The sequence below is a fragment of the Panthera leo genome, chromosome A1 (assembly GCF_018350215.1).
Source record: "Panthera leo isolate Ple1 chromosome A1, P.leo_Ple1_pat1.1, whole genome shotgun sequence".
NCBI classification, from domain to species: domain Eukaryota; kingdom Metazoa; phylum Chordata; class Mammalia; order Carnivora; family Felidae; genus Panthera; species Panthera leo.
The window spans coordinates 176475449-176546153 of NC_056679.1; the positions used below are offsets into that span (position 1 = coordinate 176475449).

Sequence of the window (70705 nt, forward strand, 5' to 3'; positions counted from 1 at the left end):
GGGTTCAGAACTTGGGAGGTGGAAGCATGAAGCTGGAGAGGCCTGTAAAGTTCAGGGTACAGCTCGGTGGGGAGATGACCATACCCAGGCAAACAAGATCATGTCTGTCAGAGTATCAGGGAGGCAGGAAACAGGGCCCTCCAGGGAAAGATGGGAGGCTTTGTTGGAGCCCTAGCAGTGGAGGAGAGTGAGGCTCCGGGGGGCGTGTGGACCGGACTTGCTGATGGCTGGGACCCAGCAATCCTGATGAGCTGTCGCCGGAGAACTTGGCTGGCCCTCCAGGCGGCTCTGAGACTTCCGAGCCCAGGGAGCCATCTGCGCCAGTGTGGACACCTGGGTTCCAGTCTTGGGTCTGCCCCTCCCTGACGGTGTGGCCTCAGACGAATCACCTTGGCTCCTGGACTCTCATTTCATTATCTCCAGAAGGGGAATCGTAACCGTACTGTCCTCTTGAGTGATGATGACAAATGCACATAAAATCACACCAAAGAACTCAGCAGGGTGCTGGCACCAGGAGGTGCTAAATAAATGTTAATTTTCACTGGCCATACTCTCTTCCTTCTCACCAGTGACCCTCAAGATTTCCAGGAACCCTGAAGACCCTGCTTGGGCTGTGGCTCCTTCTACAGGTTCCCCATCAGTAAAATCGGGTAATAACAGAACTTGGTACATAGTGAGTGTGCTCGCTCAGTGTTAGTGGCAGCTGGGATTGTCAGATGTCCCTTTCACCTGTACCTGGCAGACCCCCTTCAGAATCTGGCCACTGAATCTGCCCCTGACCCCACTGGCACCTCTTGCCTCCTCCCCGTGACACCGTGGACTTTTATGCCTCAGGGCCTTTGCTCCAGCTGCTCCCTCTGCCTGGTTCACCCTTCCCTCTAGTTGACTCCCTGCTGCCCTCCTTACTCCCTGTCCTTAGGCACTCTGTCACATCACTCTTGTATTTTCTCCAGATACTTGTCAGGATCTGAAAGGATCTTTCTTCTTCTATTTATCTGTTTATTATCTGCCCTTCTTAGTTTGGAAGTTCTAGGAGGCATAGCCTATATCCTGTCTCCTGCTCTGATCCCAGATCATAGTACAAGCCCAGCACCCAGTAGGCACCCAGTGCGTATTTGCTGGGAGAAGGAAGGAAGAAAGGAAGAGAAGGAGGAAGGAAGTAAAGAGATGAAGGAGAGGAAGAGGGCAGTGGAGCCTGTGGAAGGAGGCAAGGAGGAGTGGCTGGGGGTGGGGAGGCCCACACCCTCTCCACGCAGTCCTTTTTCAGGTTTCTGTGGTGACTTTCACCTGAGCTTGCTTGCTTTCAAATTTTTATTTTGTTGTGGTAAGAACATTTAAGGTGAGATCTATCTTCTTGACAGATGCTTAAGTGTATGATACAGTGTTGTTAACTACAGGCAGATCTCTAGAACTTACTCATCTTATGCGACTGAAACTGTATACCTGTTGAAGGATAATTGCCCTTCCCCCTCCCCCCTGCCCCTGGCACCCACCATTCTTCTCTGCTTCTACAAGTTCAAGGCTTCATGTGGTAACCGGAATCATGCAGTATCTGTCCTTCTGTGACTGACTTGTTTCCCTCAGCACAATGTCCTCAGGGTTCATACATGTTGTTGCATATGGTAGGGTTTCCTTTTTTTAAAAAAAAATTTTTTTTTTAATGTTTTTATTTATTTTTGAGACAGAGAGAGACAGAGCATGAACGGGGGAGGGGCAGAGAGAGAGGGAGACACAGAATCGGAAGCAGGCTCCAGGCTCTGAGCCATCAGCCCAGAGCCTGACGCGGGGCTCGAACTCACGGACTGCGAGATCGTGACCTGAGCCGAAGTCGGATGCCCAACTGACTGAGCCACCCAGGCGCCCCAAGGGTTTCCTTTTTTTAGTTAGTGTTGTTATTGTTATTATTTATTATTGTATTTATTCATTTATTATTATATTATTTTTTTTTTTTTAGAGAAAGAGTGTGTGCACATGCGCACATGTGCAAGCAGGGGAGAGGGGCAGAGGGAGAGAGAGAATCTTAAGCAGGCTCCATGCCCAGGGCAGAACCCGATGCCAGGCTCAATCCCATGACCCTGGGATCATGATCTGAGCCGACATCAAGACTCGGAAGCTCAACCTACTGAGCCACCCCGGCGCCCCAGGATTTCCTTTTTTAAAGGCTGATAATATTCGATTGTATGTCTATACCACATTTTCTTTACCCATTCATCTGTCCGTGAACACTTAGGTTGTCTCCACATCTTGGCTATTGTGACTAATGTTGCACTGAACATCAAACCAAAGCTTCTGCACAGCAAAGGAAACAGTAAACAGTGAAAAGGCAACCCATGGAATGGGAGGAACTATTCACAAGCCATATGTCAAGTAAGGGATATATATCCGGAATATTAAAAGAACTTCTGCAACTCAATAGCAAAAAACCAAATAACCCGATTAAAAAATGGACTAAGGACTTGAACAGATATCTCTGTTCAACACGTATATGAGAAGATGCTCAACGTCACTAGTCATCAGGAAGATGCAAATCAAAACCTCACTACTGTTAGGATGGCTACTGTTAAAAAAAACAAAGACAACAAGCGGTCGGTGAGGATGCTGAGAATTCAGACCCTTGCACACTGTTGGTGGGAATGCAAAATGGTGCAGCCACTACGGAAAACACAATATGGACGTTCTTTAAAACATTAAAAATCAATTCACTATATAATCCAGTGATCCCACTTCTGCATGTATGTACCCAAATGAATTGAAACCAAGCTCTCTTTTGAAGTGGTCAGTACTCTCCTTCCCCAGGTGTCTATTGGCCAGAGGTCACTGTCCTTCCCCCCAACAATTGCCTGGGTACCTTGTTGGGGTGCTCAGGAAACATCTGCTGACAGGATTAACAAGCCCAGAAATTTCTAAGTGTGGTTTATCCTTGAACAAGGGGCCTCTGCCGCCACCTACTGGGCATCTGTGAGAAAGGGCTCCTATATTCACCCAAGGAGCCCCTCTGGATATCTGGTCATTTATAAATAAATGGCAAGAACAAGAGCCAATAGCAACAGCCATGATTACTCTAGGTCAGACATTGCACTAGGTGCTTTAAAGACATGATGTCTTAATCTCCAACAACCTTGATATGTGGCTGGGGTTATCTTCATGTGACACAGAGAGATGAGGAAACACTCAGAAAGAATGGTCAAGGTCACACAGCTAGTGAATGGCCAAGTCTGGAGTCTCTCTGGCCCCAAAAGGGAGCTGAGAAGTGTCCTGGGGAAAGGCAGAGAGGGAATGAGAGGGCGGGCAGGAAAGATGGGAGAATGGAGAGGAGAGCCATAGAAGACTCTAGAAACTACTCCCGGTGCCCTTCCCAAGAAGGTTCACTCACAGTCACTCTATGTCACGGCACCCATGCTGTGACCCCCTCGGGACATCCTCCCAACTACCTTGAGCGCTAATGCTGGGAAGCCTCCTTTCAGCCACCTCCAGAAATGTTTAGTTCCTCTGTCTGCTTCTGGGCCTCCTCCATACCTGGCTACCTCCCCAGCCAGGGAAGGTTAACTAAAGGAGCCCACTGATCCGGGGCAGGCTCATCTCGAAATGTATATCTGATGAATGAGAGATGCTGCGAAATGCACATTTTTTAAAAAAATTTTTAACATTTTATTTATTTTTGAGACAGGGAGAGACAGAGCATGAACAGGGGAGGGTCAGAGAGAGGGAGACACAGAATCCGAAACAGGCTCCAGGCTCTGAGCTGTCAGCACAGAGCCCGACGCGGGGCTCGAACTCACGGACCGCGAGATCATGACCTGAGCTGAAGTTGGCTGCTTAACCGACTGAGCCACCCAGGCGCCCCGAAATGCGCATTTTTATCCCCACCTTACAGATGAGGGAACTGAGGCTTGGAAGGGGGGAGGCGATTTGCCCAGGGCCACACGGTTATGTTGGGGTAGGACCCTGACAGTAGTTCCCTGAGTCGCCTCCCAGAGGCATCCATCAGAGAAAGCGCTGGGTGGCTGGACCCCCTCAGGGCTCGCTTATGCCCCCAGCTCCCACCTGGGATCAAAGGCAGCACTGCAGGAAGCCCTTCCCATCCCTGACTTCCCCAGAACTGGGACAGGCTTTGACGTCAACATGTCCACATTCCTGCCCTCCAGTCCCAGGGCGGGGGCACTGATTTCCTCCCTCCAGCCTTGGCATCACAAACAGGAAGCCGGGTCATGTGGGTGGGTTGGGGTGGGACAGCAGCAGGAGGGGGGAGGGTGCCCTATCCAGGCATCAGCTCCCAGCCAGCACCTACCTGGCTGGGCTCCTGGGGAGGGCCAGGAGCTGGTGTTATAATGTGTCCCCAGGGTCACACTGTTCCCAAGGCACTTACAAAGGGCCCTCCGTGACTCCATCCCTGCTGGCCTCCACTTAGCTACTGCTCTGGCATTGACTGACTGAGCTCATTGTAATGGTCATCGCAGGTTGAGTACTTCACGTGAGTTCTCTCATTTAATTCTGGTAAACAATCCTCTATCTTCCTCTGACAGATGAAGAAACTGAGGACTGGCCGGTGACAGCCGATGCCCAAAGTGCCACAGCAGTGGGGAGTGGGGAGTGGGCAGGGTGGGGACCGGACCCTGGAGTGTCTGGCCCAGAGCGAGCACAAACAGCCCCACGAACCCAGCCCCTGCCACTGCAGTATTGGGAAAATGCAAATCTGCCTGTGTTCCCCCGGGCTAACCCCTCTGCCATCTGACTGTGTTCTGAGGATGGCATTCTATGCCCCTTATCTCGGCATTCTATGCCCCCTATCTCCTGTTGCCCTCACCTCCCCAGTCAGATTTCCTGCTTTAAATGTATTGAGCCACTGCTGATTCCGGAAAACGTCTCATTTTTTTTTTTTTTTCATAATGACCATCTTTTATAGAGGAGGGATCTGATGGTCAAAGAGGGGATGGAATTTGTATCAGGTCCATAAAACCAATGGAGGGGGCCCGAGTCAGACTCACTTAGGTGTGGCTCGTCCAACGCCTTCCATGCCCACGTTTCTCAAACGTTAGGAGGCTTGTTCAGATGACAGCTTCCTGGGCCCAACCTGGGAGATGCAGGGAGGGGCCCAGGAACCTGCATTGCCAGTGATTTCCACCCCCACCCCCCACCCTGTGAGTTTGAGTACCTCTGCTTCCCAACACTCTGTGGCCACCAGGGCTGCCTGATGGACTCCCAGTTGTCACAGAAGCTGTAAGACTTCACCTTGGGAGGCTCTTCCAGCCCGTGGGCCCTACCCACCCAGGGATCTTATCAGAGACCACCTTTCCCAAGGAACAGCCTGACTTCTCAATCCCCTTTTCCCGCAGGGCCCCGCAGGAACTACTCCATGCTTCCCTCCTCTTTGTCTCACCTTCCCAAGGGGCAGGTGCATTTCACATACTTGAGGAAGGGCTCGATACCCTATAGGATGCCCTGGAGGGGTGGTAGACACGGAAGGCTGGCCCTGCCCTGAATCTCCGGTTTGGGGGGGCCAGTGTCTCAGGTTCTTCTGCTGCTGCTTCAGGACCACACCTGGAGAACCACTGGTGTAGAGAATGTGAGATGCAGGGGTGGCTAGCCAGCAGGCAGGGGGTGGGTGGTGGGGGGGAGGTCACCATTTTCTACCAGGTACAGTTGTGCCTCAGTTTCCTCATCGACCAACGTGGAGAACAAGAATACCTACTTCTCCGAGTGGTGCTGAGGTTTGAATGGCACATGAGAGTAAGGGGCTAACTGGTATTTGTGTTTTCTTCCCACTCAGAAGTCCTTTTCCAGGCAGGTTCCTTCCACCAATGTTTCTGGGCATCTGTTTCTCCCCATGAGGCTCTCGGGCTCTGGTTCCCACAGGAGCAGGGAGGATTTTTGCCATCACTCTGATTTCTGCGGGACTTAAAGCTTTAGCTCCGTGGGGCAGGTGCTGCTGGTTCAACAACCCTATTTGACAGAGGGGGACACAAGCGGTGGCTGAGCCTCCTCTGTGCATACAGCTGGGAAATGGCAGGGGAGGGAATCAAACTGGGTCTCAAACTCGAGTTGCCTGCGGTGCTTCTCGGGGAGATCACCACGCCCACCCTAAAGGAGGAGACCCCAGGCACCCAGCTCCATTCCCACCCCCGCCCCCTGGACCCCATGGGTCTTAGGGCAGACTTGTCTGCAGGGCCATTTCTCAGGTTATGGCGCCCTCTAGTGGTCCGCGTGCAAAGACGAGGAAGGCCTAGAAAGGAGAGGCTTGAACAGGCATTAACTAAGAGAAGGGGGTAGGGCTGGAGGTGGGCATCTGGTGGAGTTTTAGGCGGAAGGCAGGGTGTATGCAAAGGTCTTGAGTTGGGAAGCAAGCCTGGTGCGTGAGCCGGCTGGATCTGGGCTGAGTGGGGCAGATGGGAGGGGGACAGTGATGGGAGACTCTGGAAGGGGCAGGCCCAACCTCACAGGACCTCCTGGGTCTCAGTGGGAAATTTGCTCATTTCCTCCAGTGCATCAGGTGTCAGGGTTAAGGTGTGGGCTCTGGCCACAGGCCTATGTGGATTTGAATCCTGTCTCTGTGTTATGCCAGCTGTGTGGCCTCTGGCAAGTTGCTGAAGCCCTTTGTGTCTCAGTTTCCTTCCTTGGGTGATTGGGATCTTAATGAGCTGCCCCTGTAGGGCCCCCGTGAGGAGTGAGTCTGCACAGGTAACAGAACGGGAACAGTGCAGGGCCCTTGGGTGTGCCTGTGACTGCTGGCCGATACTATGCTGCTGTTCTAGTTCTTGGAGAGTTCTGGGCGGAATCCCAGTGGCAGAAGGACTGTGGCCTCTGAGGAGGATGGCTTGAAGGAGAGCAAGGAGAGCAGGGAGGGGCTGTTGTAGCCCATCTGCGGAGAGATGACGGGCACAAGGACCAGGGTGCTGGTGGGGAGGAGAGGACACGTTCCGCGTAAAGTGAGGAGGTGAAATCAGCGGGGCTTGGTTGATGGATTGGATATGGTGGGGTGGGGGGTGTGAGGGAGAGAGCGGGTCCCCCATGACTCCCGAGACCCAGCCCTGCACCGCTGGGTGGAACTCGAGACCCGGGGGTTGTTATTTGATCAACTGGGATTGAGTAAGTGACTGGTGGGGGGAGAGCTGGAGTATGCAGGAGGTCCGGGGTTCGTTTGCAATCCGGGGTTGGGTGATGGCCCTGAGGAGCTTTCTGGAAGAGGATGGCTGTAAGCACAGCACTCCAGGTGAGAAAGGGATTCTGGATCACCTGCCCCAAGGCCGTCATTGAAGCCAAAGTCGGGGAGGCCATGATGAGGGAGAGGACGCAGATGTGAAGGAGGCCAGGCCTGGTTCTGAGCACCAAGGAGAGCCCACCGGCAATGGATGGTTAGGGAAGGGTGAGCTGGAGAAGACTCCTGGACCTACCGGCAACTGGCCCAGGAAGGCACATCTCTGTCTGCCAGGCCTGAGCTCCATCCGCCATGTGCATCCTCCCTGTTTCTTTCAAATGCCCCTCCCCTGCTCCCTGTCCTGCACCACGAGGTCATTCCAGGAATGCTTTCTACTCCCTTGCCTCCCCCTCTCTTTCCATACCCGTCCTCTGTGCGGCCCCAACAGCCCACATGGTGAGGGTCTCACCAAATGCCCTCACGCTCAGCTCCTCTCATTGCTTCCCATTATCATTTCAGTCATTTTTCTTTTTCTTGAAAAAACATTTTTTTAATGTCTATTTATTTTTGAGAGAGAGAGAGAGAGTGTGTGTGTGTGTGTGTGTCAAGCGAGGGAGGGGCGGAGAGAGGGAGACACAGAAACTAAGGCAGGCTCCAGACTCTGAGCTGTCAGCACGGAGTCTGATGCGGGGCTCGAACTCACAAACCGTAAGATTATGACCCCAGCCGAAGTTGGACGCCTAACCGACTGAGCCACCCAGGCGCCCCTTCGGGTTATTTTTCTACAGTGTGCTCGGTGAGTTTTTATTTGGATTTGGTTAGCTTGGAGGTTGTTAGCATTTCTTAAAACTGTGTCTGGAGGTCTTTCATAACCTTTGTAACATTTTTAGCCACCATCCCTTTGAACATTGCTTCCACTTTTCTCAGTATTCTCTCCTTTTCGAGAACAGATCTCATGTATGTGCTGAACTGTGCCCCTCTCTCACAGATTCATAGGGGGAGTCCTAACCCTGAGTACCTCAGAATGGGACTGTGTTTGGAGAGAGAGCCTTTAGAGAAGAAACTAAGGTAACTTGAGGTCCATAAATGGAGATTTTGCCTTCCTGGGGCCCCCCAGGCAGGTTCCCAGATAACTCCCAAGCAGAGGCAAGAATGGGGATGGTATACAGTAAGTGCTCAGTAAATGGTTACTGGGCAAGTGGTGACAGGCAGCAGAGGGAGCATTGGGGAGGGGGGGGCGTGTAACAATCACCTTGAAAGGTAAAGTGAGATGTGTACTTCAAGAGGTTTTTTTTTTTTTGTAACGTTTATTTATTATTGAGAGATAGAGAGACACAGAGCGTGAGCAGGGGAGGAGCAGAGAGAGGGGGAGACACAGAATCTGAAGCAGGCTCCAGGCTCCGAGCTGTCAGCACAGAGCCAGGTGCCGGGCTCAAACTCACAAACCGCGAGATCATGACCTGAGCCCAAGTCAGACGCTTAACCGACTGAGCCACCCAGGCACCCCGAGACGTGTACTTCAAGAGTTTAAGCGAAATAAATTCTAGATGACTCTATTACCCAAATGTTTGTTACAACCACATAAATGTCCTAGAAAATAACAGGTGGACACTTATATAATCTTTGGATTGAAAAGTTATTTTAAAGATTCACACCAAAGGCAAAAAAACAAAGGAAAGGATTGATAGCTTTGGCTAACAAATTATAATTTTTCTCTTTACCTATGAAACATCCAAATAAAATTGAAAGTCAAATCATAAAGTAGGAGAAATATTTTCAACATATCTGGCCAACAAAAGATTGTCATTTTTACTAGCATTCTTACGATGTGGCAATAACTCCTGTCAAAAAATCAGCAAAGGACAAGGAAAAGCAATTCACAATAAGATAGGCAATACTCAAACAATAAAATGTAGTGGTTGCCAATAATAAGAAACGGTAATTGCGACATCAGTGAGATGCCTTATATTTTAAGTATCCCACGGATTGAAGATGAAAAGTAAATCATACCCAGGGTTAGGTTATAGGGAAGTAGATATTCCCACGTTGCTGGGGAAGTTGTAAATTGTTTCAGTGTTTTTGGAGAGCCGTTTGGCAGCAGAAGTCTAAAGCCTTAGATCTTTGCATATTTTTTGACTTAACTTTCCTCTTTAAGGAATTTCTTCTATAGAAATTGTGAGATGAGCAAAAAGAGCTTCAAGGATTGCATGATAGTGCTGTTAATAACTGGGAAATTTTGCATACAATTAACATGTTTATTAATAAGGGAATGATGGAGGCGCCTGGGTGGCTCAGTCAGTTAAGCTTACAACTCCTTGATATCCGCTCAGGTCATGATCCTGGGGTCATGGGATCGAACCCCGCGGTGGGCTCTGTGCTGAGTGTGGAGCCTGCTTGGGATTCTCTCTCTCCCTTCCTCTGCCACTCTTCTTCATTTGTGCTCTCTCTAAAATAAAAAAAAAAAGGGGGGGAGGTGAATAAATTGTGGATCATCCAATCAACGGAATACTGTTCCATTCTTAGAATTGCTGATAAAAATACATGGTAGCAATTCAGAAAATGGCAAAACGTGGTATGAACCCTGGGTAGCAATTGGCCTAGAGGCCACCACTCAGCTGAGGGAGCCTCAGGGCCACAGGAGCTGAGCAGGGTGACCGCCCATCTCCCTGGCAGACCTTCGGTGATCCCGTCATGCTTCCCAGCCCTCCCTCCCAGCCTTCCGGGCCTTCCTTCTGCTTCCAGACTTTCACTGGGGCCTGTAGCACCAGTAAAACCCCTCAGCTGGCCCGATCCTGCCCACCCCCCTCTTCTCTCTCCTTCCCTCCCTGCCCCCTGTCGCTCGCACAACACACACTCCCGCCTCCACTCACCCACCCACACACCAACCCTCTCTTGCACACCTCACACTCACCCACCCACATTCACATACTCAACACTCCCAGAACCTCACGCCCACAAACACATTCACGCTCACACGCAGGGACACTCAGCTACCCATATATTCAAACGCACTCACACACTAACATGCACACACACTTTCGTGCCCGCACTCAGCACATCCTTACACCACCCATACACACGCACATCACTCCCACCCACATAGTTGCACACTCACACTCACCCCCCCCCACATATTCGCACATGCTCACACTAATGCCCTTTCACATACGCTCCTGCACTCACGCTGGACACAGGCACTCACGTGCACACTCACGCACCTCCCAGCCCCCGTTCTGTTCTATCTGAGATCAGGGGCAGCTGCTCTGAGCAGTTGCTTCCTCTTCTCCCTGCACTGGAGCCGGGATGCCCCTGAGGTCACGCTCCTACTTTTCCACACTTCCACCGGGTTCCCGGGGGGCCAGGGATGGGATGGATCTGTAGATTCCCAGCAGGTGCCCCCCTCTCCTTGAGATTCTGTCATCTGGCTACACTGCCGTCTCTCCCACCTCACGGCTGCCATCTGCCACCCCCCTGGATGCCCCCTAATTCACAGAAGACGGGACCTCACGTGGGGGGAATTGGAGGCTCGCAGGAGTGGCTCACCCAGGCCCTGAGCGTCACCACCCCCCACCTCCCTTCTCTTCCTCTGCCCCTCAGCCACCTGACCCCACTGCACTGTAGGGACCCTGTTGTCCTCAGACACTGCTGCCTTGCAATCCTCCCGTGGTTCTCTAGGTTTTCTGTCCAGTTCTGAGAACACAGTTTCCTCCTAGCTGTCTTTTCTCAAGCCCGACTTCTTTCCTCGCAGCTGATGATCTCAGCTCATTCTTCGTGGAGTAAAAGAGGTCTCTAGGGGCAAAGCACACATTCCCACCACCAAACCTACCACCTTCCCTCATCGTAGACACCTTCTCGCTCCTGCCACACAGATGTCCTTCTCCCCACCACGGCCGCCTTGCCTTTTGGGCTCTGGATCCCCTCTGGCTTTCTCAGGAGTCTTGCTTATTTGATTTTTCCTCCATTCAACATCATTGACGTCTTCCTTTTTGGCCGATCCACCCACAGCATGGTGGGGCAGGGGGCCACCAACTGTGACCCATGGGCCAAATCTGGCCTGCCAACCTCCGGAGTGCAGACCACCGCCATTTTGCCCTGGACCCCTGCGGTGGCCGGGCACATCTGCCTGGCCTCTCCCCAGCCCCGGGTCATTGCCCACAGCTTCTGCAAAGATCGATTGAGCTCTTACTGTGTGCCAGGTGCTGGGGATAAAAAGTGAGGACGATAGACCCGTCTCTGCTTCCGCCCAGCATCCAATGGGGTGAGAGAGAAAGCAAACCGACAAAAGGTGATAAATGCTCTGAACAACATGTGCTGAAACAGACATCTGCAGAGTGTGGTCTTGAAGGGTATTTCTAAGTAAGTGACATTTACGCTGAAACTTCGACGTGGCAAGGCCTTGCGGCCCTGGTGAGGAACTTTGGGCTGGATGGCAGACTCTTTGGAGGGTTTTAAGCAGAGGGATTCTATAATTTGGTTAATGTTTCGAGAAAGTCCCTGCAGCTGCTGTGTGGATGATGGAGGAGGTGGGGGGAGGTCAGGAGGAGGTGGGAAGCGCTGATTGGCCAGGCCGGGTGCACAGCTCGCAGCCAAGGGAATGAGACCAGCTGGCAGGATCCACAGGGGTGGAACTGGGTAGGATTTTTTCCCCCCGAGGAAAATTGAGGTGCTGTTTCCAAAAGAAGGGGAATGAAGCCTAGACCAGAAAAAATAATAACTGTCCGAAGTCAGCAACCAGAGTGGAATGGATCAAAGGGAATATCATGGACGTGAAAAGCATAAGGAAGTAAAGGGCCGTTTACACCTGGGACGTGTGGAGGCTCAGTAAAAGTTTATTGAATGAAGAGTTAACATAGGTAGAAAACAGGGAGGGCCGTGCACTCTGGAAGGAGAGATCTCTTTTCCCTGCTGCTGATTCAGGTGGAGATGGCAGAAGGCTTAGCAACATTCTATGCGGTTTCTTGAGGGTGATCAACCTTATAAAGGTCCACCAGGTCCAGTCTGAGGGAAGCCAATCTCGGCAGCTATCAGAAATAACTCCCTCTTGGACCCCTTCGCCCCGTCTGTCTTCCTCACCCACCGGGTAGTCATGTCTTTAAGTGGAGAGACATCTGGGGGTGCCTACGAAGAGGTGGGCACCGCTCTGGGCACCAGGGATACGAGAGTGGATTCGATCCCATCCCTGCCCTTGAGGAGCTAATGGTTCACCAAAGGAGGCAGAGACGTCAGCAAATTAGTACAGATTAACCCAGCCTGGCAGTGCAGGGGGGAGGGGTGGGGTCTGCCAGGGAAGGCTTTCTGGGGCAGGTCAGGTGGAAACTGTGAGGTTTGAATGGAGAGCAGGCGAATAGGCATGACCCAGGTGCAATGTGTGTGAGTGGATGTGCGTGGAGTGGGGGCGGGGGGACCATTCCAGTGGGGGAGGGAAGCTTGTATACAGTGGGCATGAATCCCAATCCGTAAACCCAAGCGAGCATGAAATGAGCTTATTTTCCTCACAACTTCATTTGTGTTTTGAGACCCCATTCCACTGGGGTGCTATCCCTTTCCCCCAAAGTCATGGCCAAGTGGCAGGGGCTGGTATCATGCCAAGATGTGGATGCGGGGTGGGCGTAGGACTCAGGAGCCGTCCACACAGTGACCCAGACTGGCCCTAGAGCATCTGTTACATGCTGACTGCTTGCACCCTATCTGCTTTTCGCCCTGTGACATCTTTCCAGTGAGTACGGAGGGGAGGGGAGGAGAGGTCCCAGGTAAGGGAGGGAAGTGCCAGGGGTCAGGGAGACTCAGTTAATATTTAAAACCTAAGTAAGAGCCTTCCACTTTTGTAAAGGTGGCTTACTCTGGCTGGGGCACAGAGTGCCCCAAAGTGCAGAGTGGGAGTGATGAGGGTGGGAACTGTAGGGGGACAACAGAGGGGCAGAATTGGGGTGGACCCACATATCCTCTCTCTTTTCTCTATGAAGGAGGGGTGGCCTGAGCCTGATAGGGTTACTGTTCTCTCTAGCAGAGGTGGGTGGGTTCTCGAAGGCCACCGGTGGGGGGGGGGGGTTCATAGTTTCACTCTTCCCAGATCCTGCAGTGAGAGGTCTAGGTGGTTTGGGGCTATTGCATGACTATTATGTTACTATAGAAACCAAGGGTAACAAGTGCCAATCACTTTGTTGGGGTCATGGAGTTAACAGAGGCCACATCTCAGCCCCCACCCAGAACACAACTCCCTTTTCCCTTGCAAACCAGTAGAGAATGATAAACAGCCCTTGCAGACTCACTGTCCTGATTTAATCTGATTTAACTGCTTAGCAGTAGTTGGGCAGTTTTGCAATTTATCAGTTTTGCAACTGCCACTCTGGGGAGGTGCTTAACAGGTGAATCAGGGCTTCGGTGTTTTCTATTTTATGTAAAGGAAGAAGGAAAAATAGCAAGGATTATTTAAAAAGAAATATTCAAAAGCTATCCTCAAGGTGGAGAATATATCCTCTCCAAACCAGCTCCTTGATGTACTTTTTTTGTTGTTGTTATTATTAGCCTAATGAGTCACCGAGGCCGGAATTAAGCTGCCTCAGGGCCTTTGCACCCACTGTTCCAGCTACCTAGAAAACCTTTCTTTTTCTGCTCCACCCAGAGACCATCTACTCCCCCTTCAAGATGCTCCTCAGGAGTTGCCTCCTCCCAGAAACTTCCCTTGATTCTCTCAGTCTAGATCAGGGTGCCCACATTGTCCTGGGTTTACCCTGGCCCCTCTCTTGTAACATCAACATCCATTTCTGCCCCATTCCCTGGTGGCAAGTTTGGTGAAGCAGAGAGCGTGCGGTGTTAGATAAACTTGCTCCCTGGACTGGGCTCTCCTTGGCCAACTCTCTAGACGGCCACCTTGCCTTGTCAGATCTCTTTTCCCACTCTCCAGCCCCTTCCTGCATTAAACAATAATAACGATATTTCCAGGATTCGTATGTTGAAATCCTGATCCCTTAGTGTGACTGCATTTGGAAATGGGCCTTCGGGGAGATAATTTAGGTTAAATGAGGTCATAAGGGGGAGCTCATCAAGTAGGACTGCCGTCCTCACAAGAAGAAGAGACACCTGAGATCACTCGCTCTGCGTGTGCACGGTGGTAAGGCCACACCAGGACACGATGCCAAGGCAGGAAGAGAGTCACCACCCACCCGCCCTGCCAGCACCCTAACTTTGGACTTGCAGCCTCCAGAACTGTGAGAGGATACGTTTCTGTTGTTTAAGCCCCCCAGTCTGTCGTATTGTATGGTGGCCCCAGCAGACTGGGACACAAGTGTATGGGAGTCACCCCCCGATGGCCACAGAGGAAGTTTTAGCAGTACTCCCATTCCTCTTCTATATTTGGGGATTTTTTTCCAATTAAAAAAAAATTATGGTAAAACACGCATTAACCATTTTTGAGTTGTACAGGTTTGTGGCATGAAGTACATCTTCATTGTGCAGCCATCACGACCATCCATCTCCTGAACATTTTTCATCTTCCCAGACAGAAACTCTGTGCCCGTTAAACTCTAACTGCCCCCTCCCTCGGCCCCCCGTAGCTTCCATTTGGCTTTCTCTCTCTATGAATTTGTTTTTTTTTTTTTTTTTTTTTTTTTAACGTTTATTTATTTTTGAGACAGAGAGAGACAGAGCATGAACAGGGGAGGGTCAGAGAGAGGGAGACACAGAATCCGAAACAGGCTCCAGGCTCTGAGATGTCAGCACAGAGCCCGACGCAGGGCTCGAACTCACGGACCGCAAGATCATGACCTGAGCCGAAGTCGGCCGCTTAACCGACTGAGCCACCCAGACGCCCCTTTCTCTCTATGAATTTGACTGCTCTAGAGACTGCATGTAAGTGGAATCGTATGGTAGTTGTCTTTTGTGACTGGCTTATTTCACTTAGCATAATGTCTTGAGGGTTCCTTTTTATTGCATTTCCCCCTACTTGTTTAATTTCAGTGTGCCTGACACACGGTTTTGTGTAGGGCTTAGACTGGGCCAGTCAGCTCAGTGGCCTGAGATGTGGACCAGAGTTAGGGGCCAGCTAGCACCCTCCTAGGACTGCAGGGTCTGGGGGAGAAACTTGTCAGGGTCCCAGCCCCAGTCCATCCCCACCAAAGCTTCAGCCCAACCACAGGCTCTGATGTAACCTCAGCCGGGCCGCAGTGTCACCCTAGCTTGTCCTCCTCAAGCTTACCTGGATCCACAAGGCCATTCTCAGGAGTCTGGATTCTCAGGTCATCTGGTGACATCTCAAGGATCTGCTAAAGGTGGGGTGAGGGCAGCAGGCTTAACCAGCGCTTGAACCTTGACGGCCTGTCCGGCAGTTTCTTTCTCTTCAAGTCTTTGCACCCTCTCCCAAGACCACTAGAGGACGACAGTGCTCCATCTTCTGCAAAGAAACTGCCAGACCCTCCCAAGGAGGAGCCCAGAGAGCCCTCTTCTCTGGACCTGGGGACTTGGGCCTTAAGGTGAGAATAGGGAAAAGTTAGTTCCAACGGAATGGGGCCCTCACAAGATCATCCTGCTTCCTGACCCTCTGCCCAGGCAACTCCACTGCCCTGTGCCCTATCTGGGGCTCCGGAGTAAGCCTGCCTAGGGGTCACTACCCAGCAGAGTCCTGGGAACCTCTTGGGGGAAAAGAGGTTGGTTGTAGCAGAAGGAAAATGTCTCCTGGGGACCTCTGCCCGGGGCCCTGGTCTGCTTTTCCAGCACAACTGCCCTGAATCCTCTGTGTTGGGGCAGCTCCCTTCTGCAGAGTGTGCTTGGGCTGGTCTCTGCTGGCCGACTGCTATCCACCCCCCAAGGCCCAGTTCTCGTGTGACCTCCTCAGGGAAGCCTTGTTCAGTAGCCTGGCCTCTGTTAAGAACAACTCCAACTGAACCCCTCCCAGGGTGGAAAGAAAGACTTGGCCAGGAGGGATGGCCCTGGAGTCAAATCTAGATGGCCCTGGGAGTACCTGGGACCATCTCTCAGAGAGGGCAGAAACTGAAGGAAGATTAGAATTGCTCAGAATAATGGAGAGGGTTCTTTTTTTTTTTTTTTTTTTTTTTTTTTGAAGGTTGGGGGTGGGGGGAGGTGGCACCAGAAAAGGGAGAAGAGCGTTAGCTAGTAAGGGAGACCGGGGTGGATGGGGAAGGCCAGAGACATCGCACCGGGAAATTTCTTACATTTCTGTCCTGGGGTGGCAGGGGGCATCTTCTATGCCCCACCCCCTTCCTCCAATCCTCCCTTGTGGGGCAGATCCCCCTGGGGGGTATGGACGTGGGCATGGTCAGTGCTGAGGCTATGAGCGTGGCCAGGCTGCAGGCAGCTCCCCACTCAGCTTAGCTAGGGCAAGGCCTGGCCCTTCCCACGCCCCTCCTGGAATGTAGGGCTGCTCCTGGGAGTTGAGCAAAAGTGTGACTTTCCCTCTGGAGTCCGAGGTCAGTCAGCCTCCCAGGCCTGGGCCAGCATTCTTGATGGGGAGCCAAAACAAGCAAGGGGCGAGGGGCCGGGGCAAGCTCAGGGGCCTGGCAAGCCCCCGCCATCTGATTGCCCCTTGCTTTCATTCCTTGTGGGAAGGAGGTGTGCTAACGCCAGAAATTGCACCCTGGGGGCGGGGGATATAAATACCGCGGTTCTACTATTTGGTAGACCCCGTGCTGGTCACCTGTAGATGCTGCTGACAGTGTCACGGGGCCACCTCCTGAGGCAGTACAGGACCTGAAGGAACACCCAGCTGGGGTGGGGGCGGGTAATGGGATGAGGAAGCGAAATGACCTCTAACACTGGTAACAACAATAACCACCATTACTGAGCACCCCCTAAGTGCCAGTCACTTTCTGACTCAGTTGGTTCATCTTGACAAGCCACGAGGGGGCTGAGATCCTCTCAACTCAGAGATCCAGAAACTGAGGCTTAGACAGGGTCAGTGACTTGCTCGTGATTCCACGGAAGAGGCAGTCCTGGACCCCAGGCTCGTCTGTCTTCTGTGCTGTACCTCATCCCCTCACCTCCACCCCACCTCCCTGTTAGGCACCAACACACTGGAAACAGCTGCTCCAAGCTGGGATGCCAGGATGCTGCCTCCCTGGGCGAAGGTCCCCAGGGGACATTTTCTTTCTGCCACAATCAGCCGCTCTTCCTCCCTCTGCGGGCTTGAGGGGATAGTCCTGCAGGCCCCACCTAGAGGCAGGGAAGTGAGACCTACGGGAGGTAGCTCCTCATTGCACAACTCCAGGGGCCACATCCACACAAGCTTTGGGATGAACAGCACCTCTGGAGGCCCCTTGGGGAGGCCAAGTGGCCTTGCTTGTTGGGGCAGAGTGTGGACATGAACTCAGGCCTGTCCTGCGGGCTCCGAAGCAGGCCCTTTGGATTCCTCAGAGGAGGGCTAAAGCCTTTCCCCTGGCAGCTGGGAAGAGGCAGGAGAGGGCAGTCTGAGGCTCTCTACCCAGGAAGAAAGGTTTACACCTGGGCAGGCCCCAGCCAGGAGGGGAGAGGGCTGAGGACAGAAGACTAGGCTGCCCCAGGCACTTTGTATTGATGTAGCAGCCCCTGGGCTTCTGGAAGCTTCCCCTGGGTGCATTTAACAGCCAAGGTCGGGGCTCTGTTCCTATTGTGGATGCCTGGAATAGTCATGTTTTCCACGTCCTTGTGTGGGAGCCAAAACCAGCTTCCAAGAGCCAGGAGAATTGAGCCTGAAGGGAGAGGGGAAGATTCCCTGGCCCTAGAATTAGACTAATGGTCATTATGTAAGTCAAGGACCCTGATGGGCGGCTTTCTCTCTTTGTCCTTCTAGACGCACAGCCTGATTCCCTCCCCCCTCTCCCAACCTTTCATCTCTTTTCTCCTCCCCCTCCTCTTACTCCTTCCCCCCACAGCCTCCTTCTGACAATTTACCCACAAACAGTGATGCTGTGGAAAGCGTCAGACCTGGTCAAATTCTGACTCCACAGCTCACACTTGTGTGATTTGGGGCAGGTCACTGCCCTCTCTGAGCCTCTTTCCCCTTGTCTGTAAAATGGGACTATAATATCTACCTCACGGGCGGTCTGTGGGATCAACGAAATCACAGTGCCTATGTTCCGGGACCCTTTGTCCCTGGAAACCACTGGGTCTCGATCCTGGGAACTAAGAACAAAAAGAAAGAGACGAAATCCTTTTGTGTTTGAGAGGCCATATGGAATGGCATGAAGTTGCCTAATCTGAAGTCTTGGTTTCCCCTCCTGCAAGATGGAAGTAATGATACTTCAAAGAGCTGTCGTGAGGATTCAGAGATGTAATGGAAGTCCTCACCACATAGTATGTGCTCATCAGATGATATTATCTCTGTGGAGGATTGCTTGTCCGCAGGAACCCAGGGAAAGGGGGAAAGAAAAGTCTCCGTACAGAACTCCTCTGAGGCTGGCTGTGCTTCAGGCAGCAGGATGGCAACGGTCAGGTGGTGGTGAGGGTCAGGGCACAGGCTTCGTACATTGAAACCTTAGAGAAATATGATGTGCCAGGAAGCATGACCCAGGCATCAGTGAAAGCCTGAACAGCCAGGAGAAAGAAGGATGCTTACATTATATCCCTGAATGATCTACAGCCTTTATGTCTTGAATTTGATCTGTCCTGGCAGCCTCAGAACCACATGGGTCTGAGCACTCTGTTTATGAGTGTTCCCCTCTGGATTGGTTGGTCTTTGAGGGCAAGGGTCATGTCATACTTGGTTTTGTGTCAGGCGTGCGTATGTGACAGAAAGTGATTTAGGGGTTGGGCTTTTGATTCAAGGGGTCAAAAGAAAGACACCCTGGGACTTTTCCTGAAAGGTTTTTAAAGGGTCACTAAGCTGGTATGATATGAGTGAGGAGCCACTGGAGACCATCTTGGTTCACAAAGGGAGAGCCTGCCTGAGAGTGATGTCAACTCAGAGGAAAGCAGAACTGAGACAGAGGCAGATGCCTGATGATATCATGTGGACACCTAGATCCAGCCATTCCTGAAGCCAGAAGTTGACCTGTTTAGTTGTGTGAATTGTTTCTTAAGATGCCTTTTTTAAAAAATTAAAAAAAAATGTTTATTTATTTTTGAGAGAGACAGAGACAGGATACAAGTGGGTTAGGGGCAGAGAGAGAGAGGGAGACACAGAATCCGAAGCAGGCTCCAGGTTCTGAGCTGTCAGCACAGAGCCTGACGTGGGGCTCGAACTCACGAGCTGTGAGATCGTGACCTGAGCCGAAGCCGGACGCTCAACCGACTCAGCCACCCAGGCGCCCCAAGATGTCCTTCTTGAGTTGAGTTTCAGTCTCTTACAACCCAAAGTCTAGATTAGTATGGCCTTTCCCCCCCTTTATTAAAAAGAAATCTTGACGGCACCTATGAAAATGTCCCCTGGCCTAGTAGAAATGGGTGAGATCTTTCAGAGGCACATTTTGCCTTAGCTCTGGAACGGGCCCACCTAGGGTCCAATCCTTCTTTCACCTTGGAGGGACCCTGGTTCCCTCACCTATAAAATGAGAGGAGACTGACATTGTTGTGAAGATTCATTGAGAGAAGTACGAACATCCTGGTTTCTTCTGCTTCATAAATGCAACTTAATTTCTCTTACCCCATTGCTCCCAAAACTCAGTGTCACCAACCCAGGCTGTTTTGGCAAGCCAGGAAAAGCAGATCTGGGCAGCTCCACCTTCTCCCTCCCCCTCCCCCCCCCCCCATGCCCCAATCCTGATATCACTGCAAGGCTCCACCTCCAGAAATCTGGGCCCTGCAGCCCCGCCTGGAGGAAGCCCAACCAAACTGGTCAGCCTGGCCTGGCCTCCCCTGGAAGCTTGTAGGCCTTTATCTCCACTGTGACTAAATTTGGATCTCAAACTCCAGACAATCAGCCTGGGAATTCCTGAAGAATTCCAGCAAGGGCTAGCTGTTTTCATCGGTTTTTGCAGAGAAGGGAGATAATTTTTCCGGGTAACAAGTTTAAATTAAAAGTCATAATTCGTCGTTAGAGAGAATTTAGAAAACCCGGTGGGGGAAAGTCAAATAATACCATTATCCAGACACAGCCCCCCTGGAGATTTTGCTTCTTTCCTGTTGGTCATTCTAATGCACAGTCAGGTTTGGGGGCTGTTGGTTCTTGTTTTTAATTCCATGAGATCAGAGTGTATGCACAACTTTATATCTTGATTTTCCCACCATATTTTGACATAACACGTTCCCGTGTTATAAACTCCTTGCCGAGTGCCAGATGCTGTGTCTAGCATATCACCAGCGTGATCTCAATAGCTCACACCCATCCTCAAATCAGGAGCTCTTCTTATTCTTGCTTTGCAGATAAGGAAACTGAGGCACAGAGACCTTAAGTGTCTTGCCCAATGTCATGGTGAGGACGAGGCTATCTAGCTGCACATGTATACTAGTAACTGGATCCACGTGTGTATCATGGTTCATTCAACGTTTCTCAGAGAAAAGCTGGGTTGTTCCTGCCTGCCCCACACTCAGTCCTCACTGTGCAAATTTCCCACAGAGACTGCGATTCCCAATTCAGTTCTAGGGTAGCAGCAAGGGAGTTGAGCGCATGTCCTAGGTGGCCAATCAGACCGCTGTATTTCCCTGGCCTCTGTGATTGGCTCAGGAAGGGACACGTGATCCAGGTGGGCCCACGCAGGGGAGGATAGGGACTGCGTCAGCGCTGTGGCTAGCTGCGTAGAGAGCCTGCCTGAGAGTGGCTCTGGAGGGCAGAGCGAGAAGGGGGAGAGACCTGCTCCGGCGTTTTAGATTCTGGATCCAGTTGTACCTGAAGTGGGTTCTTGGGTTCATGATACTGGACTTTTGAGTTAGCTGAGCTTTTTAATCCCTTTAAACCAGTTCGAGTTTGGGTTTTGTCACTTGCAACCAAGAGTTCTGGCGAGTTCACTCTGGCTGTTGGAAGTTAGGGTGGCTTATGTAATTTTTTATCGTTATAAATACTGCTGCAATGAGTATCTTTACATACAGAGCTTATCCTTGATTAGAATTCTTTCCTTGTGATATTTTCACAAAATTAGGTGGCAAAAGGATCAAACATTTTCAGGACTCTATGGGCATTGTGCAAGATGTTTCCTCAAGGGTGGCAATGCTTTGTATCCCTCACCTTCACTCCCCAACGGTATGTGCAGTTGTGATTTTTAAAATTGAGTACTGAAGAAACTTTCTTTTTTAACAAGCCAAAGTTGTATTTGTTTTTTAAACAGAAAAATTATGTTAATATAAAACAGATAAAAATAGACAAAAACCAAAACACACAACAGGCAAAGCACAACACACAGGACCAGTGCAAACCCTTTCCCAACCACACCCCCAAGTTTTAAAACCTTTATTACAGATTCCCAAAGATTAGATTGTATTGGAGAAGTCACAGTATTGAATCAGAAAAATAAGAATAAGAGACATTTTTAAAAAGGCCTGTACACAGGTAGTGGGGGGATGGGATGAGAGACGTATACTTTATCACTCCTACATCAAAAACATAATGCAGAAGGGTTTAAGTGATTAGCACATATTTCTAGAACACTACCATGTATGCTAGTCCCTTGCCCACTTTTTAACGTTGCTTTTAAAAAGGATAAAAAGTGCACAGACACTTTCATAAGGCACAGACAGATTGTTGTACAAGTCATTTCATTAGGGCTTGGAAAAGACACACAGTTAAATACTGAGAAATGCCAGGAGGCCACGTGTTCCTGAGCGGGCGTCCCTCTGCCAAAACTGGGGCAGAGATGGGATCGAGCAGGGGGAGGTTATTGCCTCTCATTCTCCACGATTTTGTGCAAGCCCATTCTCAACTGGAACTGACGGGGTTGTCTGGGGACTCGGGGATTGATTCCAGCATCCCGTCCCGCCTGAAAGGAGCAGGTAGGCCTCTCCCCACATGTCTCCCTGGTGGGACTTGAAGGTAATCATCAAGCAGTGGAACCTTTGAGGGTTCTGCCCAAGGCCATTTTGGCGGCAGCTCACTGACTGCAAGGTGCCTGGCATTTCTAATGTGGAGGAGGCTTCTGGAAGCATGCAGGAGGCTCTGGGTCAGGAGAGCAGTCGTGGGCACTCACCAGGATAAATCCCCAAAGGCAACAGAATGGCCAAGAAACCCCAAAGGATTGTGTCCCGTGTCTTATTATCCTGTTAATGCCTCTCCTTCTGAAGGTAGAGCTAGGGCTATCCTCTCAGCTCTTCATTCCCAGCACCCCACACCTCGTAGGCGCTCAGCAGATGTTTGTTGAATGACTGTGTGTGTGTGTGTGAGTGTGATGTTTTACCAACCCCCTGAGCACTCATAACTTGATTTCTGATTCCTTCAGTAACCTTTAATGAGTACCTACTACGTGCTAGTATAGGCCCCAACACCAGAGGGATCAAATAAAAGTTTACACATCTGTCCATCTCCTGCTCTAGACAATCTGCTTCCTGCAGGCTTTGTCTTTAGTCCCAATTCCCAACACTGTGTCCAGAAGAGGCCATGCTGATGAGTGGGTGTTGAGCAAAGTGTTGCTGCACTTAGGGGAGCAGCTGCCCTGTGAGGCTAAATCCCAGAAGACTCCCAGTTCTGGGAATGGACTAGAAAAAGGAGGTTGTTTTGACTTGGAAATGGCCCAGCTTCTCTGATGGCTCAAAATAGGCACAAGACCACAACAAAGGAGTGTCTTCTGGTCTCCCCCTTCTTACCCCTGGAATCCCTGCTTGAGGGGGTGGTGGTGCTGAGGCCCAGGAAGGTGGCGGAACAAGGCGCTCGTTTGCTCCCCCAAGCTGCCTCATGTGTGCGCTCCTGTGTAACAAAAGGAGGCCTTCAGGTTGGACTCGGGACCTCACGGAGCTCAGCTCTGCCAGCAAAAGGTGGGCAGTGGGAAGATGAGCCTGAAAGGAAGGACATGTGTCCTTCCAGAGTATGGGTGGCAGAGGGACCACAGCCTAGAGCTGGAACTCTCCATACAGGTGCGGGTGCCCGGGCTCTCCCCAGGAACTGCCCAGAGAAGTTTCAAAAAAGAAAACTCAAGGCAGTCTCAAGCTTTCGGGGGCTGGGGCCAGGCAGTGGAGAGTGTGGGAGTCAGCACCAGATACTCCTATGTTTGAGTCCCAGCCCCGCCACCTAGTGAGTTTGATCCTAAGTCACTTCATTCATAGGGCCTTGGCTCCCTTACCCATCAGGTGGGCATAACCCCGCGTTTCATCAGTCCTAAGTTGCACGGTTTTTCCACATTTCAAGTCTCTGATTAGAATGAATTGTATAGCTGTGATATCTTGCAGTTAGAATTGGCAGCCTTTTTTTTTTCCCTTAGCAGTACATAAAATGGTGTATTTTATAAACAGTGGTGTTTTGGATATGCCTCAATGGGGTAACAAGACCTGCCTCACAGAATTAGCGCATGAAGATGCCTCGCTAGCCCAATGCCAAGGCACATAATGATGTGAAAGAAAAAAGTGGGGTTCCCTTTCCTCTTTCTTCTGCCATGTGAGGGCCATGTGAGCAGCTAGTTCCTTTATAGCACTGAATAAAACAGTTTAGAGCATCAGGAAATGTCTGGTTTTTAGAAGATAAACACCCCCTTAATTCCTCTTGGAAACAGGGAGTCTATTTATAGCAGCTGCAGAGCAAGTTAAACAGGCCACTAGCTCTCCTTTTGTTCCAGGTAACAGGTCACCAGGAGCATGGCCTGCTCCACCTCAGGTCCAGGCCCTCGGTCACTGGTTTCCTGACGGTGGCTGTACATGACCCTGGCTGGAACCCAGGGGAGATAGTCAGGAAAGGCAAGTGGCAGGAAAGACAAGCTGCCTCCTGCTAGCTTCTGAGACCACCAGAGCTTGTGAATGGCTCAATCCAGTCAGGGGCACTGCTGCCTGGAGAACCAGTCCCGTAGGGGAGGTCATGAGTCCTCTCCCACATGGCCTGTGCCCACATCACCCATGGGGGAAATGGAAGGCTCCTGCAGGCCAAATTCAGCTGGGCATTGAGTGCTGCCTAGTCTTCCCAGCTCTTACACTGGCAAACTCTGGGGTTCCAGTAGCTCCCCCAAAACTTTCATCACAAAAGTAAAATGTGGGCATGTTTCCCAGACTCACTAGGGGAAGATAACCAATTAGGGGTTCTTGCAGGAGTAAGAGTGGGCGTTCTGAAGTTGAGATCAGGTCAGAACACTATGACCACTTCTGGGCAGAGAAGCAGGGGGCCCAAGACCTAGAGCATCACGGAGACCACCTGGGCTTATAGGATTTGATTTGACAAGGGCCCAACTGGGGTGGGCTCTGGGTCCCCAGAGGCCCAGCAAACATGTGTCATATGAATGCAAAAACTCTCTGGATGTTCTTTCCCAGCCATCATCTGTTCAGCAGATGAACAGATTAGGAATTGTCATAAAAATGATACCCATTCTTTGCAGGGTGTCTTGGACTTTTTACATGTTATACTGGGCCTCCCAGGGGTTCTGCAGTGGGCAGGTACTGGGCTTCATCTTGGACGGATCGGTAACTGAGAATCGGAGACGCCCAGGGGCTTCCTAAAAGATACAGCACGAGACTGGGCAGAGGTTGGGCCCAGAACTGGGGACAAAAAGGGAAGAGAGGGCTCGGGCCGGCCCATCAGCCCAGAGATGGTCTGGGAGTCTGCAGAGATGGGCCTAGGCAGGGTGAGGAGGGTGGGGGACAGGGGAAATGCCTGCAAAGAGTCCTGGGAAGGGGGAAGAGTCTCGATGTCAGCATTTCAATATCTAAGCTATTAGTTAACATCTTAATGGTCAACTAACATCTTAGTAATCAGCAGCAAAAGAGAAGCTGAGAGTCAGAACCGGTTGCAAGTCTTTTCCTCCTCCCACTTCACCAGCAGGTTGCCCTGGTGATGCCAACAGCTGCTGGTGAATGCCAGGCCCGGGGAATCACAGCAGGAAATGTGGAGAGCCGTCTGGGAGATGGAGTGGCCTTTCCAATTCCAGGTGAGTCCTCTGCCTCCAGGATTCTTTCCCTCCCCCAGGCAAAGAGAACCTGCTGCTTGTCTTCTCCTTGGTGACAGCAAGGGGTGGACCAGGTGAAAAGCATCTAGGGACCAAGTCAAGGTGCACTGTGCTTATTATTAGGCTGTCCGGGGTGAAGGGGGTGAAGAGGGTGAAAAGGCTTCTGGGGATGACACCACCCGGAGCTCTCAGTGGGCCGTAGCACCCATCAAAACTCCCCTCCAGGACTGAGGAAGAAACTAAAAAAGCAAATTGTTCTTTTATGTTCTTCACCCACCTTCCCCCCTAGGCGTTGCTGCTTTGGAGCTGTAAACAATGAGCTATTTTTGCCTTCCTTTAGAAAATCTGAGTGTCCCTTTTCTATACCATCCAAGGGAGTTCTGTTTAGGTTCAGGCTTCATACATTCAAAACCAGCTGACGTGACAGCCCCAGAAAGTGAACAATTTCTAGTCACGCTACTGTCTGGGCTCTGGATTGCACATTCCTTAGTGTTAAATAACCTCCTAAAGCCAGGATCCCTGGATAAATACCTACGCGTTCTCTCTCACTCATTCTCTCACACATCCCTCTCTTCTCTGTCCACTCCCTCCCCTCACCCTCTCTCACACACACTCAGCCCAACCCCAGCAAAAAGCATTGCACAGAGAATGCTGCTTCCCAGCTGAGAGGTCACCGAGGGACAGGGTGGTCTGCTAGGCAGTTCCTGAGCTTGCTCTTGGGACGGCCTTTTTGGGGGCAAAGCACTTTTGAGCCAGAAGCAGCCCTTGCCTGGGCTCAGACCCCCAGGGCCTCATCTCCATGACTGTCACGCCTTGCCCACTATTGGAGAGTGGCAGACGGGATGGCCACTGCCCTTGGATTCCTTGGCGGCCATGGTGGTTGCCTGGCCCAGGGGCCTTCAGAAAGGTGACCTTGCTCTGGCCAAGGCCCACTGGCAGGCCAGGCTACGGCCTGTAGATCTTAATGACATCCTTGATGGGCCTCCGGCAGATGGGACAGCAGGCCCGGGCCTGCCTCTTGAGCCGCAGGCCGCAGCTGTGGCATAGGCACATATGTCCACACGTGTAGATGACTGTGTCCACTTCACCGTCAAAGCACACTGTGCATTCGCCATTCTTGCTGCCTGCCGGCTCTGGTGGGGAGAACACGGGAGACACTGGGGGGCTCAGCGGGGAGCTGGGTGCCGTCACTGTAGAAAGGGAGAACAAGACAGACCTCAATAATGTGGTTTTCAGGTGGGCTCTGCTGGGGTAACCCCAGGAAGGCAGCGCTTATATGGCCGAACTTGTGGGGAAACAATTTTGTGAGACACCAATTTGGGGTTTTTCTTCTGGGCTTTGTTCCCATTCCTTCCTTCCTTCCCCCAGGAAGCAAGCCCCATCATTAGCCTTTGGGATACCAGAGCTCGATTTCTCCTCCCTCCAGGTGAATGTACAGCTGAGACAGGAGAGGATGCAGGGAAGAGGAGGGGGAAAGGTGGCCATCCTTGCTTAGCCTCAAGAAGGCTCTGGCCCAGCTGAAGGAGCTGGGCCGGCTGCCAGCCCCTACCCCCTCTAGGGCTTATACCTCCTTACCCAGGGATGACTCAGATGCTGAGGAGGACTGGTTGACACTGAAGGCCATATCAGAATCACTATCATCCTGGGAGCCGCTGAGGGACCCTGATGGAGACGTGGTCGCAGGGCTGGACTGCAGGGTGCCTGAGACCAAAGAGACTCCATCAGGGGCAGTGTGTGTGTGGGGGGTGGTGAGCCCTGTTCTGCTAGTCCCCGGCTCCTCACTCTTGCACCTTACCTTCCCCGTCTGTCTAATGGGGGGATAAGAGTTACCTCCCAGGGTTCTGCTAAGGACTAATGGAATCATACATGTGTGGTGGACATCTGTTCTTTGCCTGCCCAGCCTCCATTCCTGTCTATTTCAGAAACAGTACCAGGATTTTATTTTGAAGCACTTACTTCACCCTCACTCACATGATTCAGGCCAGGCCAATAAGATCTTCCACCCCTGCGTCTCAATGATGGTTCAGTTAAGGCTACCTAATCCAACTAAGGTCAAAGAGGCCTTCACTAAAACACTACAGGTGTTGGGAAGGAAGGCACCCACCCATTGGGAGGTAAGCCTGGCACTGTAGAGAGCCTGCCTGAGAGTGAAGCCAAGAGAGGAAAGTGAGCTTTGGGATGGGATCCCGATTACATGCTTTCAACACCTACATCCGGCTGTTCCTGAATCCATCCAATACATTCCCAGACTTTTGAGGTATGTGTAACCATACATTTCCCTTCTGGTACAGGGCACATTGGGGTTTTGTCACTTGCAACTACAAGATTTCTGCCTAGTAGTGTTCGACACAAATGAGTTTTCTTCCTTGCATTCACAGCTATTGAATGCAATAGCTATTATTCAGATAATAATGGGTTATTTTTTAGGTGAGACAGATGTTCCTTCCCTTACCCTGAGGATGAATGGACAGATAATGCAGTGCTGGGGCTGCTGTCAGGTAGAAATCAGGAAGGCAAATCCCTGGCCTCCAAAAGCAGTTGCCTCCATTCTACCTTCTCTTCCTGACCACTCAGGGGCTCATCCTGGTTCCTCTGGAGGTGCTGGGGAGGAGGGCAAGAAAGACTGACTCTAGGCTTAGTTCTTGCCAAAGCCCCAGTGGGAACTTAGGCAAACTCATCTCAGGGTAAATGATGACTATGGTCATCCCTTAAACCAACAAATGATGACCACTGTTTCCTCATTCTTCCTCTTCCTGCAAACAGCAGTCATTGTTAATACAACTTATTAAACATGCTGTAGGTGGCAGGCACCTGCTGAAAGCATTATATACAACTCATCATTTCATCCTCATGACAATGCCAGGATGCAGGTAACTACTCCCTCCCTACACAGAAGGAAATCGAGGCTCAGAGAGGGTCTGTGATTTGCCCAACATCTTCATGGCTGACCAACTATGTGCCTGGGAGAGTCAGTTAATCTCTTTGTGCTTCAATTTTCTTATCTGGAGATGGGATAATGATATTGGTTTCATAGAAGCATCAGGAGTGTAAAACTGTACGAGATGACACGAAATGTTCACCGTTTCTGTACCCTTTGGACCTACTTCTTGAATCATGAAAACGGAGCTGTGCTCTCTGGGAACCTTCCCTTGGCCACCACCCGTTTCACCAAGTGGGAGAAAAGCCACTCAGCGGTGGCACACATCACACAGTGCAGCTCTCCATTCAGCTGTGTCTCTAAGCTCCTCCTATGCATGGCCTGCGTCCTGTCCTCTGCCATGCCCCATCCTGGAGCCCAGGGCCTGGCCCACAGCTGGTGGGTGCTCGGTGTCCATTTGTGGCATGAATGAAGGCAAGAATCATTTTAAAATAAGATGGCTCAAGCCTCCATTCCATTTTCTGTGGGCAGTGTTATTCTTATATCCCCTTTTAAGTATAGTTGTATTCACTTTTTCTCCTACACTTAATACGCATTACATATTAATTTTATGTAATTGTAAAAGACAAATAAGTGATATAATAGAACAACAGAAATAAAAATTGTACCGGTCATTTACCGACTGCACAAAGCCTTCCAGGCCCTGACCCCAGCGGGAACTTAGGTCGGTGGGGGCAGAGTGGGGACTGGGGCCGGGGGGGGGGGGGGGGGGGGGGGGAGGGCAGCCACATGGACATCCCTGGCGCACTGTCAGAACCACATTTCGGGGCCGCCCTACTGAATCAAGAGACTAGGTGGAGGCAAGAGGGCGCTAATGCGCGCTCCAGTCTGGGCTCCTGCGGTGGCTAGAGCTGCCCAGCGATACCCTCGGGCTCCCGGGGAAACCCCGCGCACGCGCGGTCGGTCGGGAAACTCACCGAGGAGGCGCAGCTGGCCCGCGGCGCCGCCGCGCACGGCGAAGAAGGCCCAGAGCGCCTGCGTGGTGTCGACGCACAGCAGGCGGCCGCGCGGGCGCCCGTTGACGCCCAGGAGCACGTCGCCGCCGGGCCGCAGCGTGAAGCTGAGTGCGTCGCCACCGTTCGGTACGGGCCCGGCGCGCGCCACGACCCAGTACTCCTTTCGGTCGAGCAGCGCGTCGGGGTCGGCCGGCAGCTCGGCGGGCCGGAGCCCGCCCGGGTCGCACGACGTGATGCCGAAGGCTACCGCGCCGGGCGCCGCCAGCCCCGGGCGGCCCACCTCCACGAAGAGGCTCTCGCCGGGTCGCAGCGGGCGCTCGGAGAAGACGAGCGTGCGGCCGCCGTCGGGCCGCGGGGCGCAGGCCACTTTGCGGTCGGCGGACAGGCTCACGTCGGGTCCGCGCGTCGCGTGGAAGCGCAGGTCAGCCTCGAGCAGCGCCGGCGACGACGCGGGCCGCGGGCGCTCGCGGGGCCCGCACGGGATGGCGGCGGCCGAGGCGTCGGCGGGCGGCGGGCCCGGGGCGCGGCCCAGCGCCAGGTGGCCCAGCTTGGCCACCACTTGGTTGTTCTCGAGCTCGTTGTTGTCGAAGTTGGCGGCGTCGTGGCTGCTGGGCGGCAGGCAGGCGCTGAAGCGGGCCTGGCTGAGGCGCGCGGGCGTCAGCGTGTCGGCGAATGCGCTCTCTGCGCCGGGGCGGAAGGGGGGCGGTGAGGGTGCGGGCAGTCAGCGGGGGAGTCTCCCCCCCCCCACGCCGCCCACAGGCCTCGGTCCCCTTCCCCCCCCCCTCCCGCACAGCCCCTCACTTTTCTAGTTCACGTGTGTACTGACTTAACAACCGCAGGTGCACGGAATCTGATTAAGCATAACCCTTTTGACTTTGGGATGGGCAGATACAGCCCTTCCTCCGTTTTTCCCTTCTTTCCTCCTCCCTTTTTTCTCCCTCCCTTCTTCGCTCTTTTTTATTCCTCCCTCCTTCCTTGCCGCATTCCAGAGGTTTTCACGTTTTGGAAAATCTGAAAACCCTGTATTGTCGGCCTCCCCAACTAGAACATAAGCTCCAAGAAAAAGTGAATGCTTTTGCTCTTTATTTGTGGCCTTTTGTGACAGGTGCTACTTTAAGCTCCTTTCATGTGTTATCTCAGTCCTCATACAGCCTGTGAGGTATGTTCCGTTATTACCAGCCATCTAGCAAAGAAGGGAGGTGAGGCACAGAGGGGTTAAGGAATGTGACCAAGGGTCACACAGCAACTGTGGCAAAGCCACAACAAAGAACCCTGGCTCTTCAGCACATGCTGACTCTGAAAGAAGGCAGCGCGGAGCCCAATGCCTAGGTGGTGCACAAACATGGAATGTGTAAGAGATGGCCTCATTTTATAGGACAGAAAACTTAAGAGTTTTAAGTCCAAGTCCTGAAAATATTTTTGAATAATTTTTAGTGATAGGGAAAAATGTTCACGATACTACATATTATATAGTTAAGTAAAAGGAACAAAAGTAGTGTTTCATTTAGGTAATACAGGTCTTTATACTTTGGTAAATTACTTGTTGATTGTCTCCCCAACTAGAATGGGAGCCCTTGCCTGTCCACCAACACGTTGTCAGGACTTAGCAGATTGCTGGGCAAAGAACCTTCACTGTTTATTGGATGAATGAATGAATGAGGTCTCTGAAAGACACTGATGACCACTCTGAATAACAAATCAGGAGAAGAAAGAGTCATTAAAGTATTGTGAAGTTCTTGTTTTAGAACTTCATATTTAGAAAAATATTCTCATTAACCATAATAGGTAAAGCAAGAAAAAGTGTTTTTCAAACTTCTCTAACCAGCCCCCTCTGGCTAAGATTTGTTAAATGTTACCATTTTGTAGTTTGTATCATGGAAAAAAGGATTTCTTTCTCTTTAGTTTTCCAAATATAAAATTAAGTCATAATAATGAAGATGATTTTTCAAAAAGCATGCCATAGCCCCTAGTGAGAATCTGTTATGTTACTCCCTACCCCACCTGTAAAAATCTACAGGTTTTATAAACTAGCCATCCAAGTTCAGACCATGGTTCATAGACCTGTCTGTGTAGCCTACTGGTGTGTTAACTGATACTTCTACGATAAATATGTATACCACAAAGTCTTATCACCAGAAAACCTATATTTTAAAAAATCGTTTTCAATTATTAATGTGGCAAAACACCCATTATATAACATTAAGTGAACAAAAGAAGATCTAAAAGTGAATATATTATTTGATTCTAACTGTGTGGGAAATGTATGTATAGGGTGCATAGAAAAAGTACAGAAAGCATATACATAACAATCTGATGCTGGTTATCTCTGGATGGAAATTTGCTTTTTATAAAGTTTTTAGATTTTTCATTTTTCTCTAATGAACATGTATTGGTTTTATAATCAGTAAAACAAAGGCATGTGTGAAAATCTAAAGTATTTTTTTGAAAAGGTATTTTAGATAGTGGATGTTTCTGGTGTAGACGTCAACTTCTGGCAAGAGCCTCTGGGTGTGGGATGTGATACGCTTTCCCAGGACTCTGCCCCACCCATCCTGCTAGGCTAAGCCTAAAGGCATTGGCTGTGGCAGGCCCTGGGCCTGTGTCCTTGCCAGTGTTTGCTTCGTCCTCCACTCCAGTGCTCCTCCTCCTTGCCCCTGACAGCTCCACATAGGAGCCCATCCTTCAGTGCAGTATGATTAAGAGCATGGCCTGTGGAGATGGTTCAAGTCCTGGCTTCAGCCTTTCCTGGCTATGTGACTTGAGGTAAGTCACAACCTCTCAGAGCCTCAGCTTCTTCATTTTAAAATGGATTAATCCTGGTCTCTGTTGTTACAGAGATTAAAGCAGATGCTTTTATAAGGAGTGTAGCACAGGGGCGCCTGGGTGGCTCAGTCGGTTAAGCAGCCGACTTCGGCTCAGGTCATGATCTCACAGTTTGTGGGTTCGAGCCCTGGGTTGGGCTCTGTGCTGCCAGCTCAGAGCCTGGAGCCTGCTTCGGACTCTGTGTTTCATTCTCTCTCTGCCTCTCTCCTGCTTGTACCCTCAGTCTGTGTCTCAAAAAAATGAATAAACATTAAAAAAATTTTTTTTAAATAAAGGGTGTAGCACAGAACATGGCACAAAGTAAGTGCTCAAAACATGTTAATTATTATCATTATTTCTTCAACATTTTTTGATCAAAACGTATAGAGTACTTGCCATGTGCCAGATGCTGTGCTGGGCACTGAGTGAAGAGCAGTGAAGAAGCAGACATGGCTCCTGTGCCGGTGGAGCTGCTAGTCCAGTGGGAGAGACAGACTTTAGGCACGAAACCGTGTAAGTACAAACTGTGATGAATGCTACTAAGAGCCACTGTCCTCCATGGCTCTGTAAAATGGGCATGTTTCAGTGGGGGAAAGTCAGACTCTGAGATGCAGAGTGAGCTACCCCACGTCATGCAACCAGGGAGTGTCAGAACTGGGGTTCTTTGAGACTGTGTAAAAGGTGGACTTGATCAGAAGTGAGGCCTGAGAAAGGGTCAGAACAGGCCTCCCTGACGGTGACGATGGAGTGAAGGTCTGAAGGCCAAGGAAGTGGTGCCTAGGAAGTGGGGTGTAGCCATTGCAGACAGAAGGAATAGATTGTGTGAAGGAACAGCATCTCTGAGGTGAAAGCTTAGTCTGTGAGGCTGGGGTGACAACATACGTGACAGCATTCAGCCTGGTACCTGGCACACAGCAGCCCTTCAGAAAAGGTTGGGTCTCCTCACTGTATGCAAGGAGCTTTGTCCCCACGAGGCGTCTCTGAGTGAGACAGTCCCAAGATAGCACAGTGCTGGCCTAGGCCTGACACTTGACAATCCATCTCTCAAGAGATTCTCTGTGGAGAACCAGCTGGTGACAGGCAGAAATGCCACGATATCTAAAGGCCACCAAGGGAGCTTATCAAGATTTCTAACCTGTGACCCGCTCTCTGGGCCTGATGAAAATACACACAGCCATTTTTTTGAGACACAATCTACCAGATGCAACTCCATGCATTATCCTCATCAATCCTCCCCATTATCCCACACAGCTCTATAAGATGGGCACTTTTCACAGTGGGAGGCTCTGAGAGGTGGAGTGAATTAGTCAAGGTCACACAGCCAGGGGTGATCCCAATAATGAGATTCCCTCTCAGGCTACGTGACTCCAAAACCGACCCCACGACCACTAGCAGTACTGCTTCCAAAGTTCAGCTGTCCTTGTTTAGCTCTTTGAGCTGCCAGCATGTGGACTCAGCCTCAGGACAAGTGGCTCTTGGAGTTGCAGTCCCCAGGGGGCCTAATGTGACCCCCGAGGGGAAGAGTCCAACCATTCTGCCCCTTCCCCAAACATCTACGGAGCAGCAGTCCCAGGCCAGGCACAGGGAGACTGGGGTGACTCGGATTGGCTCCCCAACCTCCCACTCTCCCTGGACCTGGGAGAAAGCTGGGTTCTTGCCTTTCTTTTCTTTCCCTAGCTCTCTCAGGTCAAATATGTCTGGGGCTGGACGTAAAGCAGAATTTATGTCCCAAGAGAAACCCCATCTTTGTGTGAAGATGAAAATGAAGGAAGGCTAGAAGAGTTAAGAGACAGAAGGAACCATCCATCAGTCACTTCATTGTCTCCAAAGGACTGATTCAGGACATGCACTAGAGGCAGAAGAGCCAGGACATGCTGACAGAATGGATGCAGGGCAAGGAAAAGAGGAATCAAGGATGACTCATGAGGTTTTGGACCAATCAACCGAGTGGGTGGTGCCCTTCACTGACAGTGGGGATGGCTGCCTGAATGTGTTGTGTGGGATGCCTTTTGGATGCCAGGAGGAGATGTGAGTAGGTAGAAGGAAGTCCGGACTTCAGGGGAGGCGTCAGGACTGGGAATATGGACCTGGGCACCAGCAGCCTAAAGACGGGATTCAAGGCCCCAGTGATGGGCTCGGATCATTGGAGAAAGAGGGTAGGTGGAGAAATGGTCTTGCTTTAGGATGGTTTGTTAAACTCCACAGACGTTTTGTACACTTTTCTACATGCGTGTTGTATTACATGATGGAGAAGAAAGCTGATGATAGAACCCTGGGGCTCTCAGCATATGGAGACAAGCAAGGAAGGAGCCAGAAAGGAAGCCAAGGAGGAGCAGCCAGGGAGGCAGGAGTAAAACTGGGGGCTTGTGAAGCCAGGAGGCACAAGCAGGTGAGAGAGGCTGGGAGAGATCACCTGTGCTGAAAGTGAAAGGCTGGGAAAGAGGACGGGGCTGAGCTGTGGATCTGGCAGTGTGGAGCCGTCAGAGAGCTTGCAGGCTGAAGTGTGGTGAAATGGTGAGGACAGCTTGGTAGCAGCCAGATTTCAGTGCATGAGGGAGGAATTGGATAAAATCGTTGTGAGGTAGTACCTGAGCACCAGCCACCCCACTTGCCACTGTTACAGTTGGGAGCAACCTTCTTCAAAGTGTCTGGTGGTGAACTTAACCCAGAAGATGACATTGAAGGACTAAAATGCTGACAGAGATACTGGTCATCAAGGTGGAGTCCTGCCAGATTGGGTGATTGCTGACTGCATTGGTAACTGGTAGAGACCAAATTTTGAACCTCCTCAGCATCGACTTTTTTCCTGTACCTATTAGAGCCTGCAGAACCTAAGTTGGTTTTGGTTCAACTTCAAGAGAAAGCCTTGTTTGCAGTGCCTAAAAATTACAAGCTGGTAGCTGTACCATCGTCTGAATTGTATGACAGTGCATCAGGCTATCGACCCATCATTTCTTGTCTCCTTCAGCTTCTGATTGGTTCAGTTTTATACACAACTGAATTCTGTGCAGTGGAGAAGTGAGCACACAGCCATACACAGCGTAGAATAAACATGGTATAAAAGTCTTTCTGAGGTTTATCCCTTTCATACTTCCTAAATTGCTACCCACTTTCTATTGTTTGAATAGTAAAGTTAATGTGGAAAACTCTATTATATCTGACCATATGTATATATGTAAATGGTGTAAACAAATGTATAATTTACTACTGGTTCTCCTCATACTTTGTACATTAAAGAAAGTGGACCTCTATTTGCATTTTAAATTTCACCCTAAACCTTTAAAATTAAATACAGATCACTGGGATGAGCTGAAGAGGGAAGTGGAGAGGGTGGCATATAGATATTTTTAAGAAAATTTTGCTCTGAAGAGCAATGAGAAAGTAGCTGGTGGAAGAGAGTGTCAAGGGCGTTTTTTTGTTTTGTTTTTAATGGAAACTACTGGACCTCTTTTGTGTGCTCATGGGAATAATCCTGTGGCGAGAGAGAAAGTGAGGCTGGAGAAAGGGAGAAATGATAGGAGCAATGTCCCCAAACAGGCAGGAGGATACAGGAGCAGAGCTCTTTCAGTCTTGGCCACAGGAGGGCAGGCAGCAAGGCAGGGGTGTTGGGGTTTAACAAAAAAGGGTGTGAATGCCAGGTGTGTGGGCCATTGAACTCATGCTTTTCCAAGCAAAGAAGACTGAACCAGGAGAGACAGACCTGTTGGACCCTGGCCAGTCCTGGATGTGACCTCAGTTTCCATCTGCAATGTAAGGACCCTCACCCCTGTCTCATAGACCTGTGGGGAAAGTTAATGGTAGATCTGTGGTATAACAGTGTGCTTGGCACTGTGCCTGGCACAGAGTAGACTTTCAGGAGTCCCTAATAGGATATGCCAGTGGCCACAGACTGAAGATCTCACCCCAGACTTGGAAAGGAGACAATCCTTCAGGCCACCTTGCCAGGCAAATGCCTTACTATTGGGGCAGGGAGGTGGGTGCTGGCCTGGACTGTTTGGAAAGAAAATATTAACTGTAAAAGCCAATTACTTTGTGCTGTTCCCCAGTGAGGCTCTGGATGTAGCCACCTGTAGCCATTCCCCCTCTGCATGATGTGGGGTGCTCACAGGTCCCGTGCTGAGGCAACTCCCAGGGTCTTGAGCCCAACCCCCTTCCCTATCATGACCACTTATCAGCCGGGTGACCTCAGGCAAGTCCCTGCCTCTCTCTAGGCCTCAGTTTCCTCACTTGAAGCATGGGGTGGTACAGTTGATCTCTAGGCCCTGCATCTGGATCCATAAATGCAAGTCCTTGTCAAACACTTTGTTCATAACACTAATACACAATAAACACCAACTCTAGTACCACCAACTGTTAGGTGACATTAGCCAAATTATCCATCCATGCTGATCTGCAAATGGGGGGTGATGCTATTTCCTGCTTCATACTGTTCTTATGAGGACTGGAAGATAACACCCAGGTAAAGCTGGCAGACGGGGCTCAAGGCTTTCAAGGGTAAATTACTCCCCTGCAAGGCCTATACAGAGCTGTTGTTTCTGGTTGCATGGCATCTGACCCCTTTTCTGGTTCCAGCACCCAGCTTTTCTTCTGAGGGAACTGCCTCACACCCACCTCCCACTTCCACAGATTACCTTGAGAAGGAGGCCTTGGCCACTCTATCCCATCCTTCTGGCAATGGAGAGCAAGGAGTCTAAACCTTGAACTTTAGCTAGACCTTGTGGGAGAGCAGCTCTCCTGCTGGATTTATTATGGTGGGACATGGTACTGAAGCTGCTGGTGTCCTGCCCATCCCCCCCCTCCCCCCTCCCCCCTCCGGTCCCCAAAGGAGAGCTCAGCTGAGAATGATGCTAACAAAGATGATAGGAGGGTAAGAAAGGCAGGTCAGTATTTCAGGTGCTGTTCATTGGGTTCCTGCATCAAGCCAGACTTACAGGCAGGTGTTCCCCTGCATTTTCAGTCATGAGACATCTTGTTTTCCTTAAGCAAGATTGAACCGGTTTTTGCCACTTACAACTAAGGTTTCTGACAACACAGCCTTCAATGCCATGGCTTTAGACTGGTGTTGCTTATTTGGTCTGCCACAGCCTTCCACCACTGGGCAGAGGAAGGACAAAGGGGCTGTGACAGTGACCACTACTGAGGTGTCTAAAAGAGGGACAGAGCTGCCTCAGGACAGCATGGGGCCTAATTCCAGAGCTCCAGGAAAGAGCTTCTCAGAGGAGCCAGGGAAGGGAGGGGGAAACCTGGCCAAACCTTCCTCTCATGGGTCTAAGAACTACTAAATTCAACAGAAAGTCACTTGCCTGGGCTCAGCCCCTTCTCTTTGGCTCGGAGGAGTAGAGAAATCACAGGTTCTCAGGATGGGACTGCTCCAGGTCCAGCAAGGCCATCCTGGTCTGTCCCCCGGGGAATTTTGGTAAACGCTAGGGCCACAATGCAGCCCTGTGGGAGAAGGCACTGCAGTGTAGTTTGCTTGGGGGTGGGGAGGGATGCGGGTACCTGGTGGCACCTAGTCCATTAGTGTGGAAGCTGCTAGGGAACAAGGGACCAGACAGATACACAGCAGCACAGATAAATCTGAAAATGGGGCAAGTGGAAAAAAAAAGAGTAAGATTCTTAGTACAGTCCCATCCATATATACATATGAAACTATACATATTTTTTAAAGATACATCCAAGGACTTATACTGAACACCAGAGTGGTGCCTATCTGGGCAGGGGATGGGGTGAACGGGAGTATAGAATGGCAGCTGGGCATGAAGCAGAAAAGAAACGAGAAGGGGCTTTCGTGGTCCAGTGATGACACCATGCCTTGAACTGGCATGTCTGAAGAACTCAGCTTGGCACCCAGCCGGGAAGAGGAATAGGCACCAGTGCAAAGGGGACTCTCGTGATCACAACCAGAGCCTTAAGAAATCTAGATGCCTGGGGGCCACTCCCACAGGTTCTGATTGAACTGGTCTGGTGCACGCTGATAGGTGGGGTTTTCAGAGTGCCCCTGGTGATCACCATGTGCAGCCACAGCTGAGAACCCCTGAACCACAGAGATGGATGCACCTGGGTTCTAATCCTGGCTCTGCTACTCACAAGCTTGGTTGTTTTAGGCAAGTCACTTCCCTTCTCTGAGTCCTGAATTCTTTATCTAAAAGAACTAAATCACCCTCCTTTGAGGAAAGAGAATGTCAAGAGAGTAGGCACACCAGGGTCTGGTCACATAGATGTAGCTTTTCTCTGCTGCAGTTGGACCCTCCCCGCTCCCCACCCCCCATCCTTGCAGGAGGAAGCTGGGCTAGGAACATAATTCCATCAAGTAAGAGAACTATGTGAAGCCTATGAAGGTTTTTATTTCTCAGACTTCACATTAGGTCAAGTTCCAGGGCAAATAAAGGGTCCTCCTACCTCACAAGACCGGGAGGATGCTTCTCAGATGAGGGCTGCCAGATAAAATACAGGATGCCCAGGGACATTCAAATTTCAGAAAAACATTCTTTTTAAAGTATATCCCAAATATTGCACGGGACATACTTGCACTAAAAAATTATTGTTCTGAAATTCAAATGTAATGAGGTGTCCTGTATTTTTATTTGCTCAATTTGACAACCTTACTCAGTGACACTTTCATTTGTTGGTTTTCAATCTTGTGAGGGAGGGGTGAGGGGATCTCTATTCTGGAGTTTTACAGCTGACAGTCTCTAAAGGAACTATGTCACCTCCTTATTCCTTGTGAGGAAAAGGAAATCAGAGAGTTCTGGATTACACAAACACTGGCTCCCTTGTGTTTATCTACTTGTTACCTTAGACACCACCATTAGAAAGCTCAGTTCACCCAAGAATTGGGAGAGGGAGATCCCATTTATGGTGGAATTTCTGTGGTTCTCATGCTGCCTTTCCTCATGCTGGCAACAGTAGGGTACCTGTTGCCTGAGCTCAAGCCATAAAAAATCATGAAAGCTTAGCTTATTTTCATTATAACTTTTTTTTTCTGATCATGAATCATTGGTAACTTTGGTGGTGGTGGGGGGAGGGAATCACCCATAATCCCTTTACCCAGATGTACCCAATGTCAATTTGCTCTTCCCCTGGGAAGGAAACATTCAGCCTTGATCACATGCTAGAAACTTCCCCATTATCTCCTATAACCTTCCGAAAGAAAAAGAACTTTATTTCCCTTTCTGATTGTAAAAGCACCATAAGCTCTTCACACACGTATATATATATTTTTAAAGGTAATTCATAGAGGTATAAAGACATGAAATCCACCTGGACTCCTATCACTCAGAGATGGAATTCCTTTGAATCTCACTTGTGAACCTGGTCCTGGGGCACCTGTACTACAGGTGCTTCCTATCAACCAGCACATCTCAGGCCCTACCTGAAGATAAGGAAACTGACTCACGTCTGCCACATTATACCAGTGTTCCAGGCGGGGCTCTCTCCTTTTCCTCCATGGGGCTTGAGGCATTGGAGGGGCTCAATAAAAGTTTGCTAGGCGAATGGGGGAAGAGTCCATGACTCCTCACAGGTTTATTCAGATTCACTAAGTCACCAAAGGCTGCTTCCAGTTTGTATTTTCAAAAAACCCCAAGCCATTTGCATTGGTTATTGGGTGACTGTGATTTCTTGGCTGTTACCTCAACACATGGGCTATGTGAGGGAGCAGGTGAATGAGGAGTGATTGTTTCTCTGCTCTGTAGGAATAAAGAACTCCAAAAAAGAGTGACAGGAGATCTAGGAGGCTTTAGAAATCTACATCTCCTGGAGGTGAAATGCAGAACCTTCCATGGAAAAGAGTGTGGGGGAATATGGTTAAAATGCCCAAGTAAGGTCCCAGCTTACAGGGTGGTTAGCTATTCATAGTCTGGTCTGCCTAAGCATGGAATTCAGACATGTGCTTCCTCCTACATGCAAATGGGCAGAGATTCTGATTTCTTAGATGTTATTTCTTAAGTATCTTCTATGTGCCAGGCACTGAGCTGTATCCCTTTCATATATCGTGTCACCCTGCCAACAATGCCATGAGGTGGTGCTACCATGAACCCATTTTATGGATGAAACTGAGGTACATAGAGGTTCAGTCACTTGGCCAAGCCCACACAGCTGGCAAGTTGAGAGCCAGGTATAAAACAGAGGTCTGTGTGACTCCCAACCCTCTCTTTTTTTTTTTTTTTCCTTTAAGGTTATTTATTTATTTTGAGAGAGAGAAAGAGCGCTCATGCACACACAAGCAGGTGAAGAGCAGAGAGAGAGAGAATCCCAAGCAGACTCCTTGCTATCAGCAGAGCCCGATGTGGGGCTTCATCTCACGAACCATGAGATCATGACCTGAGCTGAAATCAATGGTCGGACACAACCAACTGAGCCACCCAGGTACCCCTCAACCCTATCCTCAGAAGTTCTGCTGCCTTCCTTCTTCTTTGGAAGGAGGGCACAGCCGGGATGCATGCATTTTCCCTCCTTGCCCAGTGGTGGTATGGGTGGCAGTGGTGGCCAAGGAGCCCGGGCTGGAGTGTTCGTTCCTTCAAGGTGCAAGGCAGAAAACCCAGAAACAGCCCAGACATTCAGATATACCAACCAGGGTACATCTATACCCCAGAATACTACTCAGCACTTAAAAAGGAACAAACTACTGATTTACATGGCAACAACATAGATGATTCTCAAAAATACTGTGCTTTGATGAAGAAGCCAGGCAGAAATGCATATATACTGTATGATTCCATTTATATGAAGTTCCAGAATAAGTGCAACTAATCTGTGGTAAAAAATCAGAACACAGGCTGCTTCCAAAAGAGGGGAACTTTCTTGGGTTATGGGCAGGTGTATAAGTCTCTCAAAACTCAAACTTGAGATCTGTGTATTCCCTGCAAGTAAATGACACATAGGGCTACGTCCAGATTCTCTGAGCAAACTGATCTCCCTTTACTGCCCCAGAAATCCAGGCTGGGCTGGCTCACATGTAACCTGTGAGTTCAAGAGCTGAGGTCACAAATAGCAGGTCAGTGGTCTCCAGGGGCTGGAGGTAGGGGAGAATGAGGATATGGGTCTCCTTTGGGGTGATGAAAATGTTTTGGAACTAGAGGTGATGGTTACCAACTGAATGCCACTGAATTGTACACTTTAAAATGGTTACTTTGACATTATGTGACTTTTAAATCATTTTAAAAGAAAAAAAAAAAGTTTCAAGGTAAGGGTTTCTACGCCCAGGAATTCTCACCACCAGATTTCAGCATTAGTGGCTGCCTCCTCTGTTAGAGTCAGGCCTAGCCTGTCTTGTCTGCCTGCCTCCCGGGTGGACCTTGAGCCCCTGGCAGTGGACACTGTAGATGTGCGAGGACTGGGCCATAAATTTGATTGCTGAGTAAGTGGATGTGTTAATGACTGAATGCATGAGTGAGCGAGCAAACACATGCATAAGTGAGTGAATGACTGAGTGAGCAAATGAACAGGGAGAGAAGGAATCAGCAAAGGAATGGGTAAAAAAAAAAAAAATGAGTAAATGCGCAAGTACCTAATGAAGGGGTCTGAATGAACCTGGGCCAGGACGTGGACTCTGGACCCAACCCGTGTGGGTTCCAGTCCTGGCTTTGCAACTCAAGTTATTTAACCTCTCCGTGCCTCAGTTTTCCCATATGTAAAATGAGGATGGTGGGTTGTGGTAAAAAAAATAAAAGTAAAAAAAATAAGAGTGAAAATGCGTCAACCGGTTAGAACAAGGCTTGGCAAAGTAAGCCCTTCCTGTTTGTGAGTATGAAAGAAATACACATCCATGCACACAGAATTACTGCTTGGTCCAGACCGTGACCTACCGAGGAGCTGCACCTCATCCGTGATGCCATAGACGTCGATGAGCGCCCAGAGCGGGCCGCCCACGGCCACGCCACAGTGGAAGAGCACCGGCTCACCGTCGTTGACGCTGTAGAACACGCGGCCGTGACGGTCTGCCCAGTAGGCCAGCACGGTGTCACGCAGCGCCAGGTTCTCGGGCAGTGCCTTGGCCCAGTAGCCAGGTCGCGTGACAAGGTCGGGGCAGGCGTACTTGGGGATGTCCTGGGCGCTCATGAGCGACGGGTCGTGCGCCGTGAAGCCAAAGCGCAATGCACCGCTCCAACCCGGGCGCACTGCCACCAGGCGCAGCCGCACCTGCTCATACAGTCGGATGGGCCGCTGCGTGAACGTGACGCCGTTGCAGAAGCTGTTACGCCGGGTGGCCCGCCGCGAGTGGCCATCTAGTCGCACGTTCTTGCCCTTGGCCTGCGCGTGGAAGCGCGGCGCTTCGCCTAGGACCGGGCGCCGTTCCGGCCCTGGGCCACAGCATGGGCGGGTGGCCAGGAGGCGTGCCGGCGGGCTCGGGTCTGCGGGAAGAGACAGGCAGCAGGGTTAGGGCCTCTCAGAACTTTCACGGCCCCAATTCTACTTTTAATAATCATTGCCATTTTAAAGTCTATCTTCATTAGACTGGTAATTGATAAACTTTGGGAAGGTTCCAGCTACCGCCAGCCTACCTATGACTATCACACAATGTCACAATACCCACTCCACAGATGAGCAAACTGAGGCTTTGTGTGTGTGTGTGTGTGTGTGTGTGTGTGTGTGTGTGTAGTGAAAACCTTTTCAGAGCTGTTTCATTCCCAGTAGGGCCAACACCAATGAATTTGTCACAACAACCAGACTGGGGTCAAGTGACTTCTCTGTCCCTATCAAATCTCCAAATCTAGAAGCTTCCTCCAAGGGCCACTTTTGGGCTGTAGAGTCCTTCCAAAGGCAACTGGGGCCTTGGGTTCTTAGGGGAGTAGTGGGGGTCTGGCTGATTTTCTCTGTGCAAATTTTGTTCAAAAGCAAGGCAGAAAAGGCAATAGAAAGAAGGCAGTCTTGGGATCATTCCCCTGACAATAGAATAAAAGGCAATATAGAGTGCAGCCTGGAATCCCAGCTCTCTAAGCACTTCCTGGCTGTGTGACATGCACTAGATCTTGTCACTTCTTTAGCCTGTTTCCTTGCCTGTAAAATGGGAACATTGTTTAACCCACACAGCTGCTAAAAGGTCATGAGGATGAAGTTCCTAGAATACTGCCTGGCACAGTGTGATAATATGATCAGAATACTGAGGTTCCAAAGGAAACCCAAGCCAGGATGCTGTGACTTCCCCTCCCATTCACCCACAGAAAATGAAGGCATTCTTTATAAACAAGGTTAGCTTTTCTAGAACATGCACCTTTCAAGATTCATCTCTAAGGGAATTTTGCCCAGGGGACCTGGAGAATCTTGGGAAGGTCTCTTTTCAAAGGAGCTGGTTGCTGGCCACAGACCCAGGTGGCTTAGTATTGAGGTGGGAGCTTCATCCCTCCCACCTGTCCTCCATCCCAGGGGCAGTTCCTGCGAGGCTCTGGAAGCCTGGGAGATGGTGGGGTGGGTAATTACTGCACGAGTCTCTGCTTCTCATTCACAACAGCAGCTGAGTACAATTTTCATGGCAAGTGCTTATAAATTGCAGGCAACCCCTAGCACACAATGGTCTGTAGACGTGGGAGAAGAACAGCCATTCCGGGGAACGAGAATCCACTGCAGGGACTAGTCGTCCCACACCCACCCACGGGGTTCACTGTGCTCTGGGCACGTTGCTGGGCTTTCATTAATGTTGAGCCTAGTGGGAGTGAGGACTGGGGAAAATGAAGAGGGAGAGGCGATGATGAGGCAGGCAAGCCGTGGCTCCCCTCCCCAAGCCTGTGGGGAGGGACGCCCCAGTCACGGAGGTAGACAGCCATGCTGGGAAGCTGGAGGCCCCCCTCCAAACAGAAGCCACAGATCCACAGAAGAAAGTATAAGAAATGAAGCCAAGGTCCTGCATAAGGAAAAAAAAAAAAAAACTTAAGGGACTTAAATCATTCATTCACTCAACAAATGTTCAGTGAGCACCTCGTATATGCTAGGCACTGGAAATACAACCAGTTACCATGGGGGATGAGGCTCCCACTCTGATGGAATGGGCATTCCGGGGGCGGGGGCGGGGGCGGGGGGGGGGGAAGCAAAGTTAGGCAACAAGGAAAACCTACTCTACCTGGTAGGATGCATTACAGAGAAAAACGTAGTCAAAGAAGCAGGGAAGAACGAAGCATTAGCACTTCCACGGAGGGCCTCTTTGATGAGTGACTTCTGAGTCGAGGCGAAGGGAGTGAGCCACGAGGGTATCTCGTTCCAGGCAGGAAGAGCGTTCCAGGCAGGGGTAACGACAAGTGCAAAGACCCCGAGGTGGGAATGTGCTGGCGTGGCTGAGAAACAGCAAGGAAGCCAGCTGGGATGGTGTGAGCAAGTAGGGGAGGTGGAAGCAAATGAGAGCAGAGCTGGAGCCGCGAGGGGGTGGCAGGTGGGGAGGAGATCCCATGGTTGCTGCTTGTTTCTTCCTTAACTAATTTACTCCGAGGGAGAGGGACATTACTGGAGGTTTAGAGCAGAGAGGTGAGACTGCTAGGCTGTTGTGTGAAGAGGGGACTGCTCGAGGGGCAGGCAAGGAAGCTGGGGAGGACAAAGGCTACTGGATTATTCCAGGCAGAGATGATGATGGCTGACATCGGGAGGTGGGGAGGACCTGTAAAGGTGGTGAGAAGGGGTCAGATTCTGGTCCTAGAGATTTGGAGTTTTGAGGTTTTAATGAGACACATTCAATATACTTGCCTTGGGTGTATAAAATATATGCAATAAATAAGACAAATAATGGATACTTAAAGGGGAGGCGGAGAGGTGGTAAGGAGGGAGAGGAAGACACCAGGGCTGGATCCTGGAGGGCGGGGGCTTTTCCATTTCATCTTTGATTTCCCCCCCATGCTCAACAGAGGCCTGACACTTACCAGGCACCTGATAAATGCCAACTGTTGCCTCTATTATGTTAGAGCTAGAGCAGACCTCAGAAATCCTCTCTGAGAAGCCCATTTTACGGGTGGGGAAATGGGCCCAAAGAGGGAGAGGGGCCTGCCAAGTTGAAGTTCAGTAGGGGTTTGGGGAGGCCACCTCTGATAAAGGAGACAATGTCACGGTTACTTCCACCCGAGGAGGATAAGGAGAGCCCTCTTTTGTTTATAAGCCGGGTTGGCTTGGTTTCTCATATTTGCAGCCCAAACTTCCTTGATTGATAGGAGTTCCTCCGTAACCTTGAATGAGACATGAACGAAAGGGAGACCTGAAGGAAAGGGAGCCACGAAGGGCTTTCGGCAGAGCAGGCCAGCACAGCCTGCCAGGGAGGGGCCTCCAAGGCAGTGAGGAGGGTGAACCCAGAGCCAGACTGTGGGTCATCTCCAGAACCACAAGGATAAGAGCAAGGGCCCACTGGAGAGCTTTTTGGAAGACAAAAATGAGATAAGTAAGGGAAGTACCAGGTGTAAACCGTCAGGAGAGGCAGCTCAGGGACCACAGAGCCTGCATCCTCCATGCATGCCGTAGCCTTGTGCGAGCCGCTCAGCTTCTCTGGGTTGCAGCTTCCTCCAGTGCCCACAGGCCGAATTCTCCCCAAGGTCCCCATAGCTGGCAAACACTCCAGGAAACATTAAATAGGACCACAGATCAAAAGCCCTTCTGAGCACCAAAGACCACAAGCCACTGTTATGTGATTATTTTTCTCTCCCCTGCCATCGCTGTTGTTTTCCCAGCCTTGTCTCTCAATCCGAGAGTTTCTTTGCAAAACAGCTTGGGAATCCTTACGTAGATAGTCAGAGTGGCCTGGCGGTTGAAATGAACGCTGGCTGGGGAGACACACAAGGGGAAGTTTCCTGTAAAACCAACTATATGTTAGGACAAAATCTAGCCAAGTGACCAGCGGAGTTTACAGACTCGTTTAGCCTCGATTAAATGATCCAGCTTCCTTCGGGGAGTGAGGGATAAACACTGTTTCTACCCCCTCAGAGGCCAGCGCCCTGACGTGAGGCAGAAAGACCAGACTGAAAAAGTGTCTAAAGAGGATGTGTTATTTATGCAAATAGAAAATGCTTAAGGTGAAAGAACAGTAATAAGCAATCTCCAAATTGTACACCAACGTCCGCTTTTAGCTTGGCTCGGGGAAAGTGGCTTCTCCAAGAAAGAGAAAAAATGTCAGTGTGGATGGGCCCCAGGGGCCCTGCAGAACATCCTAGTTCAGAGAGGTCGACGGAAAAACCGAAGTTTATCACTTAAATTACTGCAGTAAACACCACAGCCACATTATGGAAAGTTTGGCAAGGATGAGAAAAATCCCTCCCTTCTCCCTGCCTTCACACCCTAACTCCCACGGCATTTTTCATCGGCCCTGCCCGGCCCTTATCCACGTAAGGACCATTGGCTGTGCCCTCGCTGTGTGCTGTGGCCTGTGCCAGATGTTCTCCATTTGGGGTTGTGGCTAATTCTCCAAATGAATCTTCACCTGCAGAATTGTTGAGGTGAAAAACAAAGCTCCAGGCAGTGGAGACACTTCCCTTGGCTGCAAGAAACAGTGTTGAGACGTAAACCCAGCAATGTCTGACTCCAAACCAGCGTTCCTTCCTCCTGTCCCAGCTTTCTTCCATAAGCGGTGCGGAAGTACTGAGCACCTTTTCCAAGTTTGTTGCAATCAGAGCCCCCATCCAGTTTTGCTTCCTGCCTTCTCTTTTCTAACTCAGCATTACATAAAAAGCATTCCTCCCCCCCCCCCCCCCCCCCCCCCCATGGCTCTTGAGCATTCACAGTGCTTGTGTTTCATGGCTGCAGAATATTCCATCGAGGGCCAAAATGTCCCCCACCGTTCCCCTCCTGGGGATCACTTCAGCTGTTCCCCCAAATGGCTAAGTCTGTGGGCACAGAGGTTCCTAGCTGCCAGGACCAGATTCAAATGGGCACACTGTAACTGGTGAAAAAACCTTCTGCCAGGACGAGGCCCCATGCCCCCTTCCTTCCATGGAAGGATGAGTACCCGCCGGCTTGTGAGGGGGGCCACCTATGGCCAGTGAGCCCCCTCTTCTTCTGGCCAGGAATCGGACCTGGGGACTCTAAGGACAAGGCAGGGCAGAGGGAGTCTTGTGAAGTAGGAGACCTCTGTAGCAGCCCATCCCGGGCGTAGGAGGGAGCAGGAAACAGTCCTGGCCCAGCCTCACAGTTGACCAAAGGCTGCTCCAGCCCCGCCAAGGTCAGAGGGGAGGGTCTTTCCAGCATTTCATCAAGGAAGCAATGCCTGGACTTTAAACGCATGGGCCAGAGATTTGGGTGTGGGGTGAGCACTGAGTGGCTGTGGATGGTTAGGGAGGACGGGACTCTATTCTGATTAAATGTTGCAACCCCCCAGCCTTGCATGAGTCCTTTGGTGAGACAGGTGGACAGAAGAGCAGTTCTGGTGGTGGCTCTGTGGTCCTCCCGCATCAGTGCCTTAGAACACCCCTCCTGGGCTCTGAGTTCGAGCCTGTGCTTTGCTGCTCGTTTGCCTTGGGTCCCTGGGCAGTCAGGTCACTTCCCAGGGCTGCAAGTTTTCATCTGGAATGGTGTGTGATCTTAGACCCCTGTCTTGGGCTGCTGAGGGGCCATGAGAGCAGAGAGAGAGCCTGGCACAAATCCTGGCACACAGTAGATGATCACTAAACATTTCCTTCCCCGTGGGAGGCAGCAGACCCAACTCCTAGGTGAGCCCTCACCTCCAGCTCTCCCAGAGTTTTTTTCTAAATCTCAGTTTGAGAGGCAGTGAAAAAGAACACAGGCTTGCAGGCAGACAGATGTGGGTTTAAATTCTGTTTTGTCATTTCATAGCTGCGTGATGATTGTAAGGTCCATGCTTAATTTCTCTGGGTCTCCCCAACCAGGCCTAGAAAACTGGTGAGAGTCCTTACTGCCCTGCGGGACTGCTGTGAGGAGTTTTGAATTGGTGAGGTAAATTCATCAGACAGTGCCTGGCACTCAGTAGGTGTTCACTAAACACCTGATCCCTCCAGCCACCTTCGTTCCTTTGACAAGGAAGGGTTTCCGATGTCCTCTGACACCAGAGACATCTACTTGTGGGTCTGGGGGAAAACATCCGGACATGTTTGTCCATGGCGGGCTAGTGGTGATCCTGGCCAGGAAAGGCCTCTTGAAAACCCTGGGGTCACCTTCCCTTGGTGACCAAGGGCAGAGGCCCATTTTTAAGCCATCCCAGCAGCGTCCCCAATATGCACTGTGCCACCCCCTGAATGTTCCCCGCTCATCACCCCAGCCCAGTCCCTCCATTGATCTAAAAAGAGCCGGAGAAAATGGCATTTACCGCCAACAGGACAGCAGGAAGCAACACTTCAGCTTCTCTGGCCGCCGAGATGACAGCTTCCAGCATTGGCAGCTTCCAGCAGATGGCATTCTGGCTGAAATTGTCAGCAGATTCCGCTCCACAGGGAAAGGGAGAGCGGTCTATTCTGTGCCCCTCCTTTCACAAGCAGCCTTTTACTGAGCCCCTGTTACGTGCCGGCACGTGCCTCTGTTTATTTGATTTAGTCTGTGGGACAACCATGGTTTTACCACCTTCATTTTCCAGTGGAGGAAATCGAAGCCGCCAAGCTGGGCAGTGGCATCCGAGGGCCAGGCTTGGGCCCTTCTTCCCACAGCCCACCCCTTCTCCAAGGCAGTCCCTTGTGACCGTCGGGATCAGGGGTCATGGTCCTTGTTAAGGGTGATGAAAGCTATATGCGCCTCTGTCCCCCCAAAATACCCACCCTCCATGCACATAATTTGGCATTCAATTTCAGAGGCTTCCTGGGTGCACATAACCTCTAACCTTAGACTGTGTGCCTCCAGCAAGAAGTTTCTGGTTCCAGTGACATTTGCCCAAGTCCACAATGTAAACCAACGCTGTTGGCTGTCGGAAGCAACGTGGTGCGTGTGTGTGTGTTAGCGTGTGCTTTAGAGAGGAAAAGGCAAGGCTGGTATTTGCCAAGGCTTTCCTCCACCCAAGGCAGGATGAGAATATCAGGCAACTTTGGCAACAGGAAGTACCTTTGCCATTGGTGGGTTTGAAAGTGGGGTAGAGAAAAAAACAACCAACCTCCCCTCACCTCTGCCAAATGGGGCAGTGACATGCTCCCAGGAGACAGACGCCTGCGTAATGGGACTTTGTTCTCTGTTTCAGCGGCCTGGGAGGCCAGCGCCCAGGATGGAAGGGGGCCAGCCCACATGGGAAACCGCCACCCTGCTCCTCCCCTCCCCTCTTCTTTGCAAACAAAACTTCCTCCCCTCTTCTTTGCAAACAAAACTCGGTCACCCCAGTGCAGCCGGGAAGGTCCCACACTCCTGTCAGCAGCTGCAAGGAGCCTGGGGAGGGGAGGGAGGCCAGAGGTCAGGCGACACCGCTTGTTGGGAGAAAAGCCTGCTCCTTCCAGGCCTAAGTGGCAGCCCTCTTTGCTCAAGTGGGCTCAGATGCGGCAAGTTCCCAGGGGGTGAGGTCATCCCAACTCCCCCTCGTGTGCTCACTGGAGTCAAGATTTCCTGGTCCATTCTGACCCTCTGCTGGGCCTCTGCGCTGGGGTCTCTTCTTGATAAACTGCCCCAGGAAACTCTGACCTTAGAGGTGCCAGCTCCCACAGTTAGGGCCTGGAGTGGGGGATGTGCCCTCATTCTTTCTCAAGTACATCACTTCCTCCTTCATCTGACATTTATGGAGCATGCGCCCCATGCCAGGGCCTGCATTGGCTGCAGGGACACGTGCACTGACAAGCAACCGCAGTCCCTGCCCTGCCCTGCCCTGCCCTGTAACTGAGAGACCAGCAGGGGGACGGACGCAGACGCCAGGACAGCAGAGGAGCCACTCTGCAGACTGAGGCAGAAATGGCTGGAAGGAGGGTAGGGATGAGAAAGTGTGTTTGATGCAGGGGGAATAGCACAGGCAAAGGCCTGGAGGTGAGAATGAATGGAATGCACTTAAGGAACTATAAGGAATATAGGGCAGAAGGGAGCAGGGAGGCTGGAGGAGGGAGTCAGGGGCTGCATCACAAAAGGTCTTAAAGGCCGCGCTGAGGGGGTTAAATTCCTCAGGGGACCACTGAAGTGTTTGGAGCTGGTAGGAACCCTGAAGGATCCACCTCTCCCAAGATCCACCTCTTCAAGCCCAGTTTCTTCCCATGGAAACTGTCCCTGTCTCTCTTCCTGCCTATCAGAATGACCTAGCATGGCGGGAGTAAGAAAACAGTCCAGGTTTCAAATGTTGCTGCCAACTGCTGGTACAGTCTTGCCCCTCAGCACCTGCTTCTCCTCCAGGCAGCCCCTGGCACCTGCCTGCTGATAAGCTGGCTGAGTCTGCCAACTTTCTCCTCTGCCTTGAGGGCAGCCACTCTTCTGGCCTGGGTGGAGCCCAGAAGCCTGACTGCTCACTAACCTGTAGGGCCCCATCCTGACTTTGTGGAACAGTAGATCCACTGGTCCTGCTTCTCAGGGTCAAAGCGATGCTGGAGAAGGAGGAGACTCTCCTTGAACCATGCTGTCCTGGCTCCTAGAGCTGAGGAAATGTTCCTCGTGAGCCCCACCGCTGGGCAGTGTTTGCTGGCCCTGAGGGGCGGGGAGCCCAGCTCTGGCACAGTGAACGTGCTTGCCATGTGGTCCATTCACCCCTCACCACCTCCTGCCGGGTGGCTTCCAGAGGAGGAAACCGAGGCCCAGAGAGGTGGACATCCTCATGAGGGCCACCAGCCTGTGAGGGCAGGGTCTGTTTTCAGATCTGGTCCTGACTCCAAAGGCTGCATCTTTCCTGTTTTATGCCTCATTCCATGCCAAGGTCTCTTGCTTCCCTCTGGATATGCCAGAAAAAAACTAGATTATGTACAAGCAGCTTAAGCCACCTTCTGGGAAAGAAGTGTAGTGATGCCCTGACTTGGTTTCAGGGAGGGATGGGGGGGTGGTGGTATCATCAATCAGCTTGTTTTGAGTGGCTCAAAGGCCACAGTTTGGCGGAACTTGAGATGAACAATAAGCAGCATCTAAAAAAGGAAAGCGGGTGACTGATTACAGCAGGGCAGGGAGGGAGCCCCAGTGCCTAATGTCCCCAAGGCCTCAAAAAGGAACTGGGGGTGGGACCTGATGAGCGAGACAGACCTCCCAGGGGGCAATGCAGAGACTGAAACTTGGCCTACATTCACCAGACCTCCTGTGATCCTTCTGGGTGAGGTAACTGCTACCAGACCCATTGCCAGTGAGGCAGGGAGGCTCAGGGAGGTTGGGAGAGCTGCCCAAGGCCACACAGCCAGGAAGTGGTGGAGTTAGCATTTGAACCCCTACTAGCCTGGCTCCACAAAGCTAGGAAGAAGAGGCTATGGCTGCTTCAGGCAAAGCGTAGAAGTCGTCCCTGCGGGGAAGGAACAGAGCACGGTGCCCCGCACACAGTGTGGGTCCTCAGCTAAAGTTTCCTTCCCTGCCATGTTGGACTCTGAGGCTCGCCAAGAAGTGACTCTGGAGGGTGCCTCTGCCAGTCTGCTTCCTTCTCTGAAGATCCAGCTTTCTCCTTTCCCTCCACCTCCTCCATCATGCTGACCGTCCTCCGAATCCCCGAGGGCTCATGGGAATAGGTGAGTGAGGACTGAGGATGCCGCAGGAAGCCTATGTGGCTCCGGAAAGACCTGGCTCAGGATTCCACTCAGATGGGAAGCCAAAATCCATGCATGCCCTTGACCATTATGCAGAACTGCTTCTCTAGCCAACCAGTGGGTACTTCAGTGATCTATCACGGGGACCTGAGAGGAACAGGACTAATGGTCCTACCGTTCCTCCCCACCCCAGCCCCCTCAACCCCGTCAATTTCAGGAGCGCAGACCCCTTTGCCTTCAGGGAGACTTCTGGAGCCCTTGTCTTGTGTTGGGCTCAGACTTCTCACGCAGTTCCCTATCTGTACCTCATTGCCTGACCACAAAGAAGGTAGCATCATTATCCCCATCTTAGAGACGAGAAAGTGGAGGCTCAGAGAGGGAAATGACGTGCCCAGAGTGACACGGGTTAGATACAGTAGAACTGTTTGAACTCAAGACTGCCTCCAAAACCGTGCTCTTTCCATCACCTCTCTTGGGATTCCAGTCAAAGACCTCATCTGTAATTGCTGTGTGACCCTGCACTCTGGTCCCGGTGTCCCTATCTGCCAAATAGGAAGTAGGTTCCAAGCTCCCTCCGGTCCTAGGAACAGAGTCCCTGGGGGACTTCTCTGCAGGGATGAAGGTCTGGGCCATCCTCAGAGTCAGGGAAATTCCGCTGTCCCATCTCCTGACCTTGAATTGCCCCCAAACCTTGAGGGGAAGGGAAGCTCTTGGGTGGAGTGGAAAGTTACCAGGCAGACCCAGCTTTGAAGATACAGGGTATGCATGTGCCCACCCAGCTCTTAAATCCATCATCCTTGGGGGGAAAAGGAAAGAAAACACGTGCCCAAGGGATATAACTGTAATATAAACAACGTGTAATGTTGAAGGCATAAACAGAATACACTTGTTAATAGCTGTGGGCATCCTGCCAAGTGCCAATCCTGCCCCAGATACCCCCACTCACCCATTTCCCCAAATGGCTTACTCATAAAAGAACTTTCTCCCCACCGCCCAGAGGTAAGGCAAGAGGCCAGCTGAGTCCCAGTAGTAAGAATGCAGAGAGAAAAAGAAACAAGGGTGAGCTGAGACTGATGTCCAAGGACGACTGTCCCAAACCCCCTCAGAAATATCTGTCACCGAGTCTGCAAAAATGCTGAGGCTGGGAGACTAGGGGTGCGGAACAGACCCAGGCGAGGGCAGGTGGCTTCATCTGTCTGTGCCTTACTTCCTGAGCTATAAAATGGGCCCAAGACCTTCCAAGCCACAGAACTGTCAGGAGGATTATATAAATGAAAGATTGTGAAGGGGCCTGCAGGCGTTCAGCAGATGAACAGTGGATAGCACACCCCATAAGACCCCAAGGTCAAAGGGCACCTTCATGAACAATTCATCCTGGATCCATGTGATGCTCAGTTGCTTCTACAATGTCCATCTCAAGTCCCAGCTGGGCTAAACACCAGTGCCACTCCAGCAAAGGGCACTTGTTCCTCACTGCTCTCATTCCACCTGCAGACTGCTTCCACAGTTAGAAAGTTCTTCCTTTGACTCAGCTGATACCTGCCTCCACATGATGTCCACACACTGGTCATGTCTACATTTGATCCACAGTACCGTTTCCCATCAGGTCTGCTCTCTGACCTCAGGCTATGTTGCCAGGGATTCTTTGCTCTCCCCAGATGACCTGGCCCTTGCTTTGTTGTCTAGAAAGCCCTCAGGACATCACCTGTCCCCTGACCTGCTTTGAAAGGGGGTTGGAGATCTACACAACAGACGTCAGGGAATATCAGCTGGGATCGTCTCAGTAAACCCACAGGCCACCTGGAGACTGTCCCCACCCTGCCACGCCTAGAGGCAGGACGTGAGACAGACAACTACAGAAGTAGGTGAACGCACTAACAACCGACCTGCAGGATTTATAAATGCTTACAGATTTCTGCTCAATACTATGAAGGCTTCTAGTGCGAATATGAACCGCCTCCCACCTGACCCCCCACCCTGACTCAGCAGTCACCCTTCCCACACAAACATCCTCTCCTTCTAGCAGGAATCCTGTCGGACTACCCTTGCTGTGTGCCCTTGGGCAAGTTATTTCCCTCTCTGTCCTCTGTTCCCTCAACAGTTGTAAGGGACTAACAGTAATAGCTCTCTCATGGGGCTTGTTCGGAGGGTCAAGTGCAGGCACCTACTTAGAACTGTGTCTGGCACAGACGGGCTGTGTGATACAAGTTAGCGGTCATTGTTCTTCTGAGTCTGTCTCCCTCAGGAGCACAGGGCTCAGCATAGAGGAGGGGCTTGTGTCCCCAGGAAGCCCATAATCCTAACAGGCACCCCATGTGAGCACTTCCTATCTGCCAGACGCTTTGCATGCCTGGGGCTACGATTAAGACGAGGACATGGGACCAGGACCACAGCCTGTGCTGTTACCAACTCTGCTGTGGGTGGATGACAGCACAGCAGGGAGACAGGATGCTTGCTCCTCACCTGCAGGAAAGCCTGGGTGCTGGACGAGGAAGGGTTCTCGCCCTAGCCCCGTGCCCTTGCTGACTGATTGGTGGGGCTGCCTCTGGGCGGGAAGGGCCTGTGAATAGCCAGACTCAGGGGAGAGGGTGTGGGTGCACCGTGACCCCTGCCGATGGCAGGTGGGAGTGGCCGACTGCAGGCCAGTTTTTACCAGGCAGAAATATCAGGAGCCTAAGCCTGGGGGAAAGGGTGCGGAGCTCAGATTCCCCCTCCTCCAGGGCAGGATTCCCAGAGGTCAGCTTTTGAGTCTCCAGGCCTGCAGGGAGGGAGGGAGGGAGGGAGAGGTGAGGGGGATGGACCTTTTCCACGGGCAGCTTCATTCTGTCCACGGGAAGGACAGCTTGAGAGGGGTGGGGCTCAGGATGAGGACAAAGGGCAGCAGCCCCAAGATGCCTCGAGGGGCAGTGCCCCTTGGTGATGGAGGAGAAGGAGCTTTGGAACTGGGCAGGCCTGCGGTCAAATTCCACTCTGCCAACTTCCTGGCTGCCTGTCCCAAGGCAGGTCTCGTTTCTCCTCTGAGCTCAGTTTCCTCATCTGTGAAATGGGAAACTACTTCTGGAAGGCTGGTCCTGACGGCTGAAATAGGAATGAAATAGATAAAGGGCCCGGTATGGGGCAAGCATGCTGAAGATCTGAGCGCTCTACTATAGCCCAGGTGAGCGCTTACTACCTACAGGGCTGCACCCAGGCCTCCTTCCTTTCCCCTCTCTGCTTGAAGCACAGCCCTGGCTTCTGGGCTTCTATTTTAAGCCCTCATAGAGCACCACTAAATACAGAAAACGCTTTGGTCCAAAAGAGGGCAGAGCTGACCCTTCTTGTCTGCAGGGAAGATTAAACAGTCCTTCCAGCCAAGCCCAGTGAAAATGCTATGCCCCTGCTGGCAAACTCAGCACATCATCCCGGCAGGGAGCGTGGCAGCTAAGAAATCTAAGCCTCCTGACTGCGGGCTGGCCTGCAAGAAACCATCCCCTCCTCTCACATCGCCTCTGCCCGCCCCTGACTCCACATACCACCCGGCTTGCACTGGGACCCCCAGAATGCCACAGTTCCCCCCCATATGCCCTGCTCTCCCTCCATTCGGGCCTCTGTCTTAAACAGCTTTCCTTCCCTTGACTAACTTCTCTGCTTTCTGGTCTCACTGGACAGTACCTCCTCCAGGAAGCCTTCCTGCCTCCTGTTCTGGGCTATCACGGCCCCCAGGGTCCCCCTCCCCCACTTACTATAACTGCTCCGTCCTTGTTGGTCTTTCCCACTAGACCTCGAGTCCCTAAATCCAGACTGTGACCCCAGGCTCAGCACAGAGCCCAGCCTGGAGGTCTGGTGAACAAACGAAAATGGCAAAATACAAACTGCCAAGAAGATTCTTCTCGTCAGAAATCTGGTGTCCTGGACAGAGCTGAAGAACGCTTAGGAATTGCTGCTGTCAGTACGCATGAAAGGGACGCCTCCTAATCGGGCCCCTGGATTCAAGGCTGGTGGTCACCTGGGACAGATCTTTCAAGGCAGGAAGTGAAGGGCAGCAATAACCATGATAGCAAAAGCCCCAGGCATTGTGCCAAGACTACCTGCCATATTCCATTTAATTATCGCCGCCGCCAATTACGAGGGAGCTACTACCCCCGTCGTCCCCGTCTTGCAGTGAGGAAACTGAGGCACAGAGAGAGACCTTGCCTGAAGTCACTCCCCTAAGAAATGGCTGAGCTTAGATTTGAAACCAGGCATCCTGACTCCAAGATCTGTGTTCTAGACCCAGCACCAGACCTCCCACTGCTGTAGACCAGTGAATGGTCTCATCACAACTCTTAATCACTGCAGCCCACGGAGCCCAACACACACACATACACACACACACACACACACACACACACACACACACATGCACACACAACTGAAACAAAGTTCATGAAGCAAAAACACTCCTTACTACCTCAATGCACTTGATATGTTATTTTTTATTCTGTTCTATTTTTAAAGCTGGTCAGACATGACCCCCAGTAGACAGAGCACTTGGTCTGGTGGCCAGGCCTCATTTGGGGGCACTGGGCACCACCCCTCCCCCTCTGAGGCACAGGGTAGCAACAGCTTGTGCTCTCCATCGAGACAACCAGCTACTTGTCCTATTCTGTTAGTGCATCCTGTATCCTCTTCCACTAGAGGCCAGCTCGATGGGGACCTCCAGGGGCTGTCCATCCCATTCAAGCTGAAACCCCAGGGCCTGGGACGTGACAGGTGGCTAAAAGATGTCAGCTGAATCAGTGAAGGTGCACACTCCGGAAAATGCAGAGCAGGACAGACCCCAGAGTCCCTCCAGCTTGGGCACATGGAGAGATGTTGCCTCCCTGTAAAATGGGGTAACTATAGCCCCTCTAAAGGGTTGTTACAAGGGTTTAAGATAGATAACGTGGGTAAAGGCCCTGACTCAGAGTTTGGCACAGAACAAGGTCAACACACGTCCTTCACTCCAAGCTCTAGGATGCCTAACAATTGAACTAACACTAAAAAGATCCATTGACTTGGTCAAGCACAGACCAACTTAATGATTAAACCCAACTGGCAGTTTGAATTCAGTCTCTTCTCCAACCAGAACTATGAGTGAGCTCCAGAGGCGAGCTGAGGGAGGGGTTGCAATGAACTGGTAGAAGAAGGGGGAAGAGCCCCCCGCCCCGGAATTCTAGTCTCCTCTAACCCCACTTGTTTATACTCTTATTATTTTTCTTTACAAAACCCAGATTAAGGGAAACGGAATCCAGAGAAAAGGGCCAGGTGGTATTAGGAATAAGACAGACCTGGGTCTTCTAACCCCAGCTTTGCCACTGCCTAACTGTGTGAGTTGCATCGAGTGTTGGTAACCTCTCTGTGCCTCAGTCTCCCCATCTATAAAATGGAGACGAATGGCATCTTACTTTGCAGTACTGAACTGCAACTAGTAAGAGAACGGGTAACGCACACAGTAGGAACTTAGCAAATGTGAATTCCCTTGCTGACTCCTGGACCGTTCTATTTATAGGGCATTCCTCTGAATGTGCCCTTTGTGAAGATTACCAAGGGGCTTCCCTACAGCAATCATAAACGACCTTCCCTTTCTTTGGCTTGTCATCACTGCACACAATAACATACCATAATTACTCGGGGGGCCCCAACCGATGTCTGAACCATGGGTTGGGGGGATACTGCATGTCAGAGGAAGAATGCAGCCCTTTGGAGCTAAATAAACCTGGATTCCAGTCCTGGTTCTACCAACTGGATGAGCCATGTGAACTGGGGTGAGTCATTTTATCTCCCTGAGCCTTAGTTTTCTTATCTGTAGATGGAGATGATGATCTCTACCTTGCAGGGCTGTTGCAAGAATTAAATTCATCGATTCATTCAACAGATATTTACCGAACAGCTATGCACTAGCCACTGCTCCAGGTGCTGAATATACAGCGGTACATAAAACACACAAAATCCTCCCTGGGGAGACAGATGATGAAACAGCTAACTACACATACAGTGTAGCACATGGTGGTCATGCTATGTAGAAACACAGAGTGGGGGAAAGTAAGTGGGGCGTGCTGGGGGCAGGGGCAATGCCAGGACCCACATGGGAGCAGGGACCTAAAAGAAGCAAGGGGGAAACCATGTGGAGGTCTGGGGGAAGAATGTTCCAGGCAGAAGGATCAGCAAGTGCAGGAGCCTTAAGGAGGAGCATGCTTGGCATGTAAATGAAGCCACATATGCAGGAAGCCTGGCATGGAATCCAGGTGCTTAGCAAATGCCAGCTCTCTATTTCAAGTCCCATAGAAGGAACCCCACGCATGTGTCCTTTTCCTGAGAACGAAAGCAACAGGATTTCTACAGGGCAGGACTGAGCCAAGCATTCTTTCAGCCTAGGATGCAGGCAACATGTGAGCTCTACCACCGGTTTTTGAGCCCCTGCCAGCCACTAGGCTCTGGGTTGGGCAACCAGGGATCCAAGATAATCAAGACATGGTTTCTGTCCTCAGGCAGCCTCAAGGCAAGTTGTGGAGAGGGGCGACGGCAATGCAACGTGGTCAGATGGACAAGCAGAGACTTAAGAAGGTATCTAGGTAGCCTAGCGAAGGGTGGGATTGGGTGTGGGTGTTCAAGGAAGGCTTCCTGGACACGGTGACAAGTAAGCTGAATTGTAAGAGATGGACTAGACAAGAAAGGCTATTCCAAGTGTGCGGAGCGGCATGTACTGATCACAGAGTTGTAAAGAATGGCCCGGTGTATGTGAGAAACTAATTACAGAACAGGTTGGAAAACAATTAATGGCCCTTCATATTCTCAGCGCCAGCAACCAGGAATTCCAGTTCGCTCCCCTTCCTCCAACTCGGTGCAAGCTTCAGCCCCGTGGGGAGTTTTAATTTTTCACACTTAGCTACTGCAGCAGGTAATAACCTCAACCCCCCCAGCTCCTTGCCCAGGATGGCCCAGTCCACACAGCAAGAGCCCAGTGGGATGGAGAATATATAAATCTCAAGCTATTTTTAGCCTGCCTGGCTGTGTCTGTCCCTTCACCCACCCTAAAGCTGACCCACAGGTGGCACAATGTTTTTTTTGTTTTTATGTGACTAGAACAGCATCAGTATTTTTTATTAAGAAATCCTACAAAGGGGCCCATGATGCAGCCAGGTGTCTTTGTGGCCAGGAGAATATCTGCTGCCACCTTTGTCGGCATCCCTGCGTACCTCCGGACTAGGTGGGTGGACTCTCCCATCCCCATCCAGCCAACATCCCTGCTCATAGGAGATCGAGGCCACCCTCCAGTAAGTGGACCTGGGTTCAAACCCCACCTCTGCCTCTGGCTAGCTGACGACCCCCTGCTGGTGACTTCACCTGGCTGAAAATCTTGGGGGTTTTGAGCACAATGGCCCTCACGCTGCCCAGAAGCTTAGAAAGTAGGAGTTGGCTCTTCTTCCATAAAGCAACCTTGGGAATCCTGAGCACAGCACCACCCATTTCAATCCCCTCCAGGGGAGGAAACAATTATGTTTTGATATAAAGCCTAGAAAGGGGGGCTATATGAGAGTGTTAGAGCACAAACCAGTGACATGTCTCTGCTCCTAAAACCTCACACTAAATTTGCCCCACAGCCAGATGATTTGCTACTCCACTGAGCTGGGCCTTTGTACTTTAAAAATACACATATCTCTCACTTTGTGCCTAAAGGATGCTACCAATGCCCAGCCTTAAGCCAAAATAAGGGCTTTTTCTAAAGACTTGGGGTGGGGGGATGGCAGGGCAAGCAGAATGGGTTCAATCCAGATTACCCCCTCTTAGCGGTATGACCTTGGGTGAGTCATTTCTCCTCCTCTGAGCCTCAATTTCTTTATTTGTAAATTTGTGATAAATATCTTTATAATGAAAAGCTACTTTGTATGCCGAGCTGGGGTATGCAAAGCGCTGGACACAGAGCCCCCTGGCACAGTGATCTGCTTCCCAAATTACCAGGTATTCTCTAGTAAGGCCCCCTCTGCTCCCCATCTCCCACCCTCCCACCCCCCTCCCCATCCCCTTACTCTGGCCCGGAGATTCTATGGTGATGTTAACTAGGGGGCGATGCGCTTTGCAGCGGTGACTCTGAGGGACTAGAGAGCCCCCAGCTGAGCGGACACCAGAGGGGGGCGCAGCCGGGGTGCGCGTGGGAACGTGGCCAAACCAAGGCAGCATGTGCCGCGGGGGGCGCTGGCGGCTGGAAATTGGGGTACCCCTGCAAGCGCCCCCCACTTTCAGCAGCTGCAGTCTCGGCACAAGGGCTGGCTTCTGGCCGTCGGAAGCCCTGGGGATCCCTACTCCAGTCACCCCCCAAGGCGCCCCGGGCTCCCTCCTCAGCGCCCTCGGGCTGAAACAAAGGCGAGGGGGCGCGCGGCATCGCCCCAGCGGCCCCTTCGCGCCTCTGGCCAAGCAGAGCGATCGAGGACTGGGGTCCCCAAGGTAACCAGGACGCGGTACCCGTCCTCCCGGAGCGCAGAACCCCGCCGAGGGGCGCGCGCTAGCCGGGGTGCAGGAGGCACCGGAGACTCCAGCCCGCTGCGCGCCGAGGGCTCCGAGGGGTGGGGTGGCTCTCCGGAAGTCACCCAGCGGGTACCCTAGGGAGAAGAGAACCCCAGCGCCCGCCTCCCGGGCAGGGCTCCCCGGCGTACCTGGCAGGGTCCGGTGCACCGTGTTGCCCATCGCTGCGTCGGGGCGCTGCGTCGGCGGCGGCGCGCTCGGGGCGCACGGAGGCTAATAACGCGGTGGGCCGGGCACCCGGGCCGGGGTCGGGCTCCGGGGCATCGCGGCTGCACCGGCGAGCCGGCGGGCTGCAGCTGGGGCGGGCGCCTGAAGGGAGGCGGCGGCAGCGGGAGGAGGCGGAGCCAACCGGCCCGAGCCCGCCGGCTCCGCCTCCGCCTCCCGCCGCCTCCAACCAAGCAGGGAGGGGCGGGGCCGCCGCCGCCGCATCTTTTGAAAGTTTGGACCGGGCGGCGGGAGCAGAACCGCCGAGCCTCCCGCTCGCGCGGCTCCCGCGCCCTGGGCGGGAAGACGCGCTGGCAGCCGGGTGCCTTCGGGGTGCCAGGCCCGTCATCGTGCTGGCCTGTCACTCGTTTATTCCAACACTTCGAAAAGGCCTAGTGTATGCCAGGCCTCTTCCATGCTCTGGGCCATAGGGAGCCAAGCTCTCACCCTGGCGGTGCACTAATGCGGGGTTCGGGGGTGGAGAAGTACAGGCAGGCAGAGGAGGTCGCTTAAGGCAGTGTAAAGATAACCCAGTCGGGGTGGCCGCGGTGGGGGTAGGATCACGGACCTACGAATAAGAGACACCTAGGCAGTATCCAAAGGTTGGGAGGAGGGAACATAGTAGAACACGTATTAAGTATATGCCAGGCGCTGTGCTGGGCACTGTAGATACAGACAAGGCATGCAAATGGTGAAAACAGAAATAACAAGCAATTTAGATCACACAATATTATGATCAGAGTCAGCAGGGAAATAAGATAACTGTGACATTGTAACTTTGTTTGAGGGGCTTAGGGAGAACCTAGTGGCATGCCTGTTCCATCTGATGAAACAGCAAGGAATCAGCCATGGGAAGAGCTGGGGAGAGTGTTCTTGGCAGAGGGAGTAACAGGCATTCCTCATTCATTCATTCATTCATTCACCCCCACAGGTATTTTCTGAGCAGCTCTCCTATGCAAGAACCCAGACCAAACTCAATGGGAAGTGAAGCCTGCTAGTTCCTGCCCTCACTGGGCTCCATTTTGCAGATTGGAACACTGAGGCTCAGGAGATGCAATGACTTACCCAAGAAAACCCAATACTAAACCAGGTTGTCTCCCCCACCCCCCCAGCTCTACTTCCCATGCTCTAGTATCCTTTATGAAATATGTATTATTACCCCACTTCACAGATAGGGAAATTGAGGCTCAGGGAACAGAAAAGAGGTGCCCAAAGTCTCCCAGCTGGCAAGGGGCAAAGGTGGCCTGGAGCTATGTGAATGAAATGGGGGTATCCAGGGGAGAGCCCCCTGGCTCTGTTTCTCCAGTGCCTTCTGCCTAGGGTTCCTGACCCATCCCAGAGGGTTCTCATTCTTCAAGTTAGCTCAAAGCCTCCACCTCTGGGAAGCTTCTCCGTACCCCACCCACCCTGACTCCTATATATCTGGACATAAGGTTGCCTTGTATTCAAGTTGCTAGTTTCTCATATTATAGGTGCTCTCTCAGTTACTTAATTTGTAAACACAAGTCCTGTTTGGGAAAGGTACATTAGTTCAAAACACCCTCAATCCATGTGGGTTTGGGATGCATATAGAGGTCAGCCTTATTGTAAAAGGAGTCAAGGAAACGTTACTCACGTAAAGCAATGCAGTGTGAATGGGACTTTGGGACTACGAAGGGAAGGTCACAAAGGGTGACTGCCAGGGAGATTAGTGTCAACAGACCTTTTAAAGGTACTTTCAGAGCATCCAACTAGGAGGCTGTGTTGTGTAGACCACAAATGCTTACCTGCAGCAAATGAAGCCTCAGCTGCCCTAATGTTTTGCAGATGGTACCCGCGGAGGGGACACAGTGTCCAGGGGCCACTGACCTGTGTATCTAAAAGGGCTGTGTTTTAGCATCTTGATCCCTGTGAATGAGATGTGCTGTGGAAAACTAAAAAAGAACCCACACCCCCCCCCCCCGCCCACCACACACACACACACACCAGATGATGGGGACACTGACATCAAAGCCACACACAAAGAATTTGAACCAAACAGTTTCTTGAAATTTGAGAGTGGACAAAGGCAGTCTTTCCAAATTAATATTTCATGTAACAATTATTCAAAATACGTAGGTCACACTAAAAAACTAAACATTGCAAGTAGATATCTATTTCAACTCCACCCTTTAAAGGTTAGACTATTCAGCTCTATGGTGCATCTTCTCATTGGGGGAATAGAGGTTGCCGTTGACCTTTATTTGGGTTGCCTTATATTTGTGCACGTATGGTAGCTGCTCACCCCTCCGAGGTACCTCTGCACTTTGTTCTGTCCCTCAATTATACCCTTAGGGCAGGTGCCATAGCTGTTAGCCTTACATCCACTCCACTGGCAGATGGGAAGCCACCTGTGGGCAGGACCCTGGTAGTATTCATTTATACATCTTATACATCTTCAGTGCTCAGAACAGGACTGGCTATAAGCAGATGCTCAATACACCTTTGAATAAACTGGCCGCAGAGATGCATTGCCCTGAACTGGGAGAAGAAAGGGAAGAAGGAGGGAAGGAAGGGAGGAAGGGGTAGGAAAGAGTTGTGAAGGAATGAGAATTAGTTGATAGTAGCCCTGGACTCTGGTGTGATCAATAGTGATATGTGTGGGGAGAAACAAACAAAATAGGGATGCATTAACAGAAGTGTAGCCTTAGGACAAAGGAGGGGCTTGCTGCTCCAGTGCATGCTGATTAGACCATTTGAGGAGAAGGTGCTTTGACTCTGAGCACCGTACTTGAAAAGCAGGCAAAAGTGATCCACAAAGGTGGGGACGGTGGCTCTGGGAGCGAGAAAGATCCCTGTCACAGGAGACGTGCGAACAGAAGCAGGGGCTAGGGGAGCATCCTTGGGCCAGGGTAGCAGCCTCTGGCCATAACCTCCCCTGGGGTTTGAATTTCACACCTCACCCCCCCAACCCGTTCCCTTAACCACGCCCAGAATCCCACAGACTAAGCCACCCTCCCTTAGCACCAAGACCTGTCTTGGGCTGCAGGGGCCCCTGGGTGGGGCTGGCTCTCTTGATGTGCAGTGTTGGCACAGTCTCCTAGGGCAGTGGGGAGAGGGAAGGCCCTGGCCAGGCTCGTGGGCACTGCTCCCTCAGGGCAGGCCCTGGCAGGCCCTGCGCCATGCAATCACAGGCAGTCAGGTGCACCTCGTAAAAAGGGCACACACTGAGCTGGGGGTGGGGGGGCGGTGTGTGTGTGAAAAGACCTCTTCTTCCAGGGAGCTGAAGGGTATTTGCCTACACTCCTCCCCGCAACTCACTCAGGAACAGAAAATCCAGGTTGCAATCAAACCACAAAGCTGGGTTTTTAAATTGCTACAGGAGGGCTCTACTTTCCAGTGAACTCCACCTATCAAACCCTCAATTTCCAGACCTAGCGGGTCTTCACCCACAAAAGCGACATTTTTCAGTTCCCGGTGACAAAGCGCCTCCCGGGTAGTGGGCACCAGGCTGTGCCCTGTGAGCGACCCTCCTCACAATCAAACAGCGTGGTTAGTAACACAATTCCCATCTTGCAGGAGAGGAAACTGCGGCAGGGAGAGAGGAGGGAACTGCCCCGTTCGCAGGACCAGGAGGAGGCAGAACCCCGAAGGTTCTCTGTTCTCCCTTTTTACAGAGGAGGAAGCAGGCTCAGAGCACTGAAGCCACTTGGTGAGCAAATCATGTTTGTGTGGATCCGAATCTGCTGCACATTCCTTGGCAGCTAAGGCAAAAAGGGCAAGGGACTCATCCCGTGGCCTTCCTTGTCCTGGTTTTTCCAGGATGCACTTTTGGTGCTGGAGCAAGGGCCAAAGGGGAGCTCATCCTTGGTGCATGGGAAGTCTGAGTGGGTGGAATCTTCCTCCGAGTTTGCCCCAAGACACATCAACAACGTTCTGATGGATGGATCCCATGCTGGCCATCAGAAAAGATCAAGGGCTGACAGTTTTCCTGGAATCCAGCGGAGGCAGCTGTGTTAGAGGCTGGGGTCATAGGGGCCCAGAGCTCAGCTTTCTCGCAACACAGGGACAGAGCTGAGACACTCTGGAACGCGTGGTCATTATGGTTATGTCACAGAAGCCCGCGGCAGGGGCTGAGCTGAGATTAATTTGTGCTCCCGATAACTTGCATTTACTGTGCAGTTACAATGAAAGTTATGACACAGTAACAGCTAACATTTATTGAGTGTCAGATGCCGTTCTAAGTCCTTTGGATGTATTAAGCTCACAGCAGCCCTAGGTGGTAGTGCTATTAAGAGGCCCATTTTATAGATGGGGAAACCAAAGCCCATAGAGTGCAGGGGCCACCACCACACAGGCAGAGAGCAGCCTGAGTGAACATATGAGGTCCATTTACTTAATCCTCATAACAACCCCATGAGCTAGGAAGGGAGTTAAGGGTTAAGGTGTTGCCTCCCAGCCCTTGTATTGGTTTCTTTTTAAGACCTTCATCTCCATTCTGTGGGGCATGTCAGTGAGGCTCAGAGACGTGACGTGGTTTGCCCAGGCCTCACAGCCAAGAGGGTAGGATCAGGTTGGAGACCCGCCCCGCTCTGACCTCACCGTCTGCGCACCCCTCCTCTTGGCCCCTGAGGTGGCCGAGAGCTTGGCGAGCCCAGCCCATCCTACCTACAGCGACCTGCTCCAGTTCTGATCCATTTTCAGAGTCCAGTGCCCAGCCATGGCCTGGCCCTCGAGAGCCTACCGTTCCCTGCTGACTTCCTGGAGCTGTGGAGACCCCACCCAGGGGAACAGGGACTTTGAAAGAAAAACTGGAATCACGGACTGTGAAGCACTTAAGAGCCCAGCTTCAAATCCTAGCTCGGTTCTTACTACCTAGGCCACCTTGGGCAGTTTCCATGTCCTCTCTGTGCCTCAGTTTCTGCATCTGTAAAATGGAGCTAATAGGAGTCCATATTTCATAGGGTATTTGGAAGAGTAGATGGTGTCAGTCAAAGTGGCCTGGCATATCGTAAATGGTCAGGCTAGGTGAGCTGGAGAAGGGCCCATCTTTCTCCCTGCTCTCCCACTCCTAAACTCACCCATCAGGCCCACAAGCTGGTTGAAGCCCTTCTTGGCCTCAAACCATTTCTACTGCAGAGAGGGTCCAGATAGGGCCAGAGCGGGCTGAGTTCAAGTCCTGGTTCTGCCTCTTCCTGGCTGGGTGGCTCCAGGCAGGTCATTTCACACCCGTGGAGCTTCACCTCCTCCTCTGTAAGGTGGAGAGATCATCTGTAAGCCGGCCAGACCTGGCTGGACACACCAGGTGCACTGCCTCCTGGCCTGGCCTGCCTGCTCACGTTAAGCATGCTCCAGTGCTACTGAGCCTCTCATCTTGCGGGCTGTGTGTCTTTGCAGTCACCTGCAGAACCTCTCTGAACATCAGTTGCCTGATCTCGAAGTGGGGAGGGTAATAATGCTGACCTAATACTAGGTGATATAAACTTGCAGTGGGATGGTCTTCGGAATGTGCTTGGCACAGAACAGATGCCCAATAAATGTTTAATGATGGGGCAGATGGGCGGCTCAGTTGGTTAAGCATCCGATTCGTGACTCGGGCTCGGGTCGTGATCTCAACGGTTTGTGAGTTCGAGCCCTGCGTCGGGCTCTGGGCTGACGGTGCAGAGCCTGCTTGGGATGTTGTCTCCCTGTCTCTCTGTCCCTCCCCTGCTTGCTCTCAGTCTCTCTCAAAATAAATAAAAAGAAACTTTTAAAATAAAAAAAATAAATAAATGTACGTATGTATGTATGTTTAATGAATGAATGGATTGATGAATGGATGGACGGATGAGTCCCAGGGGCAGGAACTGGGTCTCACTCACAGATCATGAGGTATTGGCTAGGGGCTCAGGCCCTGGAGCCAGGGGCCTGGGTTCATTGTCTGGCTTCCCTCTCATCTAGTTGTGTGACCTTGAGCATCTTACTCAACTTCTTTGTGCCTCACTTTCTTCATGCATAAAATGGACCAATAGTACTAGCCTCGTAAGATTTCTTTGAAGATTAAATCCTTACCTGTCAAATGCTTAGAACAGCACCTGGCCTGTGGTAAATACTCAGTGAAAGGAAGCCATGATTATTAGTTATTGATTATTGTTCTTCCTGGGGTCAGGTACTCAGCAAAGAGGCACGTTTTGCTAGAGGAGGGGAACAGAGTGCAGAACTCTGGCTGGGCGCGGTGGGAGAAGCCTCCTCTCTTGGCTCTGAAGACTGCAGTATGTCTTTATGTCTTGGGGCAGCTCCTCTGGGCCAGGCCAGGAGCAGTCACATCTGGGGAGCCTGCGCAGGGGACCAGAGGCGTCACGCCAGCCTGGGGCTGATGCGAGGAGCGGGTCATGCCTGGCACGCTGGGACCCTTGGATGCCTGTTGTCCTGTGGTCTTTCTAGCAGTCTCAGTTGCCCCCAGCCAGCCCTGAACTGGCCCAGAGCATCAAGGGAGTCACAGAGGCACCAGGGCAGTGTGAGCTCAGCAGGAGCCTGAGTTGGGGGATCCCAGGTTGGCCAGGATTTGAAGCAGCCTGGGGTCCCAGGCAGGTGGGGACATGCGTGTCCTCCTAGACCACACCTTAATGTGCTGGGTCATATTTGTTCAGAGGGCAGGGCCACTTGTACCACGGACACGTTGGGTTCAGGTGGGCTCCAGAGTGGGGGGCAGGCACAGGGCTTCCCCCAGCTCTGGCAGGTGATGCTACAGAGGGGAGAGTCCAGCTCTGGGCCCCTGGCTTAGGTGCATATCCAGCCTGCTACTGACCAGCCTGGGGAGCGGGGCGGGGGGGGGTCCCTGAGCATGTCACGTGCCCACTCTGAGCCTCACCTTCCCCATCTATAGAATGGGGACAACGATACCTGGTGTGGGAATGCGATGAGAAGCAGCCTGGAAAGGGGTCAGTGCAGAGTGGAGGCTCAGGCCCACTGCCTGAGGTTAGAATAGCCTCACATTTAGAATAACATCCAGTATAAAGCACACCGTTCCTCCAAAACACACGTGTAGTGTAAAGCAAGATCCGGCTGCATTTCTCAAGGCCTTGCCAGGAGCCAGGGTGAGGCTGTTAAAAGGCCAGAGAACGGAGGCATACCTCAGTGGGACAAGCTGACTCAGGGGAAGGATGTGAGCCAGTGGGCCACAGCAGGTGCAGCCGTGTTTGGTTTGGGCCCTGGGGCTAGCTGGCTTGGGTTCAAAACCCCCACTCTGCCCTTCCCCGGCCATGTGGCCTCTGGCAAGAGACTTCCTTCTCTGAGTCTCTGTTTCTCCCCCTGAAAAATGAGAAGAGTGGCAGGGTCTGTCTCCCTGGGTATTAGGAAAAGTAAATGAGGCCAGGTGGCCCTTATGTTGCCTCAGGGCCTGGCATGGAGCCTGGCACAGAGTAAGCCTTTCAGCTTCAGGAACCACCATTACTGTCCCAGGAGGAGAAAGGCTGGGGCCTCCGTCTGCTTTCTGTGCTGAGGGACCGCACTTCTCTTTAGGGACCTGAGAACCCCCCCTTGCCCGTGCTGGAGCCCTCTCACCGCTGCCTGGCTCACGCTCAGAGGTTTCTGTCCTTCATCCCTGCCTGTGTGGCTCAAGGAGAGATGTCTGTGCTGTGTGGCTAGGAGAGCTCAGGCACTGACTGGGACATTGGAAGCCCAGGATCAGCTCGGGGCTGCAGCACTTACCCATGAGGGGCCTCAGGCAGGCCTCAGTGTCCTCGTCTGTAAAATGGGCAAGAAAAAAAATCAGAGTTGTAGGGTTGTTATGGGGATCAGCTGGGATTCGACGGGGACCATGACATACAAGCTATGGGTGTCTTAACCCCACAGTTGGATGTACAGGGCCAAGTAGGCAGTCCAGGTTTTGGTCACAAAGACCTGGGTTCAAATCCTGACTTTCCTTCTTAACTGCCCCGTGACTTCTGTCTTACGTGCGTTCGTGTCTCAGAGCGACGAGGACTCAGTGACAAGCCAAACTTTTGCAAAACCGGGACCTTCTATAAATGAGGGCCATGAATGCTCACAGAGATCTAGAAAGAGAACTGCCCTCTTCTCTCCCACCTCTCCCTGACGATTTCCGGTCCCTGCTTGCTCTGCCGCCACTGGGTGAAGTCTTGGGAGGGCTCTTTAAAACTCTATCCCGTGAGCATCCTGGGGTACCTGTTCTGTGCCAGGCCTACTGTCAGACCCTGGGGACCACAGGATGAGCGGCCACTCCTGCTGAGCCACCAGCAAGGATTGCCCATTGCACCCCAGCTGGTTCCAGAGAATCAGTCGGTCAGTCAAGGTGGGGTGGAAAGAGCTGAGGTCCTGGGCTAGTGGGGGTGGGTGCCTGGGAAGGAGCCGCCTTCCTCCTCCAGCCCCCAGAGCTCATGCGGACAAACCCTCTGTGGAAACCCAACCCTGCGAGTGCTTTCTGGTTCACAGAATCATTTCCCTTTCATGGTCTCTCCGCCCATTTCACGATGAAGAAAATGAAGCTTGGAGGAGTGAAGGATTCACCTGAGGTCGCGTAGCTGGATGTGGTGGACTCAGGCCCATCCCCGGGACCCTACAGCTGGGTGCCTCCCTCTCTCTGACCCCTCACTTCGAGAAGGAAGAGCCTCTTTTGGTCAAAAGAAAGGAGCCCATGAGAAGTGGCAAGAGCGCCTCCAAGAGCCAACAGTATCCCCCAGCTTGGGCGCTCGCAGGCTGTGCCGTAGAGCTAGTGACGTGACCTCTCTGTGCCTCAGGTTCTGTATCTGTAAAATGAAGTAAATACCAGAATCTCCCTAACAGGGTTATGAGGATAAAGGAGTTAACAGGCCTGAAGCATTTACACTGGTATCTAGCAATAATTAGCCCTCAAGAAATACGCGCCCGAGCAGCCACAGTTGCGGATTCTAACTCTTGCCTTAAACTACTCAAAAGCTTCTATCTACACTCTCCCGGTCTGGAATCCACTTCTAAGACTCTATCCCGAGGATGTAATCCTAGATGGATAGAGACTAAGCTACTAAATGCCCAGAGATGTTCCCTGCCCGCTCCGTGCACCTGCACAAAGTTACAAAATGATTTCTCCTACCGGAGCGTAGGAGTAAATAGGCCTCGCTCAACAGAAACTTACAGAGCTTCTGGCCGTGGTGTTTCCAAAGAGTTTATGGAGTCACAGGGAAGAAGGATTGTATGTTAACGTTAAGTAAGAAAGGCTGAACACACAGAACTGTAAACTCAGAATGATGCCAAGCTTGTAAAAACAAAATAAGCAAATACACAATGTGTATAGAAACGGGATGAAAGGAAATGCATCAAAATATGAGCAGCGATTATCTGGTAATAGGTAATACGGGTGGTGTTTTGTCCTTGTTCTACCTGCTGGCGATTTCTAAATGTTCTCTAATAAGCATGTATAACACTTTAACAGGGGCGAATTCAATAAACTGCTTTTCAAGAACAGGGTTTTATCTGGGAGCCGAAACACTGCCTGATCTGTTCTTGGCATGTTGGCGTGGATTGGATGATCAGCTTTCTAGCAGCGAGTTGAACGCTGCGGGATGGGAGTATGACAGGTAGTGTTCACTGCGTCCATATTCCTTAGGCCCCAGCTCTGGGCCTGCTTTGGAGTGTGCACAGGAAGTGGGTGTGGGCAGAGGGCCAGACATGGGCACAGCTTGAAGTATTTTTGATACTAAGTTGGCTGGGGGTACAAAGAAAACATTCTGGGAACATTGCTGTCTTCATGATTTTGCCATATCCAAATGTTGCCTGCACTATTACTCACTTTATAGTTAAAAAAAAAAATCGGTTGACCTAAAAATACTCAGAAAGCTATAAAATATTATTGAGAGGAATCTCAAAAGGCTATACTAAATGGAGGGGCATACCATATGCATGGATGGCAAGACTCAATATGGTAAAAAATTTAGTTCTCTGCAAACTGATTTATAGATTCAGGGTATACAACCCAAATCACAATCTTAACAGGCGTGTGCGTGCGTGTTTGTCTGTGTGTTGTGTGCGTGTGTGAGAGAGTATAACTTAGAAAATGGATTATAAAATCTATGTGGAAACGCAATGGGTGAAGGATAGTTTTTTGAAAAAGAAGAACAAAGTGGGAGCATTTGCTTTACTGGAGACCAATACCTACTATAAAGCTTGGTAAGCAAGACAGCATGGCATTTTTGCAAGGATAGACAAATAGACCAATGGACTAGAAGAGAAATGCCAGACATATATACGGACACATATTTTATGACAAATGTGACATCACAGAGCAGTGGGGGAAGGACGATCTTTTCAATGACTAATGTTGAGTCAATTGGAAATCTATATAGAACAGACGTAAAACTTGATTCCTACCTCACATCATTCGCAGCATCAATTTTAGGCGGATTATAGATCTAAATGTTAAAGGGAAAATATTAAACTTCTAGAAAGTAACCTAGGAGGATATCTTCATGAACTCAGAGTGGGAGAAAGATTCTTTAACAAGATCACAAAGTGCTGGCCATAAAAAGGATTGATAAAATCACTAGATTAAATTTTTTTCAAAAGACACTACTAGGACAATAAAAAAGGAAGTTACCTAGAGGGCAGAGAGATATCATACACACATCCCAACAAAGGACTTAACTTGTTTCCAGGATAAACACAACTACAAATTGGTATGAAAAAGACTAACAACTCAATATAAAAATGAGCGAAAAACAGGTGCTTCACAACAAGCATGTTCCAATGACCAAATAATATCCAAAAGGGCA

At 51.3% G+C, this 70705-nt stretch overlaps 1 protein-coding gene and 1 long non-coding RNA gene across 2 annotated transcripts; one reads left to right on the top strand and one right to left on the bottom strand.

Annotated features, from left to right (window-relative positions):
• The first annotated feature begins 4250 nt into the window (after positions 1-4250).
• Positions 4251-26673, top strand: LOC122224598. The gene is made up of 3 exons (XR_006204864.1): positions 4251-4471; positions 24942-25047; positions 26492-26673. It is a non-coding gene; the product is annotated as an uncharacterized LOC122224598 (long non-coding RNA).
• Positions 25163-60069, bottom strand: NEURL1B (neuralized E3 ubiquitin protein ligase 1B). Its single transcript, XM_042946631.1, has 5 exons — positions 59933-60069; positions 41568-42113; positions 28921-29640; positions 26641-26766; positions 25163-26255 (listed from the first exon to the last, which is right to left on the bottom strand). The coding sequence occupies exons 1-5, from the start codon at positions 59961-59963 to the stop codon at positions 26011-26013; spliced, it is 1668 nt and encodes a 555-aa protein (XP_042802565.1). The 5' UTR covers positions 59964-60069; the 3' UTR covers positions 25163-26010.
• Positions 60070-70705: the final 10636 nt, after the last annotated feature.

Bases quoted from the DNA above. Each gene is read 5' to 3' on its own strand.
- NEURL1B (XM_042946631.1), bottom strand. From the start codon at position 59,963: ATGGGCAACACGGTGCACCGGACCCTGCCAG. The intron at 26,767-28,920 runs GTGAGTTTCCCG...CTTTGGTCTCAG, and splicing joins GGGCCAGCTGCGCCTCCTCG to GCACCCTGCAGTCCAGCCCT. The intron at 26,256-26,640 runs GTAAGGAGGTAT...CCCTTTCTACAG, and splicing joins AGCATCTGAGTCATCCCTGG to TGACGGCACCCAGCTCCCCG.